This window comes from Natrix helvetica, assembly GCF_964273705.1.
Source record: "Natrix helvetica genome assembly, chromosome: 6".
NCBI classification, from domain to species: domain Eukaryota; kingdom Metazoa; phylum Chordata; class Lepidosauria; order Squamata; family Natricidae; genus Natrix; species Natrix helvetica.
Window position 1 is genome coordinate 32,386,417 of NC_138553.1, and position 71,319 is coordinate 32,457,735.

The 71,319-nt window shown below is 37.7% G+C and overlaps 3 protein-coding genes and 1 long non-coding RNA gene across 6 annotated transcripts; 2 read left to right on the plus strand and 2 right to left on the minus strand.

Annotated features, from left to right (window-relative positions):
* Positions 1-30,259: 30,259 nt before the first annotated feature.
* Positions 30,260-38,720, minus strand: TNFRSF13C (TNF receptor superfamily member 13C). The gene is made up of 3 exons (XM_081958443.1): positions 38,589-38,720; positions 33,814-34,005; positions 30,260-31,267 (listed from the first exon to the last, which is right to left on the minus strand). The coding sequence occupies exons 1-3, from the start codon at positions 38,695-38,697 to the stop codon at positions 30,957-30,959; spliced, it is 612 nt and encodes a 203-aa protein (XP_081814569.1). The 5' UTR covers positions 38,698-38,720; the 3' UTR covers positions 30,260-30,956.
* A 7,134-nt stretch (positions 38,721-45,854) lies between these two features.
* Positions 45,855-49,994, plus strand: LOC309394999. The gene is made up of 3 exons (XR_014175837.1): positions 45,855-45,961; positions 47,169-47,287; positions 47,513-49,994. It is a non-coding gene; the product is annotated as an uncharacterized lncRNA (long non-coding RNA).
* Positions 49,995-50,118: 124 nt separating this feature from the next.
* Positions 50,119-55,807, minus strand: CENPM (centromere protein M). Its single transcript, XM_081958716.1, has 6 exons — positions 55,630-55,807; positions 54,738-54,817; positions 53,374-53,472; positions 52,719-52,798; positions 52,253-52,344; positions 50,119-50,358 (listed from the first exon to the last, which is right to left on the minus strand). Exons 1-6 carry the CDS (start codon positions 55,684-55,686, stop codon positions 50,218-50,220), a joined length of 549 nt encoding a protein of 182 aa, XP_081814842.1. The 5' UTR covers positions 55,687-55,807; the 3' UTR covers positions 50,119-50,217.
* Positions 55,808-64,801: 8,994 nt separating this feature from the next.
* On the plus strand, positions 64,802-71,137 carry SMIM45 (small integral membrane protein 45). 3 transcript variants are annotated; one of them, XM_081958844.1, is made up of 3 exons: positions 64,802-64,997; positions 69,174-69,259; positions 70,159-71,137. In XM_081958844.1, the coding sequence occupies exon 3, from the start codon at positions 70,164-70,166 to the stop codon at positions 70,368-70,370; it is 207 nt and encodes a 68-aa protein (XP_081814970.1). In that variant the 5' UTR covers positions 64,802-64,997; positions 69,174-69,259; positions 70,159-70,163; the 3' UTR covers positions 70,371-71,137. The 3 variants fall into 3 exon arrangements, with proteins under 3 accessions (XP_081814970.1, XP_081814972.1, XP_081814971.1); XM_081958846.1 differs by having other exon boundaries at positions 69,204-69,259; XM_081958845.1 differs by lacking the exon at positions 64,802-64,997 and adding an exon at positions 65,646-65,664 and having other exon boundaries at positions 69,204-69,259.
* Positions 71,138-71,319: the final 182 nt, after the last annotated feature.

The following is a 71,319-nucleotide window of genomic DNA, read 5'->3' on the forward strand; positions in this document are numbered from 1 at the left end:
AGGTACATGTAATGAGGAGATGGCTCCTCAAGTAATATAGTCCTATGCTATATAGAGTTTTAAAGCACCTTGAAACACCTAGAAGCAGATCGACAATTAATGTAGTTCATGGAACAGGTATAATCTGTCCCCTACTAAGAGCACACATCTGTCCATGCAGCAAGATTCTGCTGAAGTTTCCAGATGCTCTTCAAGAATAGCCACGCATAAAGTGCATTATTGAGATGACCAGGACATGAGTGACTGAATAGAGCTTCACAGCTTAGGAAGGGGGCACAACTGGCACAAATATGAAGCTGTACAAGGCTCTCCTAGCCATGACTGCCACCTGCTCTTTGAGGTCTAGAAGGACCTCCAGATTGTCTGCCTAGGGCAATGCCACCAAGGATAGTTAGTAAGGTCCTTTAACCAGGAGGTCCAAAATCCAAAGCCTTCAGTCTTGCTGAGGTTCAGCTGAACCTGTTGGTCCCCATCCAAACCCCTACATTCTCTGCCAGGTTTACAACTATTGATGATATCTCACTCCACAGCAATGCATGCTTTCCAGCTTCGTGTCCCAAACTCTGTGGAACCACATGTAATAAGGGTTGAGAGTGGGACCTCTCTCAATTAACACAACTGGTCCTAGCCATACAGAAAGTGAATCTGCATAATACTATGCCACCCAATTTCAGCCTATAGGGCTAATCTAGAATGAAACCATGGTTGGTGGTATCAAAGGCTGCCAAAAAGTAAAAAAGAACAAGGACAGATGAATTATCCCTGTCTTTCTCCCAGAATTCATCTAAAAACACAACCAATGCCATCTCTGTCCCATGCCCAGGCCTGAATCCTGACTGAAAGAGATCCAGATAATCTGCTTTATCGAGAGCTCTCTGCTTCACCACCTTCCCTAAAGAGAAATTCACTATAGAAAGGTCTACATTAATTGAAAATGGAAATAATTGATCTGTTCTGTAGCCAATCACCACCTTTAAAGCCATTGACAGACCCCACCTCCATGAGATGTGTATGTTTGATACTGGAATTTAACCTTGTATCTTCTAACTTAAAATATAGAATCAATAATTACAGAAGAACTGTTATCTAGGCAAAAGGTGTTCAAACATTTTTAAAAATACAGATCAATGAGGTTAACAATCTGAAATTGCTCAGACAGATGTTTTCCTAGTTCACTGGGAAACTGGGAATAACGAGGAGGTGCAGCACAACCAGACTTGCAAGATTCTCTTATTATAGCTAATTTCAATAAAAGTAGTTTTAGCTTTCCTATGGAGTTGAGTTGTTGATCTTCTCTATCTAGTGGGACTGATAGTTTCCTTGTTGAGTGTAAAAACTGGATGATTCATCTGAGTCAACAGATACACCAAGATCTGCTTACAAAGTTGAAGCAGACAGATTCCAAAATCAGTTCAAAAGGATAAAATGAAGGACATTATTAAGAAGCTAGAAAGGATATGTAAAAATGAAAATAAGAACAAAATGTGGGGAAAAAGTGCTTATATTCAGGCGATAATGTGCACCCTATCAGGAAAAACGAAATTGCAAAATGTATATTAGGCCAAATTGCAAACAAAGCTGCACATAAGTAGCTATATCTAAATACACAAAATTTTATCACAGGAATTATTATATAAATTTTAAAATGTAGTTCAATTTCATACAGAACAAAGGCTTGTGAAACCATCTCACAGAGTTTAAATTCTAAATTTTAGTTTGTAGGCAGGCATGTCTCTACATGTCATACAATGGAATATAATTCTCTTGCTGAACCTGTGTCATTTCTCAATGCAATAATTTCCTTGTGGACATCTCTGTTAGCCAATTTAGTCTCTACTTCTTATCTTCCCCAGAGCAACTGTAGTACTGACATGAAAACAAGATTAAGACAGATTTGCTAAGACAAGTGAAGATCAACTAATGTGAAGGGGGAGGAAGCCATTATGTAGTCCTCATTTCTATCCCAACCCTATTTTGTCCTTTTGCTCCTTTGCTGTTTATTTTCTTATCTTGCGATAAAAAAATATGGAGTTCATTATTGGGCATCTTTGCTTTTCATTTTAGTAGCCTTTCCCTTTTTTACCTGATCATTTAAGGTTATATTTCAATTTTGCTTTATTCAGCTTATTCCTTCCTAAATCAGGGAACATCTGGGAAGCATATCTAGAGAGGACTAGAAAACGACCGATCCTCATGGAGGCTGAAAAAGGGATGTTACTTTTAATTAGCATAACATTGATATTGGCTGATTTGTGTCATAATAATGGCATGATTCATACTTGGAAGGATGAACAGAACTTCAAGTCTTTTTTTCCCCATTTTTTAAATTTTTTAAATAAAAACAAATAAAATCATCCTCCATCACAAAGTTGTAGGAAGTGTGTCAATTGGTTACACAGAGTTTTCGTGCATCCCTTCCACCGTCATCACCTCTAATTCATATCAAATTATCTACTTTACATCACATATATTTATATATAATTGCTATCATCATACCTCATCCTTCATATGACCATAGTTGTTTTAACGTCCCTTTATAACAAACATTCCAAAATTTAAAACAATACCACATAGTGGCATTCCCTTATCTATTTTCAATATCATCCAATCACATTGTTCCTTTATAACACATTCAAAATAAAAAAATAATTATGTTTAATAACAAAGTTTTTAAACCTCTTTTCTTAATCATTGTTTACAACTTTTATCCAATTTCCCTTTTATCCTGTCAATACAAATTATTACATTATTATCATTATCAAGTCTTGAATACAGACAAATCTAAGTAAAATGGAAAGGAGGAAGTAAAAAGTAGATTCCAGCAGCACATCCTGGACATAGCACAACAGAAGGACCAAACACACTACAACAGAGTGCTCCCAAAGGCCAAATGTCAACTAAGCAGGTAGTAACCCTCTTCTCGCCAAACATATGTTTCAGATTATTTCAGAAACTGGAAACAATCCAAATTAAGAAGATAACTAGTCAGGGCTACATTTCCATGACATTACCTAACCATGAAATCCAGATAGAGAACAGATCCTACTGACTTTATTTGACAATAACTTCCTTATTTGCACAGCCAAATCATTGCAAATTGCTCATGGTGAGGCACCACCTGTTGCACCTCCACTGCAACATTTTGCATCCATTCAATACAGAGGAAATGCTGGCTTATTTATATAGACGCATGGAAGCCAAATAAGTAGCCACTTCCAACATCATGAACAGAGCTCAAAACAGTAAAACAAGAGCTTAATGTTGCATTTTGAGAAGGAAGGATAGTGCAAGTAGTAGCAGTGTCAAATAACCCAACTTATTTCAACTACAATTTCAGTAGTATCGCTGATAATGTTCACACTACACACGAAAATCATTCATATCTTTTCAGGTACACAAGTGGGACTATTTTAATGGATTCTCCATTTTCAAAGACGGAATTGCTACTACTAACTAATTAGGGAATAATCTGTTCATGACAAATCAATGGATCTTTTCCAACTTTCAATCATTAAATCCACCTGAACAGAAAGCCAACATCTACTGTGTATCCCACTGGTGTTAGAGACTCCTTTGATAGAGAAGAACTAAGTGGATTCACAGTTGCCAGCTCAGAAAGTAATAAGCTATTAACTACCTATGAGTATGAATCAGACTGAGTGCAGGTGGCTGATATTCACATAGAAATAAATCAGTGCCTGATCTTGGGAGAATGCCAAACCCTAAAACAGCCAAATAAAATTGTTTAATAAATAAAAAAATACTGATTTATTAATTCATATCTGACAATATGGTGATTTCCCAAAGCACCAGAAGGCAAGACAAGGAGCAATGATTGGAAACTAATCAAGGAGAGAAGCAACCTAGAACTAAGGAGAAATTCCCTGACAGCAAAAACAATAAACCGGTGGAATGGCTTGCCTTCAGAAGTTTTAGGTGCTCTGTCACTGGAGGCTTTTAAAAAGAGACTCGACAGCCATTTGTCTCCATCACTGGCATAGGGTCTTCTGCTTGACCAGGAGGTTGGATTAGAAGATCTCCAAGGTCTCTTCCAACTCTGTTATTCTCTGGTATTCTGCTATGAGTATATCCCAGACTCTCTCTTATTTGTTTTTAATAACTCTCCTTTATGGACTTTATTCCTCTGAACTTGTACTTCTGGTTTCTCCTAATTCACCCTGAAAATGGATTTTTCAGCTTACAATTGAATTGCCTACTGTGGATGTTATCAGCACAAGGCTATTAGACTGCAAGACTTTCTCTTCTTGGCTGCATTTAACTGTCCCAGCTAGTTACAAACAACTGTTTCTTTTTCTTCACCGCTTCTAATTCAAATGATTTATGATCAAGCTAATAAAACTGTTGGAAAAGTGTCAATTGCTCCCTGCTTGTTTGTGACTCAGCTTAGTGCAGGATAACTGCATGCACAGGCCATGTACTATTTAGAATAGAATAATAATCTTTATAATGGAAAGGACATTGTAAATTATTCCTGTCTTGGCAAAGTCAGTAGAGCCACTGAAGTACTCTGAGACAATTATGATAAATCTCACACCAGATCAAGATGTTAGACATTAGAATGAGTGTTGCTACAAGAATATATTTAAATATTTTAAAACTAGGGTCTGTTTTGTCACTTGATTGATTATATTGTGGCATCAACTCAGTGTCCAGTCTTAGCGACCATATCAGATTCATTTCCCCCCACAATGATCTAATCAGATCCTGCAAGTCTTCGAACAGTGCACCCATTTCCATTGTAACTGAATCCATCCATCTTGCTGCTGGCTATCCTCTTCTCTTTCCTTCCACCTTTCTCAGTATTAAAACCTTCTCCAGAGAGGTGGATCTTCACATATGTGTCTGCTGTAGAATAATTTGAGCTTGAACATGTGTGTCATGAGTGAGATCTCTGGGTTCATTTGTTTGGTGATCCATATGTTTGTTTTGCTCACCGTTCAGAATTTTCTCAACAGCAAAGTTCAAAAGCATTTAATACCCTTCCTATTCTACTTCTTCAAAGTCCACTTTTTACGTCAATAGAATGTCACAGGGAATATTACTGCTTGCACTATTCTGATCTTTATAGGTATAAACACATCACGACATCTGAATGCATTTTGGGTTGTTATAAAAAAATAATTAGGTCCATTTATTTGCCTTTCAGTGTTATGAAACTGGGCCAACCTCAGTTTGAGTGAATAATGAAAAGAGACATGTACAGATAGGCAGATACAGGTACGTATGGAGCTCTAGCAAACTAATTCACTCACATTCATCCCTGAGATTGAGTACTGGCAGAAGTACAACTATATTTTCAGCAAAACATGTAACTGAGTTTGAAGACCGGCTGAGTTTTTGCTTTCTTTTAACGAGAGCCATTTAATTTCTTTCATGCTGCTGTGAGAGAGATTGCTCTCTTGTGCCGTTTGAAAGCATTCTACTATGAGCAGCCCATAGCTTTTGCTTTTAATGAGAAGTAAATTTTCAGTGACACTTCCCACCCAAAGGGCAAGTTTCTTAAGTATGTAAGAGCTTGGGACTACATCAACACTGGAGAAGTTCTGTTACAACAGAGCAGCAGAGGATGTGGACAAGTCAAGATTTTTAGTTAGTGAATTTTGTACGAAAAAAATGCCTTCGTTGTTTTGCATGAAGGATTTGATGCTCTATCCTCTTTGTACCTGAACCATGTTTTCACTACTCGTATCTTAACAGTACCTTCTCTACATCTAAAATATATGGGTTCAGCTTGCAAGGATACATTGAGACTTCTGCTTATAATGAAAGAGTCCTATGCAACAGCCTTGCTAATAGGAGATAGAGCAGCAAATGGAAGATCCAGCATTAGAAGAGGCATAGTATAACAAGTATATGTCTGTATTTTATTTGCTTCTTAGAAACAGTATAAAACAGGTTGGCTGAGAATTCATGATGTCTTCAATTAATCATCACATAATTTTCAAGGTTAATCACTGTTTGATTTACTATGGAATTTTCACAGGTAAATGTCAGAATAAATAGTCTGCAGTTCCTTGGATCCTCTTTTTCTCTCTTTTTTTTTTGGAAATAGGAATATTGATCTCCTTCAACAAAGATATCCATTTAAAAACAGTGATACCAAACCGATAATGTTGTCACACAAGTATGTACTTGCACCATGATGTTGAATTTAGGTTTGCAAGTTGTGGCATTAAAAGGAAAAGCAAACTCAAAATAAAAAAGAATTTCCGTGAAGCTATTAAGCAGGGCAATAGCTTCTGCTTCATGGAATTATAGTTACTCCATCATTGGAAGTTTTCAAGCAAAGTTTTGACAGCAGTCTGAAATAGTATACAGATTCCTGTGCTGGGCTGGGGGTTGGATGATCCAAGATCCCTTCTATCCCTATGGTTGTATGATTGATGGAACAATGCTGTATAGGTTACAAGAAATGTTTGTTCCAGTTCACCACTGTGTAGGCAAATCTTAAACTGTAGATTAAAAATGGAGAAATTTGAAAAACCAGGAAGCCTTGTCGCAAATCCCATGATCTCATAAAGTACAAGGAATACTTAGAAGATTTACATCTTGTTTTGCTCTATCATTGGTTAGATTTGAATGAACTGGGTATTGCTTCCCATATATAATTTACTTTCTTATAATAAGTGTTTTCTCTTATATCAAAATAAAAATCCACAATAGCATGTTGCTTCTCATGACCTAACATTTTATTATGCACATTTCATGAACTGGTGGTTCTATTAGTTCAATTTAAATATTATTAGTTATTATGCTATATTAGCTTATTATGAATATCTAAAAGCAGTGATTTTTAATGTTTAATAACACATCTAGCATTTCAGGAGAGTCCACGGGAATCTCTCTAGGACATTGAGCTTGTAAAGCAAGGAAGAAACATTGATAATTCCTTTGATCTCTTTAACAGGCAGGGAAACTAATGCTTTTTAAAAAAAATAATTTTATTGGTTTTCAAACATTTATAGGGAAGGGTAGGTGGATATACAAAATTTTTTGGCAGCTACATCGTGCTGAAAGTAGAAATCTCTCCAAATCTCACAACTTTTACAGAAAAAAAAAACAAAAGGTAAAAGATAAGCAGAAACAGCATCTTGTTATACATTGTATCAACCATATATTCAATCATCTCTTTTGCCACTTTCTAATATATCAACAATTACAATGATATTTCAAATACATTTATTTTTGTGACCTGAGTCTTTTCAATATTGCTCCCTCCCCACTGTCCCCTGGTGGAGCCACAGCCCCTCCCTTCCATCATATCTTGTGTATTATCACCTTTTTCACTACCTCTTATGGTTTCGTCCTCTAGCAGGGCACTGTGTTTTTTCATGAAGGCCTCTGCCTCCACAACTGTATTGATTCTAATTCTGTTTCCCTCCCAGAAGATCAACATTCCTTCTGGCAATAACCATCTAAACCAAACTCCTTTGTTATATAATTTCTTTGATAAGGAGGAATACTTCCTCCTCTTATCTCTTTTTTTTCGGAATTTGTTTAAGAATGGCAATTTCTTTATCTTTATATTTTAGTGGTCCCCCCCTTTGGGCTCCCAAAACCTCATCCCTCGTGGCCTTCCTAAGAAATGTAACGTGGGCTTCCCTTGGAACATTATGTGTTCTGGCATATTCTGAATTGATTCTATAAACCAGGTCCATATCCCACCACAACTGTTCTTTATCTCTCTTAATATATTCTGCTAAGATTGTATACATAGTATCCTTAAGATCTTCATTTTCTGTCTTGGGTAGGTTCTGGAATCTGAGAAAAAGGGACATTCTTTCAAGTTCCATATTTACCATGACATTTTCCAATTCTCTATTCCCCTTCTGAGTCACCCTCACCTCCTCCCTCAACCCAGCCACGCCCTCCTCCAGCACACCAATTCTCTATTTATTTTCTGTTGTTTGCTGCTGTACATCTCTGAGCTGTTCTTTAAAATCTGTCACCTCTTTTTTCAGTTCTTCTTGTCCCTTCATAATAGCCTGGAACATTTGGGTAACAGATAAGTCCTTTGAACTCTCTCCGGTCCCTTCTTGTTGTAAGAATGATGAAATGTTCATCTGTTGGGTCGTTGGACTGGATGTAGAGGAGGTGGGCACTGAGGCTGCCTTACGAGGAGGTGGTTTTCTGGGCCCCATTTGTTAAGTTCAGAGATAAGTGTAAGTCTTATACAAAAGAAATGGCGTCTGTGGAATGCACCGCTGGGTGATGCCATGGAGGCAGACAAGCCCAGAAGTGAAAGTTGATCCTTAGTCACAGTTCAAGCCAAAAGAAGAAAATCAAATAATCCAAATCCAGAAAGACTACAAAACAGGGGAGGCTCTAGGAGACCTTCGGGAGGTAATAATAATATAAAGCCAGAAATTTCTTCAAAGGCTAGTTTCATTTATAAGAGCGAAGAAGAAGATGGAAGTGGGCCATCTTGGCTCCCCCTTTCACAGGGAACCAGGGAGCAAAGCATCCAAAGTTTCCATAAGGCTTTTAAAACAGCTCAGGGATCACTCCTTGCAATTGTGATGTAAATCTTTCTCAAATAGTTAGTACAAGTGGATAATTCAACGTTTTACTCTCTCACTCCAATCTGAGATCGAGAGATAGTCCAAATTCCACTTTACCTGAGGGGGATGAACACCCCCTCTAATCTTGCAACTTCAAATAGATTGAATCCACAACTTGCAAAAAGCTGTTGCTCATCAATTAAATGGTGTTAAAAGAGATTAGAACAAACTTCTCACCTCTGGCACTTCTACTGCAACTTCTAATTGATTATTTCCTTCCGGAATCCATTTGGTGCGCTATGCACCCCCCTTCGCTCCCCGGCTCCTGAGGCGAGGCTGGAAACCCCCCAATGGCTTCCACCACTTCAGGGGCTCCAGCAAGCCGCCCTACGGCAGGTGGTCCCTCCAAGACCTCCTGTGCTCCTAAAAGGAACCCACCGGAGAGACGAGAAGCGGATGGCAACGTCCGTCACCTTCGGGGACCGGAAGTGATCTCCGGGGAAACTAATGCTTGAATAAACATAGTCAATGCTACAAGATGATTTCTAAAAAATGAAAGCCCATGATCGGTGGAGAAGAAATTCTTTTGGACCAACTGAATCACCAGGAAAATTAAACATTTATTCCTGGGTTTCAGCAGATTTCACTGTTAGATACTTGCTCTAACTACAGTGGTTTCCACCAGGGTCCTCTGTTCCGGCGGGAACAGAGGTTTAATCCTATTGGTCGAAGGGTCTGACAGCTCCCTATAAAAGGGTTGCTGTCAGACTCAACCTTTGCTGGATTGTTCTCACTTGTTGTACTTAATAAAGAGCTGTTGTTACTGTTCAGCCTGTGTATGCCTATCCATTACCCAATCTAACACTGTTTAATTATGGACTGTTACATAATGAACTATGGGCAGAACAAAGATCATAAATTATTATCAATATATTGTACTGGTTCTTCAGACAGTGATTTTGGAGGAAGTAGGGCAGTTGAATAACTGGGCATACAGTTAGATGTCTTCACAGCTGGTTGCATAAGTGATCGCTTGAGGGCCTGACTATTTGAGAAACAATCTCTTCCATTTCAAATCTATCCAGGAATTAAGATCCATGGAAATGATCCTCCTGAAGGTGATCCCACTCTTATTATACATGGGATTGTTCTGTATTGCTCCTAGATCTTGGAATGAATTTTTCTTGGGACCTTTGTTAAGCTCCAATATAGTAATCAGAAAACGTGTTGATACTTTAAAACAGGCTTTTAATTAAGGTTTTAATTAGTAATTAATGTTATCATTAATTTTATTTTAAAAACATTGTGTATTCTGCTTTCATATTAGCTGACTGAAGGAAAATGCAAGGACCTGTTTATGTAATGACGAGGAGACAAGACTGGTTTGAAAGCACTCTTAAAAAAAAACATTAGCTACATTAAATGGTCATTTGAACTGAAAGTTGGGGTGTAAATCAAATCAAATCAAATCAGTATAAAAGGGCCTTCTTCATTCTTCTCCATGAATTTTTTGAAACCTCTTTGTAAAGGTCCTCTGAACTGATTGCCATTTATACATCAAGGGCAATGAATTCATCTGTAGATTAATAAAATGTGTTTTGAGTAATATACTGTATTTTACCTGTTTTGTGTGGCTTCCATTTAGTATCGCTGAATAATGTCCTATTCTCAGATTAAAGTGAGGAAGTGAAAGTAATTCTATCTTTGCCTCCTTGTCATAATTTCCTTCGGAGGTGACTAAGTTACTGCTGTACGTTGGTTGTGCGGAATAGTTTGATGTCCAGCCCCATACTGGAAAGACAGGCTGTTGCTTCTGCCTTTGTATTGGCTGCTGGCCATGGCCTTCTTGTTACTAAGCAACTGGAAGTTTCTTTCCAGTGAGCTATCATTGCTGGTTAGGTACAGAGAGCAATGCAGGATTTCTGGGAGTTTTTTCCCCCCCTCCAGCTTGCCATTCTGGATCATGAGTTTGTTCCTTACTTGGACAAGACTTGAATAGACAGGTCAGCAAGAAGGAGTAGAGGCAGTGCTGCTTCCTGGCTTCCTATAAGAAATCTTCCTAGAGGATACATGCTGTCTTTCCAAGTCACTGAAGATGATTTATGACATTGCCTTTAGCAGGAGGACTGAACACACAAACTTGTCACATATAAGCCTGTAAGCATGTGGAGGCCATGCAGCTGGAATCAGGCAGGCAGAAAGAGCAACCATAGTGCGTACTTGGCACCTGTATCTTGGAGTATAAACTTTCCCAACCTCTTTTTTTTCAGATATAGTGACCTACCTCTCCATCATCCTAACCAAAAATCAGTGAAGGAAGGTGGATACTATTGTTCAATATGGAAAGGTATTAGTTCTGTGAAGTATGTTCAAGCTGCATTTACAAGAAAGATAACTCTAATTCATGATTATGCATCAAGCACAATTAACAGTTTGAGAGTGATGCGGGGATGCAGTTTTATGGACTATAAATGCATGGAAGTATTTGAAATTATAGTATAGTTGGGCTCCTGCCTCTCCTCTCAACCTGTCTCACATCAGTATAAATGCAAAATCAATGAAATGAAATAACACTGGAGTCCTTGATTATTCGGTTGCAGACATTTCATTATCCAACTAGGTAACATATTCTTCTCTTTTGGGATGAAATAATGCATCTAAAAGGGAATTTTAATAGTTGTTGAGTCTGTATGAGAGAAAATGAGATCCCTTTTCAAGCAAATTTGAGATTTAAGGTTAATCACCCAGTGATTTAGTACTTTGTATTTAGTTTCAACAAGGCAGCTAAATCTCTGCTCTTTGAATCCCTTATTAATATCGTAGTCAGGTCACCAAATTCAGCATCTATCACAATTTTGAGCACTGTTCAAAAATCACCCTATGAGGAACATATTGTTGTGTGGAAAATAAATTTTCAGATGGATGGGAGTATGTTAATATACTAGAAACATAAACAAATAGGATAATAAAACAAAAGAATGTGAGCTTGGAGTGCCTAGCTTGCAGCTAATCTTATCAAAATATTTCTATAGAAACCTACTGGCATATTTCTTTTATTAGGATGGTTATTCACCATTTATAAAGATAGTAGCAGTAGAAGGACAAGAAGTTAATTGAACTTTATTAGGTTATTACTTATGAACATGCATGCATGAATCATTTCCCCCTCCTTTCTTGCATCATTTTCCTCTCCTTTTTGAAATGTATAAATATCAGCGCAATTTCTTTATTTGCAGGACTATCTCTATCGTTTGATGGGGTCACCTCCATTACATGCTGTCTAATAAACATTGCAGTGAGCCTTGATTTATTTACTTTTGGTCCTGAATCTTGATTCCACATTATGGCAATCTAGATGTGATGCCACATCTATAATACTCATTGATTATGTGCTATTAAGTCAGTGTTGACTCTTAGTGCTCACACAGACAGACTTCTCCAGAATAATCTGTCCTCAATCTGACCCTTCAATGTCTTCCAATGATTTACTGATTGCTGCTATAATTGAATTGATTCACCTTGCTGATGGTTGTCCTCTTCTCTTTCTTGATTTCATTCCACAATTCTCCTGGTTTGCTATCAATGATATTCAGGACCAAAAGAATTCCTAATATTCTACTTGCAAAAGAGCATGTTCAAGATCATGTTATGGAATTTATTGTTTTTTTCTTTGGTTTCAGCTTGACTTGAACGTGCATATGAATAGTTAATAATGTTTCATAATCAGCCCCTAGCCACATCTTTGCTGTTATAATTGAGCTCTTCCTCACTCCGTAGCCAAAAATATAGTCAATTTCTGTGTATTCCATCAGGCAATGATCTATGTATATGTGTTGTTTTCATTGTTTGAAAATTCAGTTTCTGAGACCATACAATTGAATAACATTTTGCTCCTTGCTATTTCTGACATGGACGTTGCTTGCACGTCTGTTGATTTTAGATTGAACGTAACCATATAGCTCATTGGTCACTTCTTCTGCACCAATGGCTAATATAAACTTGGATAATTGTCATATTAAAGTATTGTTGTAAAGTCTAATTGATGTTATTGTTATAAAAAGCATTATATTCAAGAAGTGCATTTGAATTTCTGTATTCTTGTTGGTTATGAAAGCAATGCTGTTTCTTTTCCAGTTCTGAGTAATAAATTCAATTCACCAATGCGTAAGAGTCAATCTGTGTGGTTGGTTGATTCATTTCATGTTGCATTTTATGGAACTTCCTCATTTTCATGCTTCTTGTAGTCCATGTTCTCACTATAGTTCTGTCTTTGCAGCTTTTGATGTTCTTTTCCTGCATGGTAAGTAGATGTCCTGAAGACTTTAGCCATGTCATAAACACCAGTAGTACTATGAAAGAGCCTCAGCTCTTACTCAGTAGCATGTTGAATGCCATCTGACCTGAGGGTCCATCATCCAGCATTTTATCATCAGTCATTTTATACTATCTAGCCATCTGGTTTTCTTATTAACCTGTAAAACATTTCTGTTTTCCTTCTTCACAGAATGAAATGATGCCTTTGGCATTGTCACCTCCAGCATTTCCCTATGTCCATTTGTTTTAGCTGGGCAACTGGGATGGCTTTCATGCTTTGGCATACACTCCCTCATTTTTGCTCTTCCAGCCCAGGATCATCTCATCATCACAATGAAGCAACATAGTAGAGTTGAATTGTAAATTGTAAAGAAAAATTGAAGTGTTAGTCCAGAGTCAGCCTTCTCTTACGTTCTCTAAGTGAGTTCCATATAAGATTATCATTATATTCAACTTGCCTGTTTAATACCAAGTCTGCATATACAGTATGTTCCACTTCCCATCTTCCTGTTCTGTTCTGTCCCCAGCCCAGCATTGTTGGGTAACAGTTCTTTTGGATTCAGAAACAATGATCCGTTTTGATAACTGAATAACTTCAATGAGACTTTACAACAATACTTTAACATGATAATTATTAACATTATATAAACATTAGACAGCAGTCAATGACTATTCGAGAATGTGGAGGAATACAATAAGACAAGGAAAGAAAGATAGATGAGGGAAAGCAGATCTCTTTAAAGCTAGCAAACATGAAACACCCTTCTGGTTAGGTCTGCATTTTAGTTCCATCCTGTGGAGGATTCTGACTAGCTTATACAGGTTTGAACCATAACAGAGGTGGAATTCTGCCGGTTTGCACCAGTTCAGGTAAACCGGTAGTGACGGCGGTGCAAGGCTCCCCTCCCCCAAGCCAGATGTTATCACAGACCTTCTGCATATGCCCAGACAAGTGCATGCTCCCGCTACCAAACTGGTAGTGAAGATAATAGGATACCATTACTGAACCATAAGTAAGCAGACCTGCTTTTCAATGGTCTTATCTGCCTGGATTTTGCCAAAGACAAGAAGGACAAGTTTCTATTATCCTGCTCTACTTTGACTGCCAGGAATGAGACTATTAGGGATCAAAGTTGAGGAAACTTGTCAAGAATAAAACCATCGAAGTTAAGGATTCTTTCTTCATATCAGGTGGCAAAGATGCATCTCAAAGTTAAGGAACATCTTTTGTCAAAGTTAATTGGATTGAAGATGAGAAAACTCATCCTACTCCACACCGGATTCTCACCAAGGATAATGCAGAACAAAGTATAACCCAAATCTTTAATGACTTAAATACATGCTTGCTTATTACTGTACTGAATGATTACATGAAAATATAAGATCATGTATCATTCTATATGAGTCATATATTATCATGATGTGCCCGGGGGAAAGAGGCCCACCCTGGTCTCCAATTCTTCCTTGCCAATCTTTTGATGGATGCACCAGCAATATACCACCTTTGTTCTTTTCAAATAACCTTTCAATTTTCCTCCCATTTTGTCCTTCAACCTCTGATTTTATTCAACTACACTTTGGGTAAGAAGTCCATACAATAAATTTTGATGTATTCTTTCCTTTTCCGAGGTTCACATAAAAATTCTAGCTATTTCTTAGTCGAAATAAAGCATTAACCAGGCAATTGCGCATAAAACAATCTCAGTTATTTCGGGAATATCTACAGTTGACACTGGCATTTTCATCTACCATATACATTGAAAGATATTGTTTAACACATCCAAGAATGTGTATTGTCCTCTGTATGGCTTAGATTTTTCATACATAAATGGATGATGTTTCTTAGGTGCAAAGGAAGAAAGCAATCACTTCCCAGGGAAAATATTCTTGCAAAGATGTGTCTTTTTCTCTGCATTTGAAGCCCACTAATATTTTGGCACTGGCAAAACTTAATTCTTGACCCAAGTAATACAAGTTTCCCTGGGTTGGCATATTTCAGAAGTGTTAAATTTCAATTTCCAGTTCATACATGTAATAGAACTATGGTGCTTGAAAGGACTATATTAGGAAAAGTACAGAATACAGAACAACAGAGTTGGAAGGGACCTTGGAGGTCTTCTTATTCAACCCCCCTTCTCAAGCAGGAGACCCTATACCATTTCAGACAAATGGCTGTCCAATCGTTTCTTAAAAGCCTCCAGTGATGGAGTCCTATGAAGATGGCGTGCTGAGCAGCAGGAAGTTTGTTTTCTCCTGCCGATAAACAGCTGATTTCACTGCCAAACCTGGCTCTTTGATGGTATGCTTCCCAGATTTGAAAGGGAGCAACTAGGAATGATCCAACACAATCCTTGAATGACAGTGAATGTGCCTGGCAAGAGGAATCTTGATGGTTGCAATTTCCGCATTTTTAAAAACAGGATTCTTGGCAAGTTAAGAAAAGGACATTTGGGAAATAACTCCCAGTAAGATAATTCCTAGCCACTGGCATTGAAACAAACCATCTTCAAGCACTGCGCAGCTGCAGACTCTATTAAAGATGTTGTGAGGTTTACCAACTTCAACAGGGATTTTAAAAATGGGTTAGAAAGAATCAGTGGTGGATTTCAAAAATTTTTAGAACCTCTTTTGTAGGTGTGGCCTGCTTTGTGGGAGTGGCTTGCCGGCCATGTGACTGGGTGAGCGTGGCCAACTTGCAAAATGTGGTGAAACTCACTTAACAACGCTCTTGCTTAGCAACCAAAATGTTGCGTCAGAAACTCTGGCATTTGAAGCACGCAAGTCTTAAAGCTGTCAAGTTACAAGACCCTTGCACCCCTAACCCTTTAGAAAAAAAACCCAGGGGTGTTCAAACTTGACAACTTTAAGACTTGTGGACTTCAACTCCCAGAATTCCTCCTCTCGCTCTTCATCTTGATGATGTGCAGACGGGTGGGGGGAGGGAGCTGGAACTGGTTCTAAACAGCACTGTAGATGTGTGGAATCTCTTCTATAGAAGAGGTTAGAACTGGCAGGAACCCACCCCTGGAAAGAATGATGGTGGATGAGTCCAGGGACCATTGCTTTACAGGTAGTCATCTGTTTACATGACAGTTGGGACTGGAACTGCCATCACTAATAACGTGATTGTAAAGTGCAATGTCACATGACTATGCCATTTAGTGATGTCAATTTCAGCACGTCTGGTTGTGAAGTGAATCTCACACCAGGGTTAAGTGTGGATACTACAGGGTAGCCATTTGCAACTCCTGCTGGCTTCTGCATTGGCTTTGCTTGTTGGAAATGGCAAAGAAGATCACAAATGGCATCTGTGTGACTTCAGCACCCTTGCAAGTGAGAACCACCTGTATTGTATTTTACTTGAATTATTAGCATTTGTTGGATAACATGAATGGGAGGAGGCTCAAATGCAAATGGTTAGCCAATGGAAAACCAACAATCATTAATGGAAAGCAGAGAATGCTGGACTTGGTCATCATTATCAGTGTAGAGCTTTTCCGATGATCTCTCCCTCAGTGTAATATTTTACCAATGCCTGCTTCTTAGGGCTGGGAGAGGGTGACTGGCCCAAGATTACCCAACAGGCTTTGTGTTTAAGGCAGGACTAGAACTCATGCTCTCCCAGTTTAACCACTACACTCAAACCTGCTGCCTTATTTTGTAATTCATTGGTAAAAAGATGCAATAAATGATTTACACACTATTTGAAACTATGTTTTTGTACATTGTGAGCCACTGATGAGGGAAAATATCACTGATAATGTATGAAAAAAGTGAGTGGTATTTCCAGGCACTGGAACTGTAACTGTTCCTCTTTTTTTAGATGTAGTAACCCTAGTTTGCATATATGAGAAATATTAGTAAGACACATTGACCTTTCTGTATCCTTGGGCTTAGTTTATTACTGTATATTTATAGTAACCAGTACTATCCAAAAATGACCAATGGCTTTTGCTGGCTCACATCTTTGATAGAGTTGTGTACCATTTCCCCCCACCCCACCCCATCTTCAGGGACCTCCAGCCTTTTGATTCTAAATGTTTCATCAACTGACAAACAGGTTTGTCCCATTTGTTCAAATAGAAAAAAAGAGGGTTGGTGGGGAATCGTATTGTCAAGTGTAGTACACATAAATAGAGGATTCCTCTATTCTTATGGATCAGGTTTCTATCAACAGAAACTATATATCAACCCAGGTTTTGCAATCTTCCAGTTATACCTTTGCTGTGTTTTGGAATTGCCATATTTGGAATCATCACATAGTGTGCATCTCCTGTTCAGTTTACTATAGCTCTATCAAAGTGGTAGTAATTTCTTTGCACATACTATGAAAATATTAGCTTGGTACAGGGTTTCAGAACTAAATTGACTAGTGAAACATAGTGGTAAGCATTTAAAATGTCCTGGAAGAATATACTTCATATGTTTGTGTTTCTCACTCGTGTGTGTGTGTGTGTGTGTGTGTGTGTCTGTCTGTCTGTCTGTCTGTCTGTCTGTCTGTCAACTAAGAGGCAGCATGGCAGAGCGGACAGTTCATACAGGACAAGAGAAGAATGAGATCTTCACCTAATGGCATAGTCCTTATGTAATGACCACAACAGAAGTGTCATTGCTAAGTGGTGCAGTCACAGGACATTTTGCCTAACAATTGCTTTGCTTAGTGACAGAAATTCTGATTGCAATTATGGTTGTTAAGCGAGGACTACCTATATGCTTTTGGGTGCAATTCGAGGTCCTGATTATTACCCATAAACAGTAGTGGGATTCAAATAATTTAACAACTGGTTCTCTGCCCTAATGATTTCTTCCAAAAGCCAGTTCACCAAACTGCTCAGAAAGTTAACAACTGGCTCTCCTGAAGTGGTATGAACTGGCTGAATCCCACCACTGCCTATAAAACATTTCATGATAAAGGCCTGCATATTTAAGTGGCCTGTCTAGGAAACTCCTATCTTTTATAGCAGTGATGGCGAACCTATGGTACGCGTGCCACAAGTGGCATGCGAAGCCATTTGTCAGGGCACGCGAGGCGCTGCCCTGTCAGCTGGCCAGCATGCGTGCGCGTGCTGGCCAGCTGAGTTCACCTTTTTAAAAGCTATTTTTCGCCTTCCCCAGGCTCCAGAGGCTTTATAGGAGCCTGGGGAGGGCGAAAAGAGCCTCCCCCGCCTGCCCCGGAGGCTTCAGGGACCGTCCGGAGGCTGGTCATTTTAAGCGTTCCGAAGGCTTCAGGGACCGTCCGGAGGCTTCCCTGAAGCCTTCGGAGCACTTAAAATGACCCTCCGAGCAAACTGGAAGTGACTTCCGGGTTGCTCGGAGGGTCGTTTTAAGCACTCCGAAGGCTTCAGGGAAGCCTCCGGACGGTCCCTGAAGCCTTCGGAACGCTTAAAATGACCAGCCTCCGGATGGTCCCTGAAGCCTGGGGGGGTCGCACGTTGCATTATGGGTGCGGCACGCCCGTACACGACTCCCCTGCACTCCCCCCACTTGTGGCACGCGAGCCAAAAAAGGTTCGCCATTGCTGTTTTATAGTTTATGTCCATCTCTTGTGATTGGGCAAAGATGGCGTACTGTAGGTCCAAATTATTAGACTGTGTCACCTGCTGAAATCTAGAAAATATGCCTGTTTTGTCACAGTGCCTGCCTGAGGGTATAACATTCCCCTGAGATCTATCTAGCTCCCACCCAGATCATGTTGAAAAAGCTCCTAAACCCTGGCTATTCCCTCAAGTCTTAGATCAGATTGGTCCTGCATGTTGCATTATTTTTAGAATGAATGATCTTTCTTCTTCTGATTGTCTGTGGTTTTCAATTTGCATCATTTTTGCTAATGATTTTATTGTAATTGCATGCTGTCTTGAGTTGTCATGGGGTTGGATAGCATTAATTAATTAAATAAATGAGATACTGTCTTTTGCAGTCTCCAATATACTTTTATGTGGCAGGGTTTTCCAGCATTCTGCTCAAAATTCTTCTTTGCTGTTTTCTTTTCCCTTACTCTAGAGGTGGTATTCAGCAAGTTCTGACCAATTCTGGAGAACCGCTGGTGGAAATTTTGAATAGTTCAGAGAACCGGTAAATACCACCTCTGACTGGCCCCTCCCCCATCTATTCTCTGCTTCCCGAGTCCCAGGTGATTGGGAGGAAATGGGGATTTTGCAGTAACCCTCTCCTGCTACCTCCACAAAGCCATGCCCACAGACCCAGTAGTAAAAAAAAATTGAATCCCACCCCTGCCTTACTCCATTTTGTTCTAAAATCATACTTTTCTGAGTGCGGATTCATTTTGTTTTTTATATATACTTCTTATTTCAGAGTTCTTCTATTTAGAACTTTTCTTCCCTTTCTCCCCATTTAACCAAGGTCAAGCAATAAAAGGAACCTTTTTATTCTCATCACTTCTAGAAACCAATTCAAGGGCTCTTTTTCAAGCCGCAAAGATTCTGTGACTAGTTCTGTATTCACAGTCTGCTTAAATTCAATCCCCACCCCCAATTCCATACATACAAAGATACAATTCAATCATAGTGAGAGTTCTGTTGTCTCTTAGAACAGTGTTTCCCAACCTTGGCAACTTGAAGATGTCTGGACTTCAACTCCCAGAATTCCCCAGCCAGCATTCGCTGGCTGGGGAATTCTGGGAGTTGAAGTCCAGACATCTTCAAGTTGCCAAGGTTGGGAAACACTGTCTTAGAATAATACCTACATTTATTTCCAGCTATTGCTGAGGGAAATGATGACATTTACTTGAACACTATGAAGATTCCACCTTTAGTTTTGGGGTTAGTGATAGGCTCAGCTTTAAGGGACAGAAAAGGCAACATTTTACATCAAGAGCACTGAGTCACTGGAGAACTAACATTTGATGAAATTTTATTTTCCTTTATTGATAGGCTATGTGTTGATAACAAAAAAAGTTATCAAGAGTTTCTTTTCGGATAGGAAAATTTTCCAAAGCAGATGCACTTCTTTGTCCAGTAGATATGAATATTTTTGCTGTTAGGTCTGTAATTCTAAAAGGAAGCCAAATTAAGTTAATACTGTATCAATGAACCCATTACTACCCAATTCTGTCAGAAAAGGTTTGGATGAAGAATTGAAAGAACTCATTGCTTCACAGCAAAACATGAAGTTATTTATAATTAAGATTCCATTACTCTTGATAAGAACAATTTCCTCCTTCTGCATCAATGGGCAGACATATATGCCCCCTAAAAACAAGAAATGAAATGAATTGCCTGAAAATGTTAAAGCATTAGAGTATTGGGCTTGACCCAGTTTCTTGTTTCCTGATTTCAAAATTTCAATGCCCAACAACAGATAAGGCTATGTATCATCTCTCACCAAAAATACAGAAATCAGCCATTGTGCAACTTTTCATATAGTCTGCAAGTCCATTGCAAGATAATGGAAAATTTTGTAAAAAATTAGACATGGTGGTAATTTTATATCAGTTTGGATGAGGCTCTTGTTGATGTCTCACCAAATTCATAAGACCACTAGCGGCAAGTCACTAGCACAAACTTTAGATCCAATTTTTTAAGAGACAGTAGGGTATCATGGCATTTCACACACTAAAAAATAACAACTTAGCATATGTCCAGAACAAAGTGATAATTTTTGCAATTATAATTAAAATATCCTGGAATTACACTACTAAGAGGATGCTTTTATATAACGAATAACACTATTGAAATCCTGTTCTGATATTATCCTCCAAAGAAGTCTTAAATTAGATGGTCCAGAATTCTGAATCCAGCTGGATATAATGGATTTATTTTCAATTTTACATACAGTTCTTGCTTCAGCGATGTGTTCGGCGAATGTTCAGATAACAATGGCTCTGAGTGAGGGGTACCTACAATGGATTGTCATTGTTGACACCATTGCCAATGTCCCTATGGCAATTTGGGCACTCAGCAACCAGCTCTCAGCTGAAACATTGCAGCAGCCCACAGTCACTTGATCACCCCTTCCAACCTTTGCTGCCAGCAGAGTCAATGGGGAAGCCAGCAGGAGGTTGCAAATGCAATCACAAGACCATGGGATGCTTCTTAATACTCTTCTTAACTCACTGGATTATGTCTGATTATTCAATTTTGGAGCAGTCAGATCAGCTCTCAGCTGTTCCAGAGAGCCTTTTCCTAATTATGTGAAGCCATATTTATTTTCTGTTTATCGTTTTGTTTTTCTGTTTGGGTTTTGTGATTTTATTGTTTTATTATTGTATTCCCATGAGCGTTTTATTTGATTTTGTTCTTCATGTAAGCTGCTGAGCATCTCCGGTTTGCAGCAAAGTAGAAATGAGGACAATAAATAAATAAAAATTGCCTGCCTTTACTTTTATTTCCCCAAATCTAGTACCTTCCAAATATGCTGGGGTCCCAGATGTACAGTCCCAATATAGCTGGAAGATACCAGTGGGAGAAGATTGCAGTAGGTAGGGGGGAGTCTAAGTTTCTGAGCAACTGCCTAGGGCTGGAAGCCATCCAACCAAGCTTCCAGATTTCCAAAACCACATTGAAGCTTGATTTTCAGACAATTGGCAATACAACGCCCTTGCACCCACTCTGCTACTTGTTGCATTTCCTTTTTTCACAGAGGCCACGATGTGAAATAAAGCTGTGCATTGTATTATCTTTTCTTTCCCTTTTATATTGTACAGTGGCACCACTGAAATATATTCAATTGCATGATATGTCATACTTCCCCAACCACCATTTTCTAAGGAATAAGTAAAGGCAGTTTTTTCCCCCTGATGAAGATTCAGATGATGCAGCCTCTTAATTATATATCTTGGATGACAGTCTAGCTCCACCCAGCTCAGTGAACCAGCCAGCCAATATCTCCCCTGCTGGTTTCTTCTTTTGTTCTTTAAAACTCTTCTAGTATCTCACAAACTCCAGACAGAGGAAGCAAGCAAGACACCAGATAAAAATATCTCAGAGTTTTCAAGAAAGATTGTCAGTGCCACATTGGCTCAAGCAGAAGTGCAAAAACTTGTACTACTAGAAAGGGCTGTAACTAAGATTGCATGTCTGCTCTCCAGACCCTGCTAATAAATGACTGGGATGATTAGGGGACTGGAGACTAAAACATATGAAGAACGGTTACTGGAACTGGGCATGGCTAGTCTAGTGAAGAGAAGGACCAGGGGAAACATGATAGCAGTGTTCCAATATTTGAGGGGCTGCTAGAGAGAGGAGGGGGTCAAGCTATTTTCCAAAGCACTTGAAAGCCAGACAAGGAATAATGGATGGAAACTGGCCAAGGAGAGATTCAACCTAGAAACAAGGAGGAACTTTCTGATAGTGAGAACAATCAACCAATGAAACAGCTCGCCCTCAGAAGTTGTGGGACTTCATTACTTGAGACTTTCAAGAAGAGATTGTACTGCCATTTGTCAGAAATAGTGTAGGGTCTCCTGCTTGAGCAGGGTGTTGGACTAGATGACCTATAAGGTCCCTTCCAACTCTGTTAATCTGTTATGACTGAAAAAGGTGATTCAGTTTCCTGCTACTTTGAAACAGGAAACACAAAAAACCTGCAGCATGAATAAAGTTAATTTAATTTTAAAAGATAATTTCCCCTCTACTAATCTGGGAGAAATAGAGAATATTGCTTCTGTTTCATTTATGATGGGACCCTACCTATTTGATATATTGTTTTCCCCCTGGCAGTCTTGTTCCCTGTCAAAAATGCAAAGCATATCCCTCCATCAACCCATATTCCTCGGTGATACTTCCCACCCCCCTTGCTAAAAAAATTATCTCATTCTGCTCCTACATTAGCAACCAGGGGGGGAAATAGCAATAGCAATAGCACTTAGACTTATATACTGCTTCACAGAGCTTTATAGCCCTCTCTAAGAGGTTTACAGAGTCAGCATATTGCCCCCAACAATCTGGATCCTAATTTTACTCACCTCGGAAGGATGGAAGGCTGAATCAACCTTGAGCCTGGTGAGATATGAACTGCTGAACTGCAGCTAGCAGTCAGCTGAAGTAGCCTGCAGTACTGCACTCTAACCACTGCGCCAACTCGGCTCGGATAAGTTGAGGAATGTTGGAAATAATTTTGTCTATTCTTCTGAGGGGTGTATACTTACAATCCTGTGTTTTTAATTTGAGTTTTTTTTCCCCATATAAGTGCCTCTTCTACCAGAACATCATTATACCAGAAACCAAACAAAAATATCTAAGTGAAAACTCTCTCCAACTTTAGGCATCTGCATTTACATGTACAGGTAGTCCTTGACATAGAACCAGTCATTTAATGACAATTTGAAGTTACAACCACATTGAAAAAAGTGACTGGCAACTAGTCCTCACACTTACAACCACTGCAGGGTCCTCATGGTGATATGATGAAGATTCGGGCATCGGGCAACTGGCATTATATTTACAACAGTTGCAGCATCACTGGAGGAATCTGAATTCATTTAACATCTGCCTGGTTCACTTAATGATTCTGGTGATTCATTTAACCTTGGCACAAAAGCTTGTAAAATCAGGCATAACTCATTTAATGGCCATTTCACTTGATGATGGACATTCCAGTCCCGATTGTGGTTATAAATTGAGGATTATCTTCATTCAAATGCAGGAACATATCTTTAGTCCTCCTAGGACTAAATTCATAACCCTTTGAAAAATAACATGGTACAATTTAATCTAAAATGAATTCTTATTTTAGGATAGGCAAAAGTATGTTAGATGAAAAGTATAACAAAGCAAATGAGTAAGAAATCAAAATATTAATGGCTTCTGTTACATAAGCTATTTGTGTGAATGAGTTTGTGGTTAAAAGACATATTGTCTTTCAGACGTTTTACCTTTCAAATAAGTTCTTCCTGTACAGTGCTGTAGCCTGACAATTTTTGTCAATTTGGGACCCTTGAAATAGATTGGAAGTGAAACTTCCAAGAGGTACCAGGGAATACAGCTGGCTAGGAATTTGGGGAGCTGATATTTGGGCACATCTGAAGGATACAGGTTAGATCAGGGGTGTCAAACTCGATTTCATTGAGGGCCGCATCCGGTTGTGTTTGACCTTGGGGGACAGGGGGCATGGCCAGGATGGGCGTGGCCAGTTTGACATCACTCGTGTCAGGGGCGCTTGTGGGAGGCCGAGTGCTCTGCCAGTGAAAACAGGCTCCCAAACTCTGTTTTCGGCTGGGACGATCTTCCGCACATAGCCCTCCTAACTCCGTTTTCCAGAAGCCGTGCCAGCCGAAAATGGAGATTGGGAGTTCTTTTTCACTAACAGAGGCACTGCAGGCCGGTCCTTCACTGTTTCCAGGGCGGCCCCACAGGCCAGATCTAAGCCCCTTGCGGGCCAAATCCAGCCCGCCGACCTGACGCCTCAGAATTAGATCACTCTGTACTAATTCATCAGTCCTAATTTAGGGTGGAGTAGCCTTCTGTGCCAACTAGAGGATAGCTGACCTGCAGACTGCCATGTTCTTTCAGAGCATGATTTAATTATTGTGACATTAAATAAAAGAAATAAAAACTGATTTACCAAGGGAATTCTCTCTCCTCCCCCCCACCACCACTACCCTTAAGTGCAAACAACATCTGGTTCCCTTTATTCTGTCAGCTCTTTCAGTCCTGAGATTTTTTTGCTGTTCCTAATTACTGTCATTAAGCAATGGGTAGTGATTACAGATGGATTCTGATGAGAGATATCAGGAAGGCCTGGTCCCTTATAGATTCAAGATGAAGAACCAAATTTCTTCCTTGAAATTGTTTAAAGGAAAACAAGGGAAAACCACAACAAAACCAGAGCACTTATGGTTTGTGAATTTAGGTGATAATGCAATATGTACAGTATTCTTTTTAAATTTAGGTACGAAGAGGACAGAATAGGCAATGGAAACTGGCACAGCCACAATTTCTAAAGTAGAAAGGGCACTTGCTTTTACATTTACACTTATTCCAGTGAAGACAAAAGGAAATAATTTAGAATTCTTAACACTTCTAAGTGTTCTAAGTGTCTGAATTCCCAACTGGAAAGAAGAACTGCAGTACTATATAAAGGTAGCCAGGATTCAGGGGGGAAAGAGTAAAGCTGCTTGCAGTGTTTTTGCTATCAAAATTGTTTATTTATAGAACAGGGAATGGAAACCACATATTTTGGATTACATATCCCATAATCTCTGATTATTCATCACAATGGCTACATGGTATAATATAAACCAAAACACCTAGCAGATACTTGCCTATCCCCAAGAATTTCAGTATGTAATTCCCAGGGGTCAGGTCATGATGTAGCATATATTCCTGACCGTATTGGGCAGTTACTCCCATTGAACTTAATGGGATTTATTTCCAAATAGTAAAGAGCAAGATTAAGCTACACAATTCAATATAATTCTAAAGAACATTTTTAATGAAGGAGTAGCTCAAGTTGGCATTATTAGCAAGTAGTCAAAAGTTGTAGGTTTTAATTATGAGAGTAAAAATGGCTATAAATATTTTGTGCGCAGAAGCTTACAGTAGCACTTCAGCTAAAACAAATGAAAGTTTTTTGTGGAGGGATGTAGAAGGGAGATAACTGTACAAACCACCGTGGGTATGATCCATTGCTAATATTTATTATTCTGCATAAATGTAAGCATGTGATCCAGCCGATTGCCCTTTCTATATCGTACTGTACAGTGTATGTCTGAGAGTGAGTGTAGGTTCTCCTGTTTTGACAGTTCTACAAAGAATCAAAATGTTACTGTTAGAAGAATTGCTAAACCTATTGTAAGGTATGAAAGGGCCACATGTGTATTATAAGATTCTCCAAGTAGCTATATATACATATACATATTTCAGGAACCCATAGTTTTTACAAGGTTATGATACAAAAACAAAGGAATAAAATACTATCTTAAAACCATAAACTAAGCCAGTGATGGCTAATCTTGTCCGGACCGAGAGCCCAAAGCACATATGCGTGCACATGCTCCCAAACCCTCAAAATGCAATGTGCCCCCCACATGCGCCTCACCCCCACGCATGCATGTGCAACCCCTGCATGAGCCCCATCTCCGTGCATGCACGCACGACCCCCCCGCACATGCCCCGCAGCCCCTGTGAATGCACGTATAACACCCCCCTCCCCACACATGCCCCACCACCACGCATGCGCAGCAGAGACCCAAAGTCCAGCTGGGTGGCAGGAGGCGTGTTTGCATGTGTGTTGGAGCTGAACTGAGGCGACGGCTAGCGTGTCATTTGAGAGAGCGCTGTGTGCCACCTCTGGCACACATGCCATAGGTTCGCCATCATGGACCTAAGCCCTACAAAATAAAACACTGCTAATTGCAATATGCCTATAATATATGAAAATACAATATTGTAATTCCCTGACCAAAATTAGCCTTCATCAATGTCAAACCCTCCATTGGGAGGATAACAGATTAGGAAGCCTTGCTCCTGCTAGCATTTTTGAAAGGCTTCCATCTGGGGTTCCCACCCCCACTAATACTCCTGAAAATGCATGAAACAACATTTCTGCTGACTAAGCAGCAGCTATATAGGTTTACAGGAAAGCCGTCGTCCAAGTGGAATTGAATCTCAGCTCACAAAGAGATGGTGTAAAGAAAAAACAATGCAACATTGCATATGTAGCCCATTGACTCACTCCCATCACTATGCATGTACAGGTAGTCCTCAGCTTATGACCACAACTGAGCCCAAAAGTTTTGCTGCTAAGTGAGACATTTGTTATGTGAGTTCTGCCCCATTTTCCGACCTTTCTTGCCACGGTTGTTAAGTAAATCACTGCAGTTATTAAGTTAGTAACAGGGTTAAGTGAACCTGGCTTCCCCATTGACTCTGCTTGTCGGAATGTCGCCAAAGATGATCATGTGACTCCAGGACACTGCAACTATCGTAAATACGAGTCAGTTGTCAAGCATCCGAATTCTGATCATGTGACCATGAAGATGGTCAATAGTCGTAAATGTGAAAAATGGTCATAAGTCATTTTTTTCAGTGCCATAGTAACTTCGAATGGTCACTAAATCAACTGTTGTAAGTCAAGGACTACCTATAATATATGTAGATGTGATATAAAATATTAATGGCAACAGATGGATTGATCCTTGACTGAGGACAGAATGAGCTGATATTAATTTTATCTTGAATACAATAAAGAAAAATTGCTCCTGAAAGATAAAGTTGTGAGAAACACACTGGATTTTTTAAAAGTAAGTATTTCTGACTCATGTTCCTCTGAAATTCATCACTCTTTCACTACTGGTTCTTTTTTAAGTGTCCCTTGTTTTTCTTTTTTTGTAGAGAAAATAAGCTTGGGAAGAGTCTTTCATAGGAATGGATATAGTGAAAATGTGAGAAGGCGTGTGTGAATTAGCATCTACTGGTTATCTTTAACTATCTTGATGACGTTTTGGCTTTTTTTTCAGCATTACTGGAATGATTACTCATTAATCATTTAGTTGGGACTTCCTTGTTTGTTGATGTGATAAGTAGAACAGGATTGTTTTTTCTTATTTGAGAAACAAAATGTACAGTGGAAACAAATTCTGTAACGCCATAAAGATTTATTATGTTATTTTATGGACTATAGCTTAATAGGCTCATAGGAACAAAGGTATTTCTAACTCCCAATAATCTATTACTTTGTTAAATTTTAATTCATGAGAATTTTTTTGGCTCTTATTCCTATAATAGATAAACCTGGTAAAATATAATTGAGAAGATACATACTGAAATTACTATTTAGCTACTGATAGAAAGAAACTATTCAGAGTTTTCAAAGTAAGTGTCTTGTTTTGATGATAAATTCAGCTAAATGGCCTCTATATAGCCTCTATATAACCAAGAAATCTGCTCGTAAGCCACTTGGAGCAATATAGGGTGCTAGTACAGGAACTGTGACATTTCTTTGAATTATGCTGGTGGAAGGGGAGCGCCATCTAGTGCCAGGCTGGTGCTCTCCCCTCTGCACTTTTTAACCACATTTGGTCTCCATTCTTCTGGAAGCAGTTGAAACACGTTCAGGAAATTAGGAAAGAGGCAGATGTCATACCTGATAATTACACTGACTGGATAGGATGAAACCATCATGTTGCATTTTTTATGCAATAGCACAATGTCCAGTTAATTCTTCTAGAACCATAGGAATCCTGTTAACTAACTTCTACCCAAAGGTGGATTTGCTGGAACTATATTCCTTAAACCAATTTTTCCTCAAACTTTAGTGTCTTCTAAATTTCAGTTCTGTAAATTTGCAGGCAGGCCCATATTGGCCAGAGAATTGGAGAAGGCTGACTAATGACAGCTAATTATTCATTTTTATAACAGAAACTCTGTACTCATTTTTTATATATTTTTATTTTTTTTTCTTTCCTGTGAAGTTTCCTTTCACAAATTGGCTATTCTGATTTCCCCCAATTTTTACTACAAATCATCTCCCTGCACAAACTACGTAATTAAAACTTTTCTGTGTCTGCCAGTTAAGCCCCCAACTGTACCTGATGACTAACAGAGACTTGGTTTTAAAGAGGCACTTCATGAAAGGGAACTGGAAAAAAAAAAGATTTTGGAAACTTTAAACAGATTTGTGAGTACAGCTGTTAACACATTCAACTCCCTGTCACAGACAATACACGCATTCACATATTCTAGCCCCAATACTATCAGGATGGTGAGAAAATAAAGCACAGGGTTATTTTAAAATCAGTGTTAACATTTCTGGAAGTGAACAAGCAGACTGTTAAGTGTAAAGATTACTGTGTATGCATCAGAAGACCCAAGGAAAATGTTGATGACCAGAGATGGTATGACCAGTTTGCCCAAACCAATAGCGGAAATCAATGGGTGGGCCTGCCTACCTGTCCCAGCTCTATGCTGTTCTATTTAGGCACTTTTTGAGGCCGGGCACATGTGCGGAAGGCATGCGCAGGAAACAAAGCGCATGCGCAGAAGGCTGGGCGTATGTGTGGAAGGTGCAAATGCCCGGAAGGGACAATTGCACCCATGAATGGGGGGGGGCATGTGCGGAATGAACCAGTGGTAACAAAATGGGAAGCCCACCGGTGTTGATTAGCACTTAAATACACACAACAATCTTTTATCTGCCCAGCATCTTTCATTGGGACTGTCACTGTCTGTTGTTTTTCCCCCCAGATTTATTTAGAGATGGGAAGAGAACTATTAAGAGAGATAAGAGAATATATCTCAAAATGGGCACCAATGAAGCTGACCCTGGCTGATTTGGTCAGAGTTGTATGTGATTATTAAAGACAAGTTAAGAGTAAGTTTATATATTTATTTATTTTGCATATCTGGTAATAAACTTCCCCTTTGGAGACACCATGTTTTCTCATGGGGTATGTAAGAACTGCAATGCAACTCTCTCCTGTATCTGATCACATCATCTGCTTCCTAATAAATTTGATTGTGAACAACATAATTTTTACTTGGCAAAATAAAACAGTTTTGCATTGCAAATATAATAATAAACCATTGACCTGATGGCTCTAATTCTTGGTGATCAAGCCTAATGATTTGTATCCCTGTTCTCTATCATGTAGCTCCTACCTTTTAGATCTTAAGAACCAGGATATTTTCCTAGGCCTTGGATGAGGGTGGGATGAAGCCCCTTGTTAGATGTGTTCTTGAATTTGTGTTGCATTAAGCTATCAGATCCCACCTTGTTTATTTGCTTTCTAGAGTATTACGTTTTTATTGCTCACTATATGGCAAGCTGTTCAGAGATGGTTTAGAATCAGACAGATCTTGATTTAAAATACACAATTCCTATCAACAGTTCCATGAACAGCAAAATCCAACTACATTGAAAATTATAGCTCATCTACCTATTGCTTAACATTACATTATATAATTTATTGCATTATGAGGACAATCTTAGACTAGTTAAAAAAAACATAACTGCAATGAAATATGATGGTTTAGAAAGTAGTTTACCCTGACCATTTTATCAAGTGCTTCATAACAAGTTTACTTATCATTCACCATTAACATTGTTTGTCTGTTTTGTCCCTTTGAGTCAGTTTTGATTCTGGGTGACTACCTAAATCAGGGGTGTAAAACTCGATTTCATTGAGGGCAGCATCAGGGTTGTATTTGACCTCAGGGGACTGGGGTGGGAGTGGCCAGCTTTATGTCACTCGTGTCAGGGGCGCCTGTGGTGGGAGTGGCCAGCTTTATGTCACTCATGTCAGGGGCGCCTGTGGTGGTCCAAGTGCTCTGCCAATGAAAACAGGCTCTCAATCTCCATTTTCAGCTGGGACGGCCTCCTGCAACCCTTTGCCAGTGGAAACAGAGCTCGGGAAGATTGCAGGAGGCTGTCCCAGCCGAAAATGGAGATTGGGAGCCCGTTTTCACTGGCAGAGACACCATGGGCCAATCCTTCGCTCTTTCCAGGGTGGCCTCATGGGTCGGATCTAAGCACCCCATGGGCCAGTTCTGACCCCCTCCCCCCGGGTCCTGAGTTTCACATCCCTGGCCTAGATTAATCTCTGCAGTTTTCTTGATAGAATTTTTCAGAAATGGTTTGCCATTGCCTTCTTCCTAGGGATGAGAGTGAGTGACTGACTCTAGGTCACCTAGCTGGCTTTGTGCTGAAGGCAGGAATAGAACTCACAGTCTCTCTGTTTCTAGCCTCATGCCTTTACTACAGCAAACTGGCTTTTTCATTAACATTGTTATGTTACTGTAAAAAAGTACAATAGCTTAAACATGTCTCTTAGTCATTGAAATTGTTTCACTTACACTCTTACTCTATTTATGTATTTCATGTATACGTTTTTTTTGTTTTGTTTTTAACTATAGCACCTACAAAAACTTACAAGAATCTTACTGAGTGAGTTTCAAGATGCAGAAATTAAGGCAAGATTATTTTACTCCCTTGAACATGATTTTTTTCCTAAGATTCTCTGATCTTGGTGGATTGGGTGTGGTATGTCCTCTCATTTCACCATAGTTATAGCTGGACATTTTGGAAGAGATGAATTCATTAAAAGTAAAAATTGTTATTTCCCAAATTATAGTTACACCAAGATGAATTGACCTGCCTCTAATAATGAGCCATATAATGTTTGAGAGATTGCATTTGCTAGTCCAAGCCCTTTTAAAGGAATTATTATGGCAACTCCTTACTGAAGATGTTCTCCTGGGTGGTCTTTGTAGTCACCAGCATAGTTGCTCCAAATTCAGTTGCTGGCAGTGGAAATGAGGAGTTGCATTTTTCATCATGGGGAGACGAGGTAATCACTTCCTGACTTCTTGTGAGAGCAACACAGGGCATATTCTCCTTTAAGACATCATCCTGGGTGATCATAGTAACAGCATTTAAATGTGGGCATCGAAGCTGTCCAAGGTCATTGTCTTTTGGTTCGCAGTCATGGCATGTTTGAGCTTCATTGGCCAAAATACAAATGCACTTGCCATTTTCTAATAATAATAAAACATATAATAATAAAGAAAAGACAAATTAAAAATTTATGGAAAACTGAAATTCTTTGGGGAAAGAAACTGAAGCAATAAACACGATAGCACAAGAACTGCTATGCAAACAAACTTAATACCAAAACTAATATTTTTCAAATGATAACAAATGCAGATTTATGTAAAATATTTTAGAATTTACAATATTCTTTAGTTGGCCAAGTGTGATTGAACACACAAGGAATTTGCCTCCAGTGTATAATCTCTCAGTGTATATACAAACAACGAAGTGATCAATCGTAACTTGTAAATCATAAGATACAATCATAAATGATAAGATACAAACAACAATGTGATAAATCATAAGATACTAATAGGAGACGTTAATGGGAAAGAGGAGAAGGATAATAATAATACCTCCCTACATGATGGATAAATATCCTTAGTGCAGTGGGAATTAGGTGCTTAGCAGAGTAATGACATTGAGGGTGGAGGTGGAGGTGGGGGTGGAATTTTCTTTGTGTCTAGTTGTTTTGGCATGCAATGCTCTATAATGGTGTCCTGAGGGGAAGAGTTGAAACAGTTTATCTCCAGGATGTAAGGGGTCTGTAGATATTTTCTCAGTCCTCCTTCTAACTCGTGCAGTATACAGGTTCTCAATGGAAGGCAGGCTGGTTGCTATTTTTTTTCCTGCAGTCCTAACTATCCATTGAAGTCTGTACCTGTCCTGTTTGGTTGCTGTACCAAACCAGAGAGTTATAGATGTACAAATGACAGACTCAATAATTCCTCTCTAAAACTGGATCAGCAGCTCAAAGGTAAAAGATGAAACGTTGATCACCTTATTGCTGGCCATAGCAAAATTGCCTAAAGTGTTAGAATTGTTATTGGGATTCATGTAAGTTATATGATTGAAAAAACATAGAAAATGTCAGAAAAAGGTTAGGATTTTGTGAGAATTTAAAATTTAAATTGGCAGACACAATATACCAGGATTACACTATTACTAAAAAAAAAATGTGGTTCATGGATGTAGAAATTCTAGAAGATAGTAGCATTGATGAAAAACAAAAACAAAAAGGAACAAAACATTGAGATTTGCACATTGAAGTTCAAAGAACTGGAAGATCCTAAACCAGTTTGGTCTAATGGTTAAGCTACCGTGCAAGAAAGCAGGAGTTAAATAAAAAGGAGTTAAATATGCCTAAAATAGATGAATATCTGTTAAGACAACAGTTGCCTAAACTTTCACAAACTCAGAGACAACTTATGAATGATCCAATAACTGTTTTTAAAACATCAGAAGCTATTAAAAATATGAAATCAGGTAAAGCCCCAGCCCAGATGGCCTTAAAAGCCAATATTGTAAATGCTTTTAAGATGAACTTCTTCAGCCATTGAAGGATATAATGAATGATATATTACAGAGGGAAATATACCTCAAACGTGGAAAGAAACTAATATTGTTTTGCTACAGAAGTAAGGTCAAGATGCTATGAAGACAAAGAATTACAGGCCAATTTCATTATTAAACAAAGACTACAAAGTCTTTGCTGTGGTTTTGGCAGAAAGATTAAAGAAGATTTTAGAGGCATATATTCATGAAGATCAATTTGACTTTCTGCCAAAAAGACAGTTAAAGGACAATGTGAGGACTGTTTTGAGGTAAAGGTTCCCCTCACACATATGTGCTAGTCATTCCCAACTCTAGGGGGCAGTGCTCATCTCCGTTTCAAAGCCGAAGAGCCAGTGCTGTCCTATGACATCTCCATGGTCATGTGGCTGGCATGACTAAAGACCGAAGGCGCATGGAACATGTTACCTTCCCACCAAAGGTTGTTCCTATTTTTCTATTTGCATTTTTACATGCTTTCGAACTGCTAGGTTGGCAGAAGCTGGGACAATTAATGGGAGCTCACTCTGTTACGCAGCACTAGGGATTCAAACCGTCAAACTGCCGACTTTTCTGATCGACAAGCTCAGGGGCTTAGCCACTGAGCCTTTGAATACAGAATATTCAATATTTTTGAATATTGAATATTTACAATATATAATAAGAAACAGACAGCGCTAATATTTTTAGATGCAGAGAAGGTCTTTGAAAATCTAAATTGGGCTTTTACGTTTAAAGTGCTAGAAAAAAGGGACTTTGGAGAGAATTTTCATCCAAGGGGTCAAAGCTGTTTATATACTGTATCATCATTATCAATGATGATTTAACTAAAGCAAAATTCTTGTAAACTTGAAACTCACCAATATAGTTCACCATGCCCAGAGTAGGATCTCTCTGGACTCCTTTTTTTTTTTTCCATTTAGAGCATGTGAAAAGCGAGAGGAAGAAAATAGTCATTTGATTCACATGTTGCTCAATTGTGTCTAAGACTAGAGTAGATCAACCTTTCTCAACATGGTGTATTTAAACTGTGACAGACTGCAGTTTCTATAATCCAACCAATCTTAAGTACACTGTAGGGGGTTGGAAAGAGTTAGGCTAAATAAGACCAACTGGATTAAATTTAAAACCTATGGTCTGAAGTGCTGTTAATACGTACCTTGGGAATTCTCCTTTCCAGTTTTTCTCCTTCTCTCCTGCCTTTGTTTCACGATTACAAGCCATAAGATTGCCATGATGATTACTAGCCCCACAAAAGCAAAGAAACCAAATATTAAAGCTGAACAATTGTGGTTCCCAGCAAGAACTTGCACTGGTTGGGTTGTAAGGGAGGTTGTTCCAAATACAGTAGCTGTGGAGGGAAACAACAGTTCTAAGTGGGTCGTCTTAACAGAGATGTTTCTTCTTTCGAAGGGAAGGGAAGGCTTCCAATTTGGTTCGTGGCATACCAAATTGAGTAAAAGGAACGATGAAGTAAGACGTGTGCTACAGATTCAATTGTGCTATCAAAACAGAATCAAAATGTTTCGTGTCTCCCCTCTGTTAAAGCACAGCGGCGTTGGAAATTATAATCATGTGACCATGGCAACATGGTGGCGTAGCAGTGCAGAAGCACCGAAGCAGAAACAACTTTGTCAAGTGTCCATCCCATTGGGATTGATGAGTCCCTGATTTGGGATACATTTTTTCAGTTAGCTCTTTCGAGATACATAGGTTTAAAAATTATTGCCCCTGTGATGCACCGTTTTCTCCAAAAAGAAAATTACAAACAGACAAACAGGAGAGTTTTAGTAGTGTATAAATCAGGAAGAGAAGATGCAGAAAAACAAATTGGCGATGGTTTATTTCCAGATAGAAATAAACTTAACAGCAAAAGGGAACAAGGCTAGTGATTTACCCCAGAAAAATCTCTTTTAATATATAATGCTGTAGATTTGCATTTTACCTGCTTCAGAGAAGATAAGTCACAGTCAGTTTTTTATTTACTTAAATATACAATAGATTAGAATAAAAAATAAATAATAAGCAAGCTCACCACCTTAAGATTAAATATGTGAGTAGCTGCAAAGAGCCATCCAGTATTGTTGCAGCTAGCAAATCTTACAATTGTACTCATAATGTTTTGAGCTCAGGCTGTGACCCCTCAAATTTGCTATGTCTAGGAAATAGAAGACTGAAAATAAATACCCAAATAGTTAAATGCAGTGATTTCCTTGATAGGATAACTATGAATTTTCCACTTACACAGGAAATATGTCCTGGTGAAAAGCAAAACCTTTGTTTTAGAACACTTTATTCTGAGCTCTTCTATTTGGCAGAAATCAACCAATGCGCAACATTCATAAATGGAGCTTCAGTTACACCTTCATGGACACTATCTTGATTTTTTTTTAACCGCACACTGCCTTTCCCATCTGAAGGATGAGACTCCAAATGCAGTTTCCTTGGAAATAAATGTGAAAGACTAAGCATACTGACTGCAAATATATATCAATTATGCATTCTCACCCTCTGCATCTCACTGTTTGAGAGTTGTATTACAACTTTCATACCAGCTTATATGGGAAGAAACAAAATTATTCCACCAGATAATCCTTATGATCCATCCATATGGCTGGATGTTCTGTATCTGGAAGGCGCCAAGACAAAGAAGTCTGATCTAAATCATGAAGTAAGGCTTTGTTTTGTTCCAGATTTAAGACTGCTTGTAAACTCTGTGATTAGTGGATGGTACAATGTGTTGGGTGAACCTGTCCTGACTGAACCACAGTACGAAATGACTTGGGCCATAAAGCTTCTTATGTTTTAAGATTTTAATTGGAAGGGGTGGGTTTTGGATAAAGAATGAGATGATAGAAATGGGAAAAAAGAAAGAAAAGAAGCATTTTGTTTCAAAGAGACTAAAAAGGGCTATGTATAGAATATATGTACAAAAAGTTCTGAATCAGAAGACAGTTAAAATAGATATATTTGCATATTTTCTTCCTCTTTATTGAAGAGAAGAGGAAAGAACCAAAAGGATGTTAACATTCTGCTTTGTTGGTATTAGTTGCTTACTAAAATTTCACTCGAGCCTTCATTACAAATCCTTGCATACATATCTAATGAAAGAGGGGTAAATTAACTTTGCTAAAAATGAAAGAGGAAGTTGTCACTGATGAATTTTGCACTAAACTGACTGCTTTAATTAAAGAAAAAAAACACAATTACTTTTGTTTCTCTTTGGAAACCACTTCTGACTTTGTGCTTGAGCTAGGCAAAAAAATGAAACTTTTATTTTGAGTTTTACTGATTAGCTAGGTTTGCTGTTTTAGAAATGGCTAGTTTATACAATGCCTTTTTTTTCTTTTTTTCCCTTTTTCCTACACTTTCCCTTCTCTTTTCCCTCCTCTATCTTTCCTACTATTTTCTTTTGCATTTTTGTATTTTACTCAATAATAAAAATGTCCTTAATAAGAAAAACACTGTAAATATATAAAAAGAAGAAAAAAAATACTTGCATACATATCTTCAGTAATGAAAGAGGGGTAAACTAGCTTTGCTAAAAATGAAAGAGGAATTCAAAATTTACCTTGATGAATTTTGCACCACCCCAAATTATTTTCTGCACTCCCAGACAGTGACCATAAACCAAATGTCTAAAATAAAAGCCTGTAAATGTAGCAGGGTAAGAGGGAAACACATGTTTGCCCTTTTATGTAGTTAGAAATTGAAGGAAACCACATATTATAGAAGGGAAACAGATTTTAAACAAATCTGAAAAGGGATTTGCACTATTTGCATCTATTCTAATAAAACAGCAAGCAGATACTGCAGACTTGAAGTCAGCCTATAGATTGCTTATAGATTCTTTTACTGGAGTTATATAACATGTTTAAGCCTAATCCCACATTAACCAAAAACAATTTCTACATTCATCTTTGCATTCCACCACAAAATAAACTATGTTATGTTTTCATATTATGGCCTAATTCACACAAAACACTAGGACAATGACTGAGTTTTCCACAACCTGCTGATTCTGATCACAACTGCACAATTCTAATCTACTTTTGACATGCTTGTGGTGTGAAGCCAATATAAGTCTCAAGTAATGTGAAGTAACTGCTAAGCTAAACTTTCTCTGAGTCTCAAATGCATCCACTAATAATTCACTGACATTCCCTTGACTTCTGGCAAACTTTCTCTATTAACTCTTTCCATTCCATGGAGGATGCTGAGGAGTAGGTTCTGCCATGACATGATTATTCTTTTCTTGGAAGGCTGGAAAGCAGAGCATGTAAAGGAATGGGTTCCTGTAAAATCCCAACTGAAGACCCCTCTAAGAACTGACTTCAGCGTAGCCTTCCATCCTCCCTCACACAGGAGTCTGCTCTAAAGCAAGATATACCAGCCAGCTCACTAGTATCTTTACCACAGTCTGGTTTTATTTTTTTCTAGAATCAGTCAAGGAAGGCTTGTTTTTGCTGCTGGCATTAGATTCTAAGATGTATCTTTGGCAACCCTACCTTGAAGTATCGGTGCCTGGGACAGGATGCCGAGTAACCAATATGCCAAATAGGGGCATGCATAAGTGCACCAGCATCCCTAACGTCCCTGTCCTACTGTCCACATTTATTTGTACCCATTTCCTGTGTTCTGATTCATATTTATTCTTTCCTGTTATCTTGTACACGAGTGACAAACTAAAATAAATAAAATAAAATAAATGATGGTGACTTTTTGTGCTCATCTTACTCCGACTGATGTTATTTTTTAGATTTTTGAAATCACAAAATCATTATCATTACCATCCATATATCAGTCAAAACTATTATAAATGCTTCAGTGCCTTTGAGCCCTACTTAAAGTGGGGGAGGGGGCCACACAAAAAAGAACCGATGTGGTCGCTTCCTAGGAGGCTAAAAAAATCAATGAAGTGGGTCTTGCAGTAAATCAATACTTAGGATCGGCCATGTGCACATTCATTAAATATTGTTTGTGAAAATAACTATAATATTCTCTCAAATTTCCACATACATTATTTATTAAAGAGGAAGATGCCTTTAAAGAGGCACATGTCATTAACTCATTCAGCTTACCGTACATAAGAGTTGAAAGAAACATACATCTATTTATTGCAATTTTGATCTCTTAAGCAATGCATGGTGCTGGCCTGAGAAACTCCATAGCACATAATTCCTCTAGACAGTCCATGTGTCTATATATCTATATCTATATCTATATCTATATCTATATCTATATCTATATCTACGTATATCTATATCTATATCATCTATATCTATATCTATATCTATATCTATATCTATATCTATATCTATAATCTATCTATCTATCTATCTATCTATCTGTCATCTATCTATCTACATATATATATATATATATATATATATATATATATATATACATACATACATACATACATACATACATACACATACATACATACATACATACATACATACACACATATATTGAATCCTTATACAAGTTATACATAAAATGCAAATAAGGTCAACTTAAACCCCATGTGCATCTAACATTATTGTTCTCATGGATTTTGAAAAATAATCTTGGGCTATACATCACCTTCACTTGATTGTTTTATTAGAAGAGATGGCACCTTTTCTATGAAACAACCTCTCCTCAGAGATGTGCAAAGCACAAGTGCTGATAGGTTTTAGGCATATTTTAAAAATCCATCTCCTTTTGTTGTCCTTCCCCAGCCCTTCTACGGTTTAACTTTTTATGGATTGTTTTATCCTGACATTTTAAACTCCATTTTAATTCCTTTTTAAAAATACATATCTTTTTAACATGCATTGTTCTCTACTCCTGGATTCTCTTCTGGCTTTCAGAGTTCATTTCCAGCCTACCTCCAGACCCCTATTTCCACCTCACCCTTTTATGCTTAGGATTTTATATTTTCCTTACTTGTCTCTTTCCTGGATCCTCTTTGCATGTGTCTACAGCTATAGCATTGTTTGGTCAGCCGGTCATAGCAGAAGCTGGGATCCTGGCAGGTTGTGTTGTGGTGGTCCATCAGAGGCCTGGATGGGAAGAGACAGTATTGTAACTGGTTTTGTTCTTCATTACAACTGAGTGTCAAAAGGAAGAGAGACAAAGTTTAACCAGAGAGGAGATTATTCAAATGTGGCCTCAATGAGAAATCAGTGAACTGTGAAACTCAGTAGTTTTTTTTAGTGCTAACTACTACCATTTTCATTAATATCGTGTATATCTCAGAACTCACTTCTCTAAGCACATCATTTTCTGTGGTATCCCCAAGATAGCACAAGAAGCAGTAGCAACCTCTGAATACTCTGGGAAGTGTAGCAGCCTTCCTACTGCCTCACTAAAATTCCTGTTTAATTTTTAGATGGTCCATGAATGACATGGTTTTTCCACCGTGCATGGAGTCCATTGTATAAAGATGAGAAACACAAGTAGAAATGGCTACAATCTCCCTTTTGAATAAATAGGTTCAAGTTAAGAGTCAAAATATTCTGCTGGGTATGTTTTTCAGAATACTACCTAATAACAGGCCAGCTTTGATTGATTGCTGTTCCAGTTTATGAAACCAATATGATTGGCTACCATCCATCTTCTCTCTGGCCATCCTTTAATCTATGCAACACAGTCCCGTTAACTATATTTTTCTACCGTACATTATTTATTTATTATAGCTTTATGTATTTACATAATTTTACAGCTAATGACAGATCTCTAACTTATATTTCAAAAGAGGCCAAAATAATCTAAGAGAGAAAAGAGAGAAATGGCACAGAAATGGAGGGAAAGTGTGCAATTATTTCAATTATATGTAGCTTTATTACAAGAGTGGATGCCATGGCAATCCTTTGGCCTAGGCTAGGCCATCTCAATGATTGCTATTGTTGAGGCAATGCTTTTAACTATGGAACATGCTAGTCCTTAGTTATTATGCTCCTAAAGCATTTGCTGCTTGGAAAAGCACAATAAATCAGATCAGCTGGCAGTGCCATCCTATAATAATCAACTTCTTTTCTTTTTTCTTTTCTTTTCTTTTTCAGAAGATTAGCAAAACAGGCCTGGGCCATGGGAATACAAATAATTGGGTTGCCTGAAGTGGCTCCTAGTTTTATACAAGATTAGAAAACTGGGTTAGGAAAAAGGATAAGGTACTTTTTTAAGGATGTCTCTAAGGTGGAATGTGAGTAGGAATGCATAGCATTAGATAATAGATAACTATAGATAATTTTTTTGGTTACCATATTGATGTATTCTTGTGTAGTTTTTCATTGCTTATTTTATTGTTTTATTATTTTACTTTTGTTCAGTTTACACTCTTCATTTCTTCCTTTTATTGCTGTAGAGAAGCTCCTCTATGAGATAGGTAGCACATACATTGAATAAATAGCAGTAATAATAGTAGGAAACAGGGATTATGCTAAAGGCAAATACTTTGCTTTGCAATGTGATGGCTTTCCGGTCACATTTTTTTTTTAAATTAAAAGAATATTTTATAAGAAAATTGAGTAAAACAGGGAACTTAGAAAATACGAAGGAATGCATTGGCAAGCACATTGTTACCCCTAAACACATTGGATACAATGAGACACACACTCCACGAAGGCCTTTAACCTGATTGATTCAGTCAGGATTATACTATTGGACTAATAATGCAATGTTCATTTGCGTTATGAAGATGTCTGGACTTCAACTCCCAGAATTCCTGGGAGTTGAAGTCCGGACATCTTCAAATTGCCAAGGTTGAGAAACACTGGACTAATGCAATGTTCATTTGCGTTACAGTTCAAAGAAAAGCATGTCCTCCCCTTTGTTTTCTCTTTCTGCATCAGCAATGCTTGACATTAGTTTAACCAAGTGAGAAATTCTCAGACCTACACTTCTCTGGGACAAAGCTCCTCTGAACAGAGTCAGAAGCAAATTTCTCTGTACATTTTGCATATGAAAATACTCTAAAACGTTGACATTTTAAAAAATGACGGTCTTAACAAACTTCATGTTTCATATTGTCTTTAAAATGCAAATTTAGAATGCTCTCCTGAAGTCTATTATTTATTGTTTATGTTTACCTGCATCAGGAAGGGAAGAAAAGCTGAAATGAGTCCAAAATAATGTAAAAGCATCCCAACCTGTTGCAGGAAGCTCAGTGGCTAAGATGCTGAACTTGTCAATCAGAGTGTTGACAGTTTGGCAGTTCGAATCCCTAGTGCCACGTAATGGATTGAGCTCCCATTACTTGTCCCAGCTTCTGCCAACCTAGCAGTTCGAAAGCATGTAAAAAATGCAAGTAGAAAAATAGGGACCACTTTGGTGGGAAGGTAACAACGTTCCGTGCGCCTTTGGCATTTAGTCATTCTGGCCACATGACCACGGAGACATCTTCAGACAGCGCTGGCTCTTCGGCTTAGAAACAGAGATGAGCACCCTAGAGTCGGGAACGACTAGCACATATGTGTGAGGGGAACCTTTACCTTTACCTTATATCACTGTTCCTTGAAATAAACTGGTAACATGTAGACTTCCTTTATCTGATACTTCCTGATTCTATTGAATTTTGAGAATCTCTAGGCATCGGCTATGGTAGCTAAGGATACAAAGTTTGAAGTGTAAATACCTGTACAGTACAGTTTGAGGAAGTTTGATACATATCCTTCTGAAAATTCTGTGCTAAACAATATAGCACGTATATAAACTTGATTGTTTAAATATAAATCTGTGAGACACTGTTTTTTGAAAGACACACAAGATCCACTTGCCTAACTTCCTTAAGGGATAAAGATAAACACACATCTTTAACAGGAACTCTGGGGTCCAATTAACCACATGTATTTTATTAAGCATATAAAATAGCAAGAATGTGAAAGTAGCAATTAAAAATATGATATATCTGTATGCTGGAGAAATGCCTCAAAATAATATTTGCTTTAATAAATAATAACGGCTTTTCACAATTGTATTTGCACCCCAGTGTGCCTCATTCCTGAAAGAAAATAGAAGAGTAATGGGAAAGGAAGACTTGCCTACATGCAAGATACAAAGATCACAAGTATATATAATTTATAGGCCACAACAAGAGCTTTAAAGCTTAATAACAGAAAGTTGGATTTACCTAGATGAGAAAAATATATTTGTAATATTTGTAGTTGTAAGAACAAAGGCATCCAATCAAAAGACTATTTTTGCATGAAATAGTCAAGTCTCACCTTCTGAAGTCACCAAGACAATTGAGGTAGAATAATTATTGAATGGCACATTTTAGATATGAAACATTAATAGATTGCATTATACCGTAACACCTCCTTGAGGGAGATGTGTGGTCAGTAGCTTCAAACTGTAAAATGTGAACTTCTGTGCAATCAGCATGCCACAATATGCCATGCATGCCTACTTCCACATATAAAAAACGTGCATGTACTTGAGGGCATTGGGCTGGCACATAATCCACCACCATCCACACCATCTACTACTCTCTATGTGTGTGCTTGTATGAGTTGATTAACCAGCTCCCAGAAAGTATAAGGTGAAAGTGGGGAGAAGTCACTATTTCCTTTGCCTCTTATTTGATATAATGGCAAACTAAGCTCACTAAATTGACTACACTCTAGACACTACTTCATTTCAGGAGGCATGTTGTGCCTTTAAAACACAGCTTTAAAAAGCCAGTGCTATATTTTGACATTTTACCCTACTACAGAGTTTCGATTGAGTTTTTTTTAAATAACATCTTGAAAAAAAACCTCTAAAAACTTGCATATATATTTGTATTAAGAAAAATGTGTGTCTATACTTCTGGATGGATTTTGTTTTCTCACAAATGAATACAGTCATGATTGTTTCTTAATTTCAAAGAAATTAAGACTTTGTCAGTCTTTTTTCCTTCATCATTGTGAGCTCATACTTAGGTTACTAAGCTGGGAGTTCAATAGAGACTATACATTCAAAAATTATTCTAAAGATTTGGTGTCAAATTTGCAGTGTCGTGTTGGCGTCATGTGACATTTTGCGATGTTTTTCCCATTTACAGGGCTGGAGTTAGTGTGGCCTACATGTGACGCCTCTGGTCCATGGGCTGCCAGTTTGACACCCCTGGCCGACTCTAAAGAGAATATGCTGTGAAGGTAATCATATTTCCAACTAATGAGATGTTTGGTACTTTATTTACTACTGAGGTAATATATGTGAGAAGTTAATCTTTTCACATGATGTGTAATACTTAATGAACAGAAGCCACTGACCCAAGGCATGATAATGGGCAAATTTCAATGACTGTTTTGTTTCTTATTTTTTTTTTAAATCAGGTGAATAGAGATGTTCATATACTATTCTTCATAATGAGTAGCTTGAATCATAGTATGATCTTGCTTGCAGTGATAAACCATAATATTTTGGCTTAGGACTTTGTCAAAGTGTGTTCCTCTGTGTGTGTGTGTAGATAAGTTTTCAAAAGAGCATAAAAACTAACAGAAACTAATACAGAATAAAGAAAAGAAAGAAAGAACAAAAGTACAGAAAAATGAAAATAAATAAAAAAGAAAGCTTCTAGTTTTTTCTGCAGTAAGTACAAGCATGATTGGAAAATTTTCTCTTATTTTATGATTGAAAAAAACCCACACTTTTTCTATTATCCAATGTTTTTCTTATCAAAACCATGAAGTGCATTTTTTTCTATTTGATGCAAAAAAAGACAATGGGGGATTCCTAGCCACGCGTAAATGTAGATTCTATACTCTCTTTCCTCTAATCAAAGAATTACATCATCCTTGCCAGTTCCATCAACTTCATCAACTATTTCTCCATTATGGGTAGTGTTGAACATTTCCAAATGACCATATCTCGCAGCAGTTGTCATATTTCAAAACTTAAAAGCTTCCCTTACTTTTTCTAGTTGCCTATCCATTACTCCCAAAAGAAAATTAGATTCAATTGTATTTTAAAATCTTCTGGATCAAATTAACCACTGTTATTTTTAAACACCATGTATTATGGCTTTGTGTGAAGCCAACTTAATTATATCCCCCCTCCCCAAGAAATCATATAAACAATGGCTTAGCACAATAGGTGAACCTAGCCTATGTTTCTGAATACAAGTTGCCAGGGTTCAACAAAAGGGAGCATTTTTGCTTTCCTGCTTTACTTATCCCATAGTCATGGTTACTCTCTGCAGGAATAGACTGAAGTTTGGCCTGATCCAGAAAAGCTCTTCTTGTAGCAATGAGCTATTCTCTTATTCCCAGCGGACAGTTGTGACTCAGTAGCTGAAAACAGCTTAATTCTGTTACATAATCCCCAATTTGGAATCTTCTGGATGTGTTAAAGAACACCTTCCATTATCTCCTGCCAGCATAAGAACTGTAGTCAGTCCAAAGAACAACAGTTTGGGAAAAGCAGGCATGTACCACTGTTGATACTGTCAAACCAAGAAAGGACTCAAAAGCTGATTTAAGCAGCTTGCTTTACAAACCACAATCCTTTCATGGGATCCTCAACCAGCTTTCTCCATCTTGGTGTCCTCCAGTTGTGCCGCAATAGGAAAGACTGCCAAGATTAAAAACCATCCAACTAAACAGTTAACCAAATCACTTTGCATTTCACAAAAAATATTTGCCGATCTTTTCAAACAGTTAAACAGCAGGCTGAGGGTTATTCGTAGGGCATTTTTGAATTATTCTGAATAATGAATGAATCTGAAAATGTGATAAAGTCCATAAAGATCATAATTCCCCAAGAGAAAACAATGTCAGGGAGATCTCTCTCTCTCTCTTTCTGTTTCTCTCTTCTTGCATATTCATCCTTTTGATTTTTTTATGGAATAGAGTCAAGCTCATGCCTGATTCTTTTGCAGAAATAAAAAAATGTTCTTAACATTGGCTTGGTTTTCCCTTACTGTTTACAAAAAAATGGGGGGAAAGAATAGGATAGGACAGGATAGGATAGGATAGAATTATTTATTAGCCAAGAGTGATTGGACACACAAGGTATTTGTCTTTGGTGCATATGCTCTCAGTATACATAAAGAAAAATGAAGCTATCCATCAAGAAATCCAGGGAGAGCTATAGAATCAGTTGTGATTGGAGTGGCCTGTAAGCTTCATATAATATATAATAATATATTATTAAATACACTTAATATAATGTATACTTAATATAATACTGTAAATATATATTTGCATCGGTTTTCCAGAAAAAATGTGAATTGGCAGGAAAGATGTGAATTGGTCTGTACTTACTAGCCTTGTTTTTAATCTCTGTTGTTTGGGAAATTTTGTACTTTAACAAAAACATTTGATATTCTCAACTGGGACCCTCATAACATCAGACGAAAGAACAAAATATACGAATATTAGTAATTTGTATTTGTGGCATATTTTTAAATTTAAGATAAGAGCCAGTCTGATATAGCGGTTAAGGCATCAGGCTGGTAGATGCTGTTCTAATTCAGCCTTAGCTACAAAGCTAGTTGTGTGACCTGGGGCCAGTTACTTTCTCTCAGGAAGAAGGCAATGGCAAACTATTTGGGAAAAAAAAAACTTGCCAAGAAACTTGCAGGAACTTGTCCAGGCAGTTCCTAGGAATCAACACTTCTTGATGCACGTACACACATATTAACTAATTAAAAAAAGTTTTGTTTCCTGCTTCTCTAACTTGAACCCACTTTTGCCTCTAATATCAACCTGATTTATGAATATGTTTATTTACTAATCTTAAATTATATTAAAGTAAATGATATTAAGCTATTGTAAAGTAACTTTACAATCCCCAAGGCATGTCACAACTTTTGAGCACCCCTAATGTTTGGAAATTGAAAGCTGAAAAACTTGACACGCCCTAAATTAACTAAGTAACCTTCCCTGTGTTCTTGAAAAGGCAGTTACTAACTACTCTGCATTGTTATGTTGGGCAGCATAAAAATCAAAGTAATTAAGACGCGGAATGAGAAAAGACACCTCTGGCAGAGTAGCCAATGAATGTTTCTGATGCTCAGTTGTCTCTGACTAATGCGCAATACTATTGCGTACATATTGTTCTCTAGAACTACATGTCAAATGTTTAACAGATTTAATGATACAATTTCTATCTGTTCTCCTAAAATAGTCTTTCCGAGCCAGCTTTATATCTAAGAAAAACGCCATCTGCTGTTATGCTTCGTGTTTGTTATTACTCCAAGTGCACAGAGTTTCTTAACCAGGCCACATAGAGAGTATCATACAGCCCCACCAACCACCTTACTTTGAAAAGTAGCCCAAGAAAAAGCAGTTGTATAACCTGTCTGCTGGGAAGTTCCATTAGTAATTGAATCTGTGAGTAAATTCAGTTCAGTCTTACAGCTTCTTGTTATTAACACAAGGATAAAAGTATTATCTTCTGAGCTTTTGAACAGATTTTGTATAAACACAAGTTAGAACCCAAATTAGTGATAAGATAGCTGATAAATCTTAGTAAACTATCATAGCTTTATTCTTTCAGGGTAGATAGGACAAAAAAAAAACAAAGGAAAAGTTATAACTTTGAAGACGTTATATTTATACAAATAAAAACAGTGTCTATTAAACTATTAACATATTTTAGATAGAGTGTATTAAACTATTAATATATTTTATAATTTAATTCTTTAAAGAATTACAAGGAGAAAGCCTCGAAAATGAAAGTAGCTTAATTTTATCAGAATTGAGTCACTAATAAAGGAAAATTAAGTCCTGAGCATTAATTAGCTCCAATTTCCAAGATACAGCTTCAGGTCAAAATTGCATCAAAATAATTCAAAATTACAAGGGGGTGTGCGATTACGCTCCATAACTTTTCTGCAAAATGTGATATAGCAATGAGAACGGTGCGACACCAATCCTTATAAATTTATCTTTTTTATACCAATAGCATAACTTTCAATTCATTTATTGGTTTTTCGGGTAACATTTTCATGCTTTTTGCATGAAAAACTTTCAAGCTCTAACATCAGATTCAATGACAAGGTTCCATCTTTATTCGGTATTTAAACTCTGCTTTTTGGCTTTTCTCTTGTGAACTGCAGTAGGATCAACTCTGGGGAGATTCCAGCAGTAATTGGCAAGCATGGGGATTCCATTTCCCTTGGTATCTTTTCTCCATGCCTGCAATATATGGTGGAATCTCCCCCCCTCTCCCCCCCCCCCATGCTCATCATCATACACTTCCCCACAGTTCAAAGGGAAATAGTTTAAATGCAAGTTTGAATTTTCAGTGACATGCTTGCACCAAATGCTTCATAGGATCTAAGCAAATTTTCCATATGTTTTTCAGAGTCATCTGTTCTCAAAGTGAAGATAAATTTATACACTTCCATGTGGTACCATTTTCATTGTTCTAACGTACTTTGTTGAGAAGTTATGAGGCATCATGGTCATGAGACACCTCCCTCCCTTGTAAGGAAATATACTTGTCTGTGTATAAATCTTGATTGTGAAATATCTTTAAAACTTTAGCCAACCAGCACCTTTATCACCAGTTTTCTAATTCATCTCATCAAAATAGGCAAACACCTTTTATCTTGGAGGTCGATAACTTTCCAAACTTTGTAGACCAATGGAATTTACCTCTTACTGTTGGATTAGACACTCCACTCATGCAATGGTATTAGCATGTATGTACCAGTAAGCAGCAGCCTGAAATCTTTAGATTTAATTACATGCATTTAATAAGTCTCCTATCACCATCTTGAGGTTATAATAGAAATTGCAATTTGCACGGTGTGTGTGTGTGTGTGTGTGTGTGTGTGTGTGTGAGAGAGAGAGAGAGAGAGAGAGAGAGAGAGAGAGAGAGAGAGAGAGCACAACCCACACTTATTTTTTTAACAATTATTACTTTATTTATTCTAGGAGTTCAAAATGGCCTGTCTTCATCACACATTCTCACCAAAATGCTGTATATGAATAAAGTTGAACCTGGATCGTCTTAGTTTCCTAATAGTTTATGGGGCCTTGGCTACCACGGTGCCCTCCCCCCCAATGCCAATTTGGAAAAAACAAACAAAAATTCTTATTATACTCAGACTAGGCCCGAGGAAGGAATACAGTCAATAAAAGAAGGCATAGGTGTGTAAAAGGTATTAAAAGGCACAGGCTAGGGAGACATAAAAGTTACATAAAAGTTACAAAATATACAATGTTGACTGGAAATAGGATAAATTAAAGAGAGTGCACTGTTAGATTGTACAACATATTGTGGTAGCAGACTAGGGGCTTGTACCTCTAGATGAGGCTAAGAAGTCATCAACCAGCAGATTTTGTATACTGTTGTATACTGGCAACACTGTATGTTGTGGCAGTTGATACCCGAAAGTAGCAGAGAAATATACAACTGTCACATGTACCCTGGATACTTGTTGAGGATGAAGTTGACGTACTTTTTCAATGTGAGCACTGGAGAACATGCTAGTGTTCCTCTATGGCCAGAATTGCAATGGCATTACCATTCTGAGAATAATCTTTCTGCATTGTGCCTCATGCATGGTTGAGGGAGAACAATGACATCGTGAAAAAAGATAAAGGCCCTTCGGTTTGCCATGGGGGAGGGAAAATACCTAATGAAGTTTGGGGTCCTGGTTAAGTTAGACTGGCATTGTTATGCACTGTTTAATGATAGTTTTGGCCTGCTCATAACCCATATTAAGGAGGAGAGACACAAATAGGCCATAGAAGCGGTTTAGTCACAATTATTTCTTTTCAGCTGGATTGGAAATTATCACTTAGTTGGGGGTGGAAAGATCAGGGGGAAGAGGGTTAATCTAATGTATGGCCAGCCACAATTTAGCCTCCACTTGCATGAGGTTCTTCTCCAACTGTGGGGTCGCAACAGACACATGCTTAGAAAAAAAGAACTTATAGAGATAAGCTTGGAAGAATTTTTATTGTGAAAGCTCTATAGGGGCAAATTGTAAAAGAAAAAGGCTTAGCTTAACAGCACAAAAAAGCTGTGCTAGCTGTTGTAGCGGATAGAATAGAATTTGACTAGAAGAGCTGTGGGCACATAATGGCCATCTTTTGTCCTAAAGGTGGCAGATGAGCTCTTCTGTTTACTTTGCTGCTTTAAAAGCTATGATTTTAAAGCAGCAAAGTAAAAAGATGCCACCTTGTGGGAGGAATATTTTCCAGTAAATTGCTAAAATATTACACACCAATAGGTCATGATTGGCCTTCCCTGGAACATTGATAAAAATGATCACTGATGAATTTGACTTTCAAGATTGAGGGAGATTGGGAAATGGATTCACTATGTCCAACTGGAAAACAAATGTTGAGGGCCATTCTGTTACAATTTACATGAGACTGTTTAAAACTACAAATGCTGTGGAGATATTCACAAGTCTCATGACTTTGGGGAATAAAATTCCACTGTTAGGAAAGATCTCAATTAATATCTTAAGGGAAAGCCTTATCATTACGAATCCATCAAGGATATTTTATCCTGGACGGACCAGAGACAATGATCGTAGTGACTTACAGTAGATCAGAAGCCATGGTGGACATTCTGAGTGACATTAATAGACAGTTAACACAGGTCTTTGAAGTTTACTTTGGCTGCTGGTTTTACCCGTTAATCATGTTTCCATGTAGTAGATAGTTGTCAGATTAAGTGGATTCAGAAAGGAATGTTGTATAAATTTATAAGTTATGTGCCTGCTTTGTAAGGGGAAAGTGTTATTATCTTTGAAATATATTTATCAGCATTCAACTGGGGGGGACAATGTATGTATATGTTTGGATTTGTATGCACTTTTTTTTAGTCTTTATTTTGTTTTGCTTTTGTATTATCTTCTTTCTTTCCTCTTTTTTGGAATGTGTATTTTAATGTTTTGTGTAATTAAAAAAATTATATTAAAAAGAAAAGCTACTCTTCTGAAAAAATACTTGCTTTCCAGACAAAAAAGGCTTAAAGAAGATGTCCTATTTGCAGCCCTTTTCAATGAAAGTTTATCTTGATGTTAAATCCTCCAATTTTGGGAAACCCTTTCATTATTGTGAGTAGAAATATAGTTTAGTTGCATTGGACATGTATCTCTAATTATCCAAAAGGCCAGTTGCTCTATAATAATTAATCAAATATCTGCTTTTTTTTGCCCAACCTGTCACTGAGGTTCTTCTCAGAATAATACATGTTCTATGTGCTGCAGACTGCAGGGCTTCCATTTTGCTTGATATACAGATCTGTGAGAAACACTTTTCTTCATGAAGATCCTGAAGACACTGGAGATATTTATCTGTATGCAAATGGCATTAAGAAACTTGTTCTGGCAATTCACTCTGGAAACACCACAGTTTTCATGTATTTTACCTGTGTTTATATGCCAACTATTTTGATTGCCTGCTGTATACTTGAGAATTAGGCTTTGAGGAGGAGGTATCATAATTCCTGACAAGTCCGGCCTAATTTGGCTCCTTTAAGACAGCTGAAGTCTATTTTACCATATGAAAAGTCTATCCCATATGAAAAAATAGTAGGTAAGATTTATTTCTGACAGTGATATTTATGTTCAGTCCACTCAAAAACCATAGATAATAAAACTGGAAAATACAATAATGTTTTATGCCAAATAACTTGAGTCCTCAATGGAGCATTTCATTAAAGAACTGAAAGAAAGGGAAGACATCCCCGATATGTGACCAGCGCATATTTGTAACATCCGGAGAAGTCTCTGAGCTGTGACAGTTCTGACTTTTTCACACTGAAAAAGAGGAAAACCAAAGATCAAACAACCCTTAAAAAATATATGTAGAAGATGGGGGGGGGGGGGCAGGCAAATATATTCTTATTCTGCAAAAATGGGTAAATCCCAAAGGCCACTTGGTCTTTTGGATTTACCCATGACCCTTTGTCATGATCTGCCAGAGAAAGTGTATTGTCAGGTACAGTGAATTACTGAGAGGTAATTCTCAATTTACAACCATTTGTTTAGCATCTGTTTGAAATTGCTAACTTTCCAGATGACTACATCCTCCCCAATCCTGTCAGGACCTATCCTTCCACCCCCCAACCCCCCATCATCACAACTGATTCTTGGGTGAGAAGCGAAACTTCTTCCTCAAAGAAAAAACAGTCCAGTTGCCTTTGAAAAAGCCCCTCCGAGACAACTATGATCTGGATGACTGAGAGTCTGCACAGACACAGCACTGAAAAAGGTTACTTAGGATTGGTCTTCCCATTTATGACTGTTGTGGCAGTCCTACAGTCACATGATCAAAATGTGGATGCCTGGCAACAGGCATGCATTTACAACAGTTGCAGCATCCTGAGGTCACACAATCACCATCTGTGACCTTCCCAGCTGGCTTTTGACAATGGGAAAGCCAAATTTGCTAAACAATCATGTGCTTTACTTAACAACTGCAGTGATCCACTTAACCATTGTAAAGAAAGGTTGTTAACTTGAGCGTGACTCAGTTAATGGCCACCTTGCTTAACAACAGAAATTCTGGTCCCAATTGTAGTTGAAGTCAAGGACTACATGTATAGAACAAATCTGTTCAAAGCTTCATGCAAGCAAGCCAAATTTCAACCATTCCTCTACAGCGAATGGAGAGTTCCAAGCCTGAATTTAGCTTGACTGAGCTCAGAAAAATATAACACCCAACTGAAAATGTGAAGTGCAAAAATGCTTATTTTTTAATTACTGCTGCTCCATTATAGTTAAAAGTAGGATTAAAAATTGATTTGTGATAGATGTGCTGCCACTATTTGGTGAATATAATAGGCTGTTATCTGAGCAATTACACTATGATAGCTCTTTCTTCCCAAGCCTCAAATTTTGGAATTACTTCATTGTTACATTAATCATGATTATTTGTTATCACCCTTTTCTGGAAAAGCCACAGGAAGATTTCACCTTGATAGTGAGTAGGGCAAAAGCAATTCTTCACAACTACAGTATCTTTATGGGCAAGCACAAGAATTATATTTATTTGATTTATAATTATTTTTATTGGTGAAATCAATCAATTGACCATAAGCTTTCCTCACACTTTGCTATTTTTATAACTCAAAAAATAACCTCAAGGGTAGGAACTTGCAGATCAAGGGCAACATGTGCCCCTTGGCAATATTATGTGGCCTAATCAATAGCAATAGCACTTAGTAATATAGCAATAGCACATACACCTCTTCACAGCCCTTTCTAAGCGGTTTGCAGAGTCAGCATTTTGCCCCCAACAATCTGGGTCCTCGTTTTACCCACCTCGGAAGGATGGAAGGCTGAGTCAACCTTGAGTCAGCTGCACTTTTTTTTTTTAAGAAACTGTCAACTTCTCCAAGAAACGCATTGGGCAAGGTGGAAAAAATCAAACCATTAGCATGCAGCTTCTCATAGATTGAGAATGGGGAGGGGGTGGGGGGATAACTTTATTCTATTTTTGCCAGGTTGTTAAATGAACATTGGGAAGGCTAAAGAGACAGTGAATAACTGGAAACAGAAAGAAGAAGGATGTTAGCCTATAGGAGATAATATTTGATTATTTGGCTGATTATTTAAAAACTGACATATATTGGTACTAGACAGCAAAACGAATGTGTTAGTTAAACAATACAACTATATATAATTTTTTAAAAAAACCAAAAGGTCTTACTTCAAGCTCACAGAACAAGACAGGGCTACAGTAACGATCTGCTAGCTTCCAGACAGCATCCATATCCACACTGATTTTATTCATTCTACCTACTATTTTTTTTAAAAAAGACAAGAAAAGGAGACATTTTCAGACTTTTTTTTTCCAGATATAATATTTTGTTTCTTTTATTTAATATCAATAATATATTATTGGTAAAAACAGTAAGCATTTATATTTAAGCCCTGAATAAAAACCTTGAACATTAAACACAGCTGATTCTGGTATAACAAATTGCTAAATGGTAACAGATTATTAAGTAAAAGTATACAAGTATGAAAGATGGAGCACTAGTTAGCTGTCAGAATTTAAGTAACAACTTGCTACATTTGAGATAAAGTACTGGTTGTTGAATAGAATAGACTGCCTGCCAAGTAGTGTTAGATTTGATGGATTGTTTTAAGCAACAAATGTATCTCATACATACCACCAGTAACCAGAAGGCACACTTTTCCAAGGAAAAAGTTTGCATCTACATGTGTAAGGGAAGCTTCTATATCTTCAAAACTGGCAAAAAAACAAATAAAAGGAAACAAAATGCAGGTTTTTTTTTACAAATGCAAAGAAATCCCTTGCTATATTCATGATCTAGTGATAACAGCTTTTAATAAATCATGAAAAAGAAAGAGGCCCCCATTAGTGAACAAATGCTTATGTTTCAAAGGAATTTTTATTTACATCTCAATTAGAACATAATTGCTCTTTCAGTTTTTATATAATCTCTTTTGTTACTGAATTCCTGAAGGAGCAAATTTCTCTAGATAATATTCAGGTTTAGAAGAAAAAAAACCTATTATTTTAATGATATTAGCAATTTATTAAATAGGATTTCATTCTAATTTTTTAGATTTTTATCCCTGTTTTATTATATAAATAACTTAAGCCAGAAAACATAGCTAATGTACCTAATTTTACATACTTTAGAACGATATTTTAAAATGAGAGCTTATAGTTTTAAATCTATTCAATGCAAATGGATAAACTTATGTTCCCCCTTGAGTTTATTACACTTTGCCCAAATTAGTAATTAGACAAAGAAATCCCTTCTCCCCTTCTGTCAAATATATTGTTTCTGTTCATACCTGTATTTGCTTTGAACATTAATCATAAAGACAATCAAATCAATCCTTGGTCGGATGTGGTTTCTCTCCACAGGTAAAGGAAGAGAGGCTGTCAAATGGCTAAAAAAAAACAAAAAACCTCTGCATTTTCAGTCAACTGTCCCAAACCAAGTTTATTCTAAAAAAGCTTTATTGGAAAAGAAAAGATTAACCCTGAAGTATTATACTAAACTACAGCAGAAAGAAAAAAATAGTCACAAATGTAACAGTATGAGTACACTTAAGTACTAGCTATGGGATTTTATCCGAAGATTAACTTCTGCTAGTTCCAAGTGTGCTGGGCTACAATCTCATTATAACAAGCCAGAAAGTGAGATAAACTTGTTATGTGCCAGATATTGGCAAGAAATATTATTAACACAATTGCTGTGAACAATATAACAGCTCCATTAAATAGTCAAAGTCTCTACTTCAGTCATCAACTAGCAAACTATATTAAGGAGGAGAGACACAAACAGGCCATAGAGGTGGTTTAGTCACAATTATTTCTTTTCAGCTGGATTGGAAATTATCACTTAGTTGGGGGTGGAAAGATCAGGGGGAAGAGGGTTAATCTAAAGTATGGTCAGCCACAATTTAGCTTCCACTTGCATGAGGTTCTTCTCCAATTGTAGGGTAGCAACAGACACATGCTTAGAAAAAAAGAACTTATAGAGATAATATTGGAAGAATTTTTATTGTGAAAGCTCTATAGGGGCAAAATTGTAAAAAAAAAGGCCTAGTTTAACAGCATAAAAAAGCTGTGCTAGCTGTTCTAGTGGATAGAATAGAATTTGACTAGAAGAGCTGTAGGCACATAATGGCCATCTTTTGTCCTAAAGGTGGCAGATGAGCTCTTCTGTTTACTTTGCTGCTTTAAAATCTATGATGTGGGAGGAATATTTTTTGATAAATTGCTAGAATATTACACACCAATAGGTCATGATTGGCCTTCCCTGGAACATTGATAAAAATGATCACCAATGAATTTGACTTTCAAGATTGAGGGGGATTGGGAAATGGATTCACTATGTCCAACTGGAAAACAAATGTTGAGATGTTAATTATCTAGTTAGGATTACACCCCCTTTTGGAGGGGAGGGAATAGAAAACATAATTCATTGGTTCGCCTCCCAGATCATTCCCAGGAATTGACAACATAATCAAAAGCAAGGGCTCTGCAGGTACAGATTGAACATATATAATATTTCCTCATTTTTGAGCACGCTACTTTAACATAATGCCATAGACCACAATAGTCATCGTTTTAGATTAACAAATGTTAATAGGTGAGAACAAAAATTCTGGCAATATTTTTTAAGTTGAGTCTTTTTTCCACTACTTACATATTTATTTTCAAATCTTGTTTTTCCTTAAGTATAGTTTCTGCTAGTTGCTGCTGAAAAACATCATTTGTTCCCACCAACTATTAATGAGGAAAAAAAAGTTAGTTCAAATAGCTGCAAGAAAAACAGTGATCAGTTCTAATCTGCTATACTTTTGCTGTCCTCATTCTTCTATTATCAAATTCAATTAGTTGAATTTTATCAGACTCAATAGAAAAAATAGCCATTTACTGGGAGGAATTTAATACGTAGTCTCCATTTTCAGTATAACAGGTCACAAATGTGCCATTGTCAATACTTCCTTAGTTTAGTTTACTTGGCAACATTCAAAAAGTGATTTTCTTTCGGTCTCCTTTTTCAACTTCCCAATCTAGGCTATACATCTGGAAATTCCAGATATTATCTCACCAAAGTATTAACCAGACCCAAGCTTTTCTTGACATAGGCTAAGGAGCTGCCCTCAACTACTGGGACCTGGGATACTTAATAAATACAGAGGTGTCCTACTCGCAAAGACATTCATTTACTTTGCAGTCCCAAAGGTGCACCTTTGGGACAACCACGACCTGGATGACTGAGAATCCCCATAGATATCTGTTTTGCAGATTTCTTCTTCGGAATCGAGAGGCGTGACTATTCCATAAGCGAAATCATTCCGCAGGATGTCGCTCCTTGGAAAGTTTCAGCGCAATTCCCGTGTCAAGCTGAAACCACCCAACTCCCTGGGCAGCGGGCTAAAAAGAGAGAGACCCGGCGACCACTGGCTGAAGGACGGGATCGTTTTTTTAACCCGCTTTCAACTCAGGACCTCAGAACCGATAACTGGAAAAGGGACGGCAAGCGCAGACATTACCCGCGTGCACTATTGTTTTATAGACCTCACGATACGTACCAAAATGGTCGCAGAATGAAGTGTTGGGAGTTTCCCGAAGGCACTCAAAGTCGACATGATCACAACTAAGAAAAGCTCATTCTCTTTTTCAAAACTACCGCCCACTAGCGTCGCCGTGACGTCATTATATCATCGCCTGCGGACAGTCAGAAGACGAGGCAGGAACTAGACCTCTTTTTTTTTCTGCGCATGTATATTCGGGCGACGGGGCACATGTAAGACCTTGTGCGCATGCGCGTTACTTCAGAAGCGCTGGTTTTGTTGCTGATATGCGCCGTAGAACCTGATCCTGGTCCGGCGTTTTGGAGCATGCGTGCGTTGGTCTCGCTGTTTTCTCTCGGGCAGCGGGGAATAAATACGCGCAACGCTGGGCTCTCCTGAATGAAGTGATTGTAACCACAAATGAAACTCCAAACACGCATTTTATGCAAAAGATGAAATTTTGTCACGGGTTTCATTTCTCTTTTCTAAATTGCTAAGTCAGCGTGGATAACCTATCCCCCCCCCCCCCCAAGCTTGCATGCAGCCGTTTTGCTCTTATTTCAATACCAATAAACTAAAAACTGGTGGCTTGGAAATCCGCATGAATAAAAAACCAGGGTTACTACTCGTGGAGGCACATTCCATTAGAAAGGAAAGAAAACGAAATATCACATTACAGACACCCCTCCGTGTGCAACTATGGCTCTTGGCTCCCAAGAGCACCACCTAGTTTTCGCTCAGTTATTGTGTTATCAAGGCAAGCTAAAATTAGGGCTGCTGGTGAAACCTAGGCTCCAAAGAACATAATGCGGCTGCTTGTTGCATGACCTACTTAGTTTTTTATTTTGTGTATCAAAGGGAAAATAGAACTCGTTCATATGCCCTTCCTTATTCAGAGGCTTGTAAAATGCCTCTGCTGTTCTCTGTCCCCAGTGTTGTACTTTTAAGAGAAAATTGTTTCCCTTGTTTGAAATTTCAAGTTCAGTTCTTGATACGAATCAAGATTCATATCAAGATATTTTGTACACCAAATAGGTTAAGAGGCTATTGAAAGAATAATGGGGGAAAAAATAAGCGATCGAAATTCTCTTACTGTTTTCTCTTTTATTTTTTCTATTTAAGGAAATAGAGTTAGAATAGTGTTTATGTGGCAGTAAGGTGTGTTTTACTGTAAATTCTTTCAGGTTTTGTTAATGGAGCCAAATACACAAATATTTTAATAAAGTTTTACTGTAGTTTTTAAAGAAATCATTTTGAATATTAATTTGTAAAGATAAATGTACGTATGTATGTAAGTATTGATTTGAAAGGAATTTCTTTTCTTTAAAAGCATGGACTGTTATGTCCTGATTATTTATAACATTTATATACCTCTTTCTAAACTTTTGGTGATTTACAATAACACTGTATCTAATCATATTAAATCAATTGTTAAAACAATAAACCAAACTCAATATTCAAAATAGAACAATAAAGCATCAACTCTGCACACATAATAGAGTCTTACTCCAAAGATTTGTTGGAACAATCACACCTTTTACCCCATTCTAGAAGGTCAGCTGTGACTTCTAAGGAGACTCATTTGGGTTGTAGCCAGGGGTGAAATCCAGCAGGTTCTGGAGAACCGGTAATGGAAATTTTGAGTAGTTCGGAGAACTAGCAAATACCACCTCTGACTGGCCCCAGAGTGGGGTGGGAATGGAGACTTTGCGTTATCCTTTCCCTGCCACACCCACCAAGCCACGCCCTCAGAACCTATAGTAAAAACAATTGAATTTCACCACTGGTTGAATCCTTTAAATGCTTGTATGCGTGTTAGTATAGCTTTATATAGCAGCAATTTGACTTGTGAATATATAGCACCACAGATGTGAAATCATAACTCAAAGGCGCAGGGGCTTTCTTGTCTATTCTAGTCTTTGGAAGAGCACCAAAATAGAAGGGAACTGCATTGACCTCAAAAATGGCTTTTGTTTTTGTATCGAAAAACAATTATCTTAATTTTTCTATTATAATTTTTATTTATTTTTTAGTTTTATGATCAAAGACTTAAATTTAAAAATGCTTAACAAGCAAAGCAAATAAATTAAAAGCATGAAATCAAATCAGGTATGTAAATGCATAAATCCAATTAGTAAATAGCAAACAGCCAATGTAGGTTTGGGTGAATTTCAGGCTTTTGACTGTTAATGGCAATTGCAATGAAGCAGAACATAGCATCTTAGAAGTTTCTATGTAAATATCTACTGGTAAGAACAGTAAAATTATGGACTCAGTAAGGACTTGAAGACAGCATTTGAGAGAATTATGTGAGAAAAGTTAAGGAGGAAGGAAGCTACAACTTCAATTGGTTTCCACTTCCTCCAATTCTCATACTACTTTTCAGCCCTGGATTTTGGGATTACTGAAGATTTTTTCTTTTCAATGATATATCATACTTATCTGTTCTCCCTTAAAAAGAATTGTGTTAGTCTATCACAGTTCATTGACTCCTAATCAAAAGCATCAGTTCAATCCAGAAATAAACTTATTTGTAATCACTGTAGAAAGTTAAGATGGTATTCCAAATGTAAAACTGAAAACAATAGGAATGAGTCACTGTGTTTTTTTTAAAAAAAAATGAAGGAAATTGAAATGGATGAACTCAAGCAGACCAATATCTGGAATCAAGCTTATATATGTCCCCTCTAATAAAAAAGTATTTGAGATTTACAGTGCTATGCTGGATGTGGAACTTCAATTTTGGTCCCAAATCCAGAGTATTTTTCTGAGTAACAGACAAGGGTGGTATTCAGCAGGTTTTGACCAGCTGTGGAGAACTGGGAGTGGAAATTTTGAGTAGTTCGGAGAACCGGTAAATACCACTTCTGACTGGGCCCATCCATCTATTCTCTCCCTCCTGAGTCCCAGCTGATCAGGAGGAAATGGGGATTTTGAGGTAACCTTCCCTTGGAGTGGGGTGGGAATGGACATTTTACAGTGTCCTTCCCCTGCCATGGCCACCAAGCCATGGCCACCAAGCCATGGCCACAGAACTGGTAGTAAAAAAATTTGAATCCCACCACTGCTAACAGACAACAAAGGCAGATGTATTTTTTTAAGAAGTTGTTCAAAATGCAGGAACAGCCTCCTCCTCTTTGCTACAATTATTTGACTAACCCCCTAGAAAAATTCATGTTAATGCTGCTCAGCTATGCTTGGAAGCCTGAGGGGGAGAGCACCAGAGAAGGATATGGAGATGGGTGTGACTGCTTTTCTCCCCTCTCTTTTTCCCCCCTCAAGGTTTTCATGTTGATTCAGCTAGGAGTCATCTGCTCCACCTGGGACTGTATGTCTGTGATCAAAAAGATGAAATATGCCATCATAAAGATTGAATGAAAGCAGAGAATACTAGATAGGAAGAACAGGAGGACTGAGAGTAAGTCAAAGCTTTCCCATATATCTTCCTAGACTTGGTTTTCCATTAAAAACAGGAGATTTGTTTTAGTGCATTAGGAAAGCTACTACTGTTAGCAGCAATGGCAAGTCAGATTGCTTTGGGAAGACTGCAAACAAGACCAGGGGAGAAGAGTGTTTATAAGGGGTTCTTGATGCTCTCTGAGTTTGGTTGTTTTCTAGCAGACATTTCATTATCCAAACTAGGTAACATCATCAGTGATGTTACAAGGAAACAACCAAGCTCAGAGAGCTCCAAGGACCCCTCAACTCTGAGCTACAAATATTCTCTTTTGACACAAGAGTGTTTCTTTAAGATTTATCTCTGGATGCCAATGACGAAGTCCTTTGACTTAATTCCATTTAGTTTGCATTTATAGACATGCTCAATAAGTGTACCTGGTTCTCTTCCATCTCCTTTTTAAATATATAACAGCCTATAGTGGACTTCCTGAGCAAGAACAACCATCCTACAAATTATCTGTTCTGCACTGTATGGAGATGTTGGAAGAAGTTGCTAGGATACATTATGTTAGGGAAGAAACTTCTGTGTGTCTCTGACTGTCTTCTTTGACCTACTTGGGAGTCTTAAAAAGTCCTAATTTGGTATACTTTAGAGTATTAAAAGTATAATCATAATTCAAACACATTTCATAATCATAATTCTCTGACATATATAAGATAGGGAGTTCAAGCTATATATTGGAGAAGGACTTTAGTGTGGTCATTGACAGCAGTCTGAACATGAGTCAGCAGCATGGACCAGGTTATATAAGAACTCATACAGAAGCACCATATGAAAAATATGTAACATCTATTCTACCTTAGTCTACATTGGTGTGATTGCCCCTGAATTACTATGGAAGAAGGGTATTTACTACAGAACAGGTTCAATAGAAATAATACAGAGACTTGAAGACAAATTAAAGGACCCTGAGAAGTTCAATGAGAGAAAAGAAGACAGGGAGGAGAAATAATAGTGTTGTTTGTTTGCTATTGAGTAAGTTTATGTAACAGCATATCTCACATTGGGACTCTTCAAGTACTGGTACATGAAAGGTACCTAACAGAAGATGGTCATGAAATATTTTCCATTTACACAGAAATAGGACAAGAAATAATGAATATAAGTTGCAGCTATCTAGATTTCATTTTCAATAAGAACAAACTGCAAGGCAGTAAGATCTATACAACCATAGAACAATTTATCTATAGAGGCTGTGGATTCTCTATCTCTAGAAGTTTTTAAGAAGACTGAACAGCCATCTCTTGAGATGGTTTAATTGATTTTTCTGAATATTGCAGAGAGTTGGACTAGATCAGAGCTGTCAAACTCCTGGCCTGCAGGCTGGATGCATCATGTGCTGGCCCCACCCATGGCCATGTGCATGGCCACGCCCAGTTTAGCAAATGGGAGGAAAGTCCTGATACATCATGTGAAGCCGCCGTGACGATGTGAGTTTGACACCCCTGGACTAGATGATCCTTGAGGTCCCTTCCAACTCCACACTTTTATTTATTCAAATTGAAATAAATAATTATTTAATTACTACAATTCTTAGCCTATAGCAATATGCATTTTATTGGTTATTTATCAGTTAGACAATAAAAGCCTCAAATTCAAATCAATAGGTAGAATTCAAATTATATGGGTTAAAAAATAGCCATTAACAATAGTGTCAGCGTTCCAAATATGCAGAATTAAATCAGAATCAAAGGCAAAACTTAAAGTTCCAGTTTAATAAGACAGACATATTGGCATTGTGCTATGAAATCCCAAATCTGATTTGCTTCCTGGGATTCACCCAGTTGAAAGTTCATGATTTTATCCCCACACCCATAATCCATCACATGGATGCCGCTCTGGAAGTACGCTCTATGGTTGTGGGCTGCAGATTGTACAACCATAGAGCGTACTTCCAGAGCTGCATCCATCCTCCGTGCTTTGGAAAAAAAAACCCAAGCGGCGGATGGCGCCAGCAGCGCAGATGCCCTTCGCGCGAGCGGGGAGAGGAAAAGCCACTGCGAAACTCCCCTCTCCAGCCATGCAGAGCCCCATTCACTCACCTAGGGGCATTCCGAAGGCACCGAGCCATGGGAGGCGGAGGGCGGCGAACAGGCGCTCGCGTTGCTTGGTGCCTTCCAGGTACTGCTAGGTTGGTGAGCGGCGCTGTACCCGGCTGGAAAGGGGGGTTGCCGGGCGGCTGCTCATAAGCTTGGTCACCTCATGGCTGCTGCGTTGCTGCTGCGACAGCGCAACACAGCCATTCGACCCTGAGGTTGTGCCCGGCTCTTCGGGAGCCCACTCGCAAGAGAGCAGCTGCCCAGCAACCCCCCCCTCTTCAGCTGGGCACAGCGCCGCTGACTGACCTAGCGGTACCCCGAAAGCACCAAGCAACGCAAGCGCCTTTGCCCCCACCTCATTCCCGTGGCTTGGTGCCTTCGGGATACCGCTAGGTCGGCGAGCGGTGCTCTGCCTGGTCGGAGGGGGGGGGATTGTCCAGAGGGTTTATTTTTGAGGGTGGGCTTATATTTTTGCGCATGCGAAAAATGTCGCAAGGGTTTAGTTTCAGGACAGGTTGTATTTTCGGGGAAACACGGTACTTTTTATATTCTTTTTTTATACCTATGGATTAAAATATTTTTCCTTATTTTTATAATACTGGATTGGATTGTATTGGGGTTTTTTTTTGCTCCATTTAAGAATTTTGTTTTCTTTAAGCCTGGAATATAAAGAAGATATAAAAGGAATATAAAGAGAACTGTAATAACAGAGGGAAAGGAAGTAACACTGCCATTTTAGAGGCTGAAGGCTTGGAAAGCTTGGAAATATTGTTTATTTTTTTCTCTTTGATCATTTGATTTTGCATTTCAAGGTTCCTCAGCTTGTTTACAGAGTAAGAAGAGCATGGGTTGTTTATACAGATGCTTTTCGGGAGCTTCATTGGCAGCTGGAGTGGAGTGAAAACAAAGCCTTGTTTTGAAAAATTATAAATGAACTTGCTTTAAATTTAATAAAAAGTTTTGAATGCCAGAGTGGCAGTGTTTACAAGTTGGAAGAATGGCGCAACATGAAAAAGAAACCTTAACATTGCAAAAGATTATAACAGAGAGAATTGAGAAGAGATTGGAGAACATGGATCCCAGAACAACAAAATTTGATGGAAAAATTGAGGATGTTCAATTGTTCATCAAATGAAGAAAGTGGAGGTCAGAGTTCTAAAAACTGAAGGAAAAAATAAACAAAGAGACAAGAAAATTGTTTATACTGACAGTGAACTGAGCGTGGTTGGAAATGGGAAGAGTGGAATATGGAAAGGGGAGATAGATGGACTGGAGCTCTACCTCAGATCTCAAAGTATAGAAGAAGAAAAGAGAGAAGAATTGATGGAACTAAGGAGAGAAATTTTGTCAGAAGCACTAATGATAACCAAAGATAAGCTGATTGAAGAAGCAGATGGAGGGTTTCGAGTTTATACAAGATATGCAATAAGCAAATAACACACACATACACATTGGTTTGATAAGAGGACATTTGATATAAATTGCAAATGGTGACTACGAAAGGAGGTTTAAAAACTGTTATTAAATATAACCAATTTTTATATAGGACATGTTATAAAGATGTAATGTTACTGGAAGATATTGGGAAGAGCTAATGGAATGCCATTATGTGGTTTTGCTTTACATTTGGAATATTTTATATAAAAGGACGTAAAAACAATTATAGTCATATGAAGGTTGAAGTATGATGATAATAATATATATAAATAAAGTTGATTTAAAATATATGATTTATGAATTCTAGGTGATGACTGTGGAAGGGATGCACGGACGTTTTTGTAACCAATTGACACACTTTCTACAATTTGTAATGGAAGATGGTTTTGTGGTGTGTGTGTGTGTGTTGTCTGTTTGTGTTTATTCAAAAATAAAAAAAATATTTATTAAAAAACAATAGTTTTAAAAGACACAATTAAAATCAGGAGAAGTTAGATTTAAAAACTGAGGAAGAAGATGTTTATTTTGCTGAAATGCTTCACAGGCAAAAGCTGTTGAACACCAGACAATGACTGTCTTCTGAGTTTTCAATAAAAAATCAGTCTTAAGGTGATCTGGCCAGTGTGCTTCCATTTGAAAAAATTGTCTTTCCTCTATTGTATCATCAGCAGTAACTGTCCACTAGCCTTGAAGATTATTCCAATCTTTTCCACATTTGGGGGACATGATTCAAAATATTAAGGCTTCCACCCCCTTCAGTTTGATTGTGTCCAATTCTCAGAGATTGCCTGGAAAAGTGCCTGCAGTTTTCTTGGCAAGTTTTTTCAAAAGTGGCTAGCCATTGTCTCCTTTCTAAGGTATGAGGGAAAGTTACTAGCCGAAGTTCACCCAGCTGCCTTCATGCCAAGGTGGGACTAGAATTCACAGTCTCCTGGTTTCTAGCCTGATGCCTTAACCACTACACCACACTGGATCTCAAGACCTATTTTAAGCTAAGATAAATCTCAAATATACTTTTGCAATATTGCTGTTTCAATATTATTAAGTTGCTTTTTACTGTATACTGGAGCCAACCAATGGAATATGAAGAAGATAGGTTTTAGCTTCTCTAAATCTACTCCCAAAGGAACAACAATACATCCATAATTGCAACAGTACTACCACTCCAAAATTTGAAACTGTGAAGCTATTCACCATGATGCTAAATCTCAGAAACCATTATAATTAGTGTGCTTGTCTTTAAAAACAAACAAAAGTGCAGTACAGAAAATTAATGAGAATTTAGGAGGATGAAAGTAATATTTTTAAAATGTTTAACCGATTCTGGAAGAAACTTTTACAATCCATATGGAACTGTTTCTAGTTATATAGTCCATGTACTCAAAAATATTTGGAAAGATTAACAAAATTCAAGTTCATGTTGATTGTATTGCTGCAAGATTGTTTTTCACTAAATGACAATGTATGTTTAGAAGGTCTGTGTAGGGTGTAAAGTCAATCTCCAAAAAAGCATTTCCAAGTGTGGATGTAGTCCCTCCCTGCAATACTTTAAATCCTACTCAAATCTACAATATTCCTTGTGTTAAAAGGCTGCCTTTCAAAGCTGCAGTGCCATGCTTGTAGTGCCAAGCGCTCCAAAGCACCTTCGGGAGTTTGCATCCAAGAATCTGAGCTACCTTAATATTTAGAATAGATACTCAATGTGATGTTTGCTTTGAATTCTCTTTCTGTGGTCGTGAGTTTAAGTTCACCCTACCAACATGTTCCAATGTGCATGTGAAAGGCTATTATTGCTCTGGGGAAAAAGCTTGGCTATTGCCTGAATGTGGTGCTTGAGATGGGAGTCAGTGGGAAGTGTCATGTTTTAGCAATGCTGCTCCATTTGAAAGCATCTGTCAAATTGAAAATTGTCTTCCAAAGCTTAGAGCATCTCTCAACCTCTTTCTTTTCCCTTATCCTTTGTATCACATGCAGAGAAGAGCTCTCTGGGCTTGTTGCTATGACAACCGTTGATAGTCCTCATTTGCTTCGGTATTTTGATTGGTTGGGGACAATGTTGCCTCTTTTGTGAGGGTGAAAAAGGAGGAGGCCCACTCGAATGAGAGTAGGATGGAAAGATGCCAAACTGGTCCAGAGTGTAACGTACATCTATTGGGGGTTGGGGGGGATGGGGGAGTGTCCTTTGGCAACAGCAGATGATCAAGCAGTGAGCTTCAGTGTATGATTCACAACCGCATGCACCAGCATGCTGCATGCAGAACAAGTGCAGCTCCATCTGTCTTCAATCTGGACCAATCTGTTCTGGCACTTTGAGGACTCCGGCTGCCTTGGGTGAAAAAACCCTTTGCCTTGTCATCTGACTACACAGCAGAGAGCTACTGGCCTTCAAAAGCTGCCTGGAACTAGAATAGCTTGCTTAGCAGCTGTGATATCGTGAAGCATGGATTGAGGTAGGTGGTGCATCTTTTATGGCATTACTGTGGGGATATGTGTGCCCAGGTTTTACTTGGTAGCCCTTAACAAGTCTTTGATCGTGTTTTAAAAAATCTTTGTGCTGTTCTGTGCTGTCCTAATTCTGAACCTACTTCTGAATGCATAAGGATGGCACAATTAATAAGATGAAATATCTTGTTATTTTGTGGTACATGACTTCAAGTGTTTTAGAACTTCTGTTGAGCTTAAATTCTGCAGATGTGATGTTCCTTAGATATAACACCACTTTGAGACATCAAAAATGAATGTAGATCCAGTTATTCATAGTAGGGTAGGGATTAGAATGATTTTATCCAATGTTTTATTTTGTGCCCATGTCTTTTATGTCTGTGGCACACAAATATGCAGGTGAGGTCTACTTTTAGATTCATAAGAGCCATTTAAATATTGCCAGCCATTTCATAATCCAGCAGAAAAAAATCTCACAGTATAGATACGTTGAAATCCAGACATCATATTGGGAGAGGGATAGAAATGAGGAGGATTATGCAAGAGGCTGAAGAGTAAATACCATAAATTGCTAAATAAATTACTCTCTTTCAGATATATTTAATGCTAATAATCCCTACATTGTTTTATTTTGTTTTCTTCTGTAGTGAGTTGAAAAATACCCTCTGTTCCTAGGTAAGTGTATATAGATCTGAGATCTTAATAACTTAGTTGTAATCTACATATTTTAGGGAATTAATACTGTTTACTCAATAATATTTGTGAATACTGTATAGAGGTGGGATAGTAATAATAACCTAGGAGTGGATATGATTTTTATATTGCACAATTTAGCTTTAAGATAATTAGACACAATGGACAATACAATATTCTGTTTTGGTCTTAGAAGCTATTGCAAGCAGCTTCTTGTTATTGTGTGATTATTTCCATTCCAAGGATGATTTCAAAATATTTAGGGTCAAATGTGCTTGATATTTGGAGGACTTCCTTGGTTGGTTCTTTGGCTCTATTATTTTTGCTATGAGGTTAGTTGAGTCTTAGCTTTCTAGTGTTACTAGGTGTGTTCAATAACTTGATTTGAACTATAGATTACCTCCTTTAGGATCCATTCACTGAAAGCTCTTCTAATTATAATCTATTATCAAATGATAACCCATTGTCATGCATGCAGTAATTTCTTTCAGCTAAATGCTTTTAGTGACATATTGTACATAAAACACACAGAATTAAAGTATATAAGTGATTTCTTTAGGTAATATTAAAATTAGACTAAATTGAAATTAATTTAGTTGGGGAAAACAATAACCTAGTTCAAAATACAAAACAAACTGAAATGCAAAGTCAAAAATAGAAAAAGAACAGAGGGGTACATAATTCAAGGGCATTGGCATGAACATTTAAAGTAATCTTCTTTGAAAGAAAAGGTTTGAAATATTTTTTTCCATAAAGTTCCCACAGGATTGGTCTAAAGAGAGGGCAGAGGTCAACTGGATCTAGACCACAAAGTAATTTTCAAAAAGTATCAGAATGTGTTATCACAGCACTGCAAAGCTCTGGAATTAAGTTCCTTTTTTTGGTGTTTCTTTATAGCAATTTTTAAATTGTAGCCCTTTAAAAATTCCCTATATTTTTATCCTATTGGGTAAAAAAGCCTTTTAAGACAGCCTTTTAAGACGGGATTTGATTCTATCTGGGAAAAGAGGAAAATTGCTTTCTAATTTATCTATGTTATGTCTCTGGCACAACCAAGAGTTTCACAAAATCAGTCATTTGTAGGAATATAGCTTCTCTATTTTATTTCCCTGACATCACTACAAGGGGAACAGAGGTTTCTGTGAATGGGGCAAGGGAGGAATAAATGATGAAACTTGCAGCACCACAAGGCAGAGACTACATGATTTTCATCCAATGCCATTATACAAATATTTGCATCCATACCCACAATACAATACAAAAGGCCAAAGGTTGCACTGTAATGTCACAGTAAATACTTTGTCATTGTCACATCACCATGATTTGTATTTGTTATTTCTGGAAGGGAAACAGAACTTTGGGGCTCTGGAACATTCTGTTCTGTTGGCTAAAAGTATGGGTTTTCCCAGAATAGTTGAGTACTTGACCATAGCTGGACCATTTGATTGGAAAACTATTTTTGACTGGACTCAGCACATGATAAAATTCATCAAATATGTCTCCCTGAAGATATTTTTAATATAGAAAGACATTTAATAGTATACAGAGATTTAAATGAGGTCCAAGTTCATTTTTTTCTTGTTCAATCTGGACATTTCTACATTTCTTTAAAACACAATTAAGATGGAGTCTCTTTACACAAAACACATTTCTTATTCCTAGGAAATTACAAATTTGTAGGATTGTGAATAATATTCCCCTATTATCAAACTTATATATTTTATTGTATTTTTAGCTCAAGATTCAAACTATTATTTTTCTCCCCAAGCCACTTACATTGATTAAAATATTGGTTTAACCACAGCATCAGTCTTGTGCCTAATTCTGGGCACTTTAAAAAAATCAGACAAATTGGAAAAGGTTCAGAGAAGATAATGTTCAGGAGCCTAGAAATTGTGAAGAGAAATTAACTGAACTGGAAACATTCAGCCTTGAGAAAAAACAAACTTGAAAAGATGCTACACAGAAAATCTGTTCTCATTCCAGAATGCAGAACACCAAGTAAAATATGTAAGAAAGGCAGATTCCAGCCGAACATGAAAAACATTAGTAACAAAAACCCTTCCTAATGATACAAACAGTTTAACAGCAAAAATTACTCTGAAGTTGTATTTTTCCATTCATTGAATGTGCTTGGCCAGAGGTTAAAAATCTATTAGATATGCTTTAATAGATTGTTGCACTAAGAGTTTTTGATCCAATGACTTTGAAGATCCCTATCAGTTCTGTAATTCTGTGATTCTAAAAAAAATGCATAGGTTTTGCCCTTGGGTTTACAAATTAAAAACAATGCACAAAGTAGAAAGAGAGCTTCAATCAACAGAGTATTAGGGTTTAAGTATTGTCTAGGACTGAGAGGCCAAGGTCCAAGTCACCTTTAATAAGGAAAGATTATTAGCTGATTTGGGACCAGTAGTATCTCTTACTCCAGCCTTTCTCTCAAGGTTATTATGGTGGGGGAAAGCTGGTGGAAGAAGTATCACGTTTCTGAAAAAAAGATGGTGCAAAAGTAAAATGAATCCTCATCATGTGTCTGTAATTGGAGCATTAGGATCTGTAACAATGAAATTGTCAAAATAGCTGACAAAATTAGAATTATTTTATTTCAAAACATTTCGTTAAAAAAATAAAATAAACATAGCTAAAAAGTCATATAACATATAAAGTCATATATTTTGGCATAGCCAAAAGTCACAGTTGATATCTAATACCAAATAAGCTAGGAACAAAATTCGGTTCCAGATGGTGCTCGAAAAAGTTTATCCAGTAAAATATGACTTTCATTATCTTCCAGGAGCAGCCAGCTTTGTTTTAAGCTAACTTGTCATAACTGAAAAGCAGCACCTTCTGGCTTCAGCTTCCTCACCTCATGGCATTGGGGGCTCAAAAGCAGCTTCTCCAGAGATGATTTCGTCAAAAGGGTCAACACTTATTAGAAAGGGGTCCTGAAGATACAGAGGTGCCAAACCATATAGGGTTTTATAAATCAAAGTTTTCATATTCTGTGGAGAAATGACCGAAAAACTCAGTTAGACTAGGAAGTGATTTTGGTCAAGACAATGAGTTAGAAGTAATCCCCTCCATAGTCAGATCATCACACAACTGCTCCAAGATGAACAAAGCATCTAATGTATGATTACCTACAAGGGTTGGTGCCAAAGATTGCTTGGGACAAGATCGTTGTCTGCATGTAGGCCTTGAAATTCATGGCCTTGCCAACCCCAGGTAGGAAGCACTGAGACTGAAGTCACCCAACACTCAATATCAAAATACATGTGGATTTCAACATTAAACCAGATCAAGGAAGAGAACAAGTTGTTGTTCTATATATCTGGAGCAGCAGGCTATGGAACATTGCTGCTATAGCTGTGTTTTTATTTTGGATATTGTAACAAGATTGAAAGGAGGAATAAAAAAGTGCTTTAGATAATTGGTAAATCTATTTTGAAATATTGACGATTTGTAAGGGACAAATATACATATTTGTATAGTTTATTCTGATATATTATTTTTCTTCTTAGGAATAGAAAAAGTTCTAAAATAAGATCTTGGAGGAGAAAAAGGCCAGCTTTTCAAGGTAAGTTATTTGGGTTTAATAGAAAAAAGATTATTTTATACTCTTTTATTTCATTTCATCACAGTAATAGTTTACCCGTGTAACACTCTGTTGTGCAAGCTGTCTTGGCTTCCAGTTTTTTTCCAGCTGCAATTCAAGCTTATCATTTTTAAAGTTCTATGTGCACCTGGCCATGATATCTGTGGAACTGCTTTTCCCTAAGGATATCTACCCTTCCTATCAGATCAGATAGGGTGGGCACACTCCTTGCTCCTTCCCCCTGCCCGTCCGGACATCATCAAGATGAAGAGCGAGGGGAGGAATTCTGGGAGTTGAAGTCCACAAGTCTTAAAGTTGTCAAGTTTGAACACCCCTGGTGGTTTTTTTCTAAAGGGTTAGGGATGCAAGAGTCTTGTAACTTGACAGCTTTAAGATTTGCACACTTCAATGCCAGAGTTCCTGAGCCAACATGACTGGAGGAGGAATTCTGGGAGTTGAAGTCCACAAGTCTTAAAGCTATCAAGTTTGAACACCCCTGGGTTTTTTTTTCTAAAGGGTTAGGGGTGCAAGGGTCTTGTAACTTGACAGCTTTAAGATTTGTGTGCTTCAAATGCCAGAGTTTCTGAGCCAACATTTTGGTTGCTAAGCAAGAGCGTTGTTAAGTGAGTTTCACCACATTTTACAAGTTGGCCATGCCCACCCAGTCACATGGCTGGCAAGCCACTGCCATAAAGCAGGCCATACCTATAGAAGAGGTTCTAAAAATTTTTGAAACCCACCACTGGTGGAAAGGTAGGTACTTATATAAATGTTTTAGATTTCTTTATTTATATAGCATATAGCAATGTTTTAGATAAATAAGATTGTATTTTTTCTATTCATCAATACGAGCTCTTTATATTTACTTTCCTTTTGTCTAGTGGTTATGCCTCATTTCCTGGATTGGTTTGTGCCAATGTATTTGATGATCTCAATTCTCATATTGGTGGGCTTTGGAGCTTGTATATACTATTTTGAGCCAGGACTTCAGGAAGCACACAAGTGGAGAACACAAAGACCAATCATGGAGCGAGACCTCCGGAAAACATTGATGATACGAGATAATCTAGGATTTGGAGTGCCTGAAGTTTAGTATTCTGCTCCCCAAGACAGCTGAACATTTGGTTTGTTCAGGACAATTTCATTATGTGGTCAGTTCATAACTTCATTCATTGTGATGTGGCTCTTTTTTAATGAAGTATTCTTTGCTAGTTTCTCTAAAATACACCTTTTAAATAATGTCACCTTGGAGCTTCTGGTTTTAACTTTTAATAATTAAGCTCTGTACATTATACCATCATTTGAATTTTTGGATCCTCTGTAAATAAGATAATCTGCTGGAAATAGTTACACCTAAAGAGGAACTAGATGGTTATGTTTTACTACAAGGATAATCAGTATAGATTCTGGGTGCTCTGAAAACACATCTGACATTATGCCATTTTTAAAAATCACTTGGATTTTAAACATCCTAATGGATTATATACTTTTTCACTTCCAGCATTGAGCTCAGATATGCTGAAGGACATCTTCTGTGCAGGCTAAGAAAAAATAACCTATGTTCATTATTTAGAATGGGATCTTTCACCTTTCCTTATTCCTTATCCTTAGAATTTGAACTGCTGCACTTTTCCAGTTTTCTGCTGCTGTGTCTGTTGAAGTGGACAAGACTTTTAAAACTCAAATGCTCCATCTAACCCTATTCTTTCTATGTGTATAATTTATCTTAACACTATAAAATATAGAAATACACAGTCTACCTGTGTACATCTTATATAAGAGCAACTGAACTACAAACCATGATTGCATAATTCCAGTGCAGTTTTCCAGAGCTACACTGTATATGATATGGGTTAGTAGTATCCAGTGACGTGCGGTGAGGTTTATGACTGGTGAGGCACTGACACAGTGCTGGGTTTCAAATATTTTTAGACTTGTGGACTTCAACTCCCAGAATTCCACAGCCAGACATGCTCAGTTCCAATTTAAAGCGACAGCATTTGTTTTTCTCCTTTGCTCCTTCTTTCTTTTTCTTTTTCTTC

Excerpts from the sequence above, each read along its gene's own strand:
- CENPM (XM_081958716.1), bottom strand. The coding sequence starts at position 55,686 with ATGTCGACTTTGAGTGCCTTCGGGAAACTCCCAACACTTCATTCTGCG. Across the intron at positions 53,473-54,737 it reads CAAGATTTGAAAATAAATAT|CCATTTGACAGCCTCTCTTC; the intron begins GTAAGTAGTGGA and ends GTTTTTTTTTAG. Across the intron at positions 50,359-52,252 it reads TCTTGTTCTGTGAGCTTGAA|TGTGAAAAAGTCAGAACTGT; the intron begins GTAAGACCTTTT and ends CCTCTTTTTCAG.
- SMIM45 (XM_081958844.1), top strand. The coding sequence starts at position 70,164 with ATGCCTCATTTCCTGGATTGGTTTGTGCCAATGTATTTGATGATCTCA.
- TNFRSF13C (XM_081958443.1), bottom strand. The coding sequence starts at position 38,697 with ATGGACCACCACAACACAACCTGCCAGGATCCCAGCTTCTGCTATGAC. Across the intron at positions 34,006-38,588 it reads AGGATCCAGGAAAGAGACAA|CTACTGTATTTGGAACAACC; the intron begins GTAAGGAAAATA and ends TTCCCTCCACAG. Across the intron at positions 31,268-33,813 it reads TGGAAAGGAGAATTCCCAAG|AAAATGGCAAGTGCATTTGT; the intron begins GTACGTATTAAC and ends TATTATTATTAG.